The sequence below is a fragment of the Pteropus medius genome, unplaced genomic scaffold (assembly GCF_902729225.1).
Source record: "Pteropus medius unplaced genomic scaffold, Ma_sr-lr_union100, whole genome shotgun sequence".
Classification (NCBI taxonomy): Eukaryota; Metazoa; Chordata; class Mammalia; order Chiroptera; family Pteropodidae; genus Pteropus; species Pteropus medius.
Window position 1 is genome coordinate 3,428,829 of NW_024350399.1, and position 72,089 is coordinate 3,500,917.

The 72,089-nt window shown below is 34.6% G+C and overlaps 1 protein-coding gene and 1 pseudogene across 1 annotated transcript; both read left to right on the forward strand.

Annotated features, from left to right (window-relative positions):
* Window positions 1-17,272: 17,272 nt before the first annotated feature.
* Window positions 17,273-18,344, forward strand: LOC120584264 (olfactory receptor 6K3-like; annotated as a pseudogene).
* A 14,631-nt stretch (window positions 18,345-32,975) lies between these two features.
* On the forward strand, window positions 32,976-34,582 carry LOC120584265 (olfactory receptor 6K3-like). Its single transcript, XM_039839935.1, has 2 exons — window positions 32,976-33,879; window positions 34,542-34,582. Exons 1-2 carry the CDS (start codon window positions 32,976-32,978, stop codon window positions 34,580-34,582), a joined length of 945 nt encoding a protein of 314 aa, XP_039695869.1.
* Window positions 34,583-72,089: the final 37,507 nt, after the last annotated feature.

Here is a 72,089-nt window from a genome sequence, read left to right on the forward strand (position 1 = left end):
ATCCATAGATGTAAGAATAGACCTCAGTCAGGATCATACTTCTCTGGAACACAATCAATAAAGCCTACTTTCTTCTCAGCCTGTCACTCATTTTTTTTTACTTTTTATGCTTTTCATTTTTCCTGCTGCTATACTACTACTAATATATTTTAAAATTCACATTCTCTCATTTCATTCATTAAAAAACAATTTGTGTGCTTAAACTAGTTTAGATGGTAAATTTCATATTATGTGCCACAATTAAAAGTTAAAATATATATATACACATATATATATACATATATATATGTGTATATATATATATACAAATATATATATTTGTATGAGGTAGTCAAGATAAAAGTTATTTCTATTTTGCAGATGGAGAGATTCAGAGAAGCTAAGGCTTGCTTCAATTCACACAGGCAATAGAAGGCAGGGAAGAGACTGAACCTTGATCCTCTGAGTTCCAATTTATCTATAAACTAACTTTACTCTTTAATTATAACTCTATGGGTTATTCCCAAATATGCATTCCTTACCTTGATCTTTCACTTAATTTTCAGTATCATTTAACAGGACTTAGCTTATCTAAGAAGAAGAAGACAAGGAAGAAAAAGGACATTTCTGAACTTTTGCTTACATCTTTAGCCCCATTTCTCACTCCACTCCCTGCATTATGCTCTAAGTCCCAGCAGCCAAACTGCTTGTAGCTATATTCTCATAATGCTGGTTGGATCCATTATAATTTCTTTTTCTGTTTTTCTCTCTTCCTAAAATTTTAACCCAGCCTTTCTTCTCCCTTCTCAAAATAAATGCACACATTTCACCTCTACTCTTAATTTTTTTAAGATTCAGCACATTGTCTCTCTCATCTACGAATTCTTTCTTGATTCCCAGGTTGGTTTGGAGGTCTCTCTTTTGTGCTTCTAAAGCATCTAATGCATACATATGTTGTTGAAATTATCTAGTTATATATCTAGATTCTAAGATATTTGATGGTTATTTGTAATTATTTATTCATATTTGAATCTCCAGTGCATAGCTCAGAGACTTACAATGGAACTCCAGCAGAGTATGTTTAATGGAAGAGAATAAACTGAGGTTTATATAAATTAAATACGAGAACCATGTAGTGTATTAAATGTGTTTGGTTTGAATCAGAAGGCTTATAGAGTAAAGTATGGAGAAATAACACTGGACGGTCAGGTTAGGTGGACTGTGAAGGTCTTTGAATATCAGCCAGTGAGATTTTCTAAATATAGTTTGCAAGCAATCCAAAGCCATTAGATAATTTTTGAGTGAGGATTAATGCACAAAACTATATCTTAATAAAGTGTAAAATGCACTTTAAGCGAAGAATTTATTAAAATTAAAAGTATCATTAATTCATTTAATTAACATTTATTGAGCACCATTCAAACATCAGACCCTTTTTTGCAATATCTGGAGTAAAGGCCTAAAATAGGACAGTAATAATGAAGCTAAAGGATAAAAGAGATGAAGGTAAATGTGAATAACCAGTAAGATTTGACAACTGACTATATTTAGGGAATATTGGAAAAAAGAGCATTAAAAATGACAAATATTAAATTTGAATTAGTTTGTCAGATACCACTATTGACAGATATAAAAACAGATAAAGCAAAATATACTAAGAGGGACAATTATAAAATGAATTATAGATATGTTATTTTGAGCAACTGGAGTTCTACATTTGGATAAGCCTGTGGACACAGACATAAGTGTTCTTTAAGTAGAGGTTATAATTGAACAATGAGGATGCACTAGATACTTGAACAAATGAATAGAGAACAAGAAGAGACTGGAGGATTACAATTGGTGGACAGGATAAAAACATAACTGATAATACATAATAACTATCATTTACTAAATATGTTCCCAAGATACACTAAAGCATTTATATATTTCATCTGATTTCGTCTTTTCAATATTCTTGTAAATTAGTTATTGTTTTCTCCCACTTTATAGATGAGTAAACATATGGTTTTAATGACTTACGTATCTTTCCCATAGTCATGTAGCTAAGTAGATGGCAGAGTCAGAATGAGCTGTCAGGGAAAATGAGAACTGAAAAAATGGCAATTAAATTTTGTGAATAAAGGATCATTGGCAAATGTGTAAATACAGTTTTTATTATGAGGCTTCTGCATAGTTTGCAGAGAATGAAAGAATAAAAGTAGTCATAAAAATGAATTAGTTAATGCAGATCACTTTTGAGAAGTTTGATAATGAAAGGATGAGAGAATTAGAATTGGTAAAGTTAATCAAGGTTAACTTTCTCTATGATATAGTAGATTTATTGTATCGTAGATCTAAAACATAGTAATAAATGTGCGCATGTTTGAACAAATAGGGGAAAGAGTCAGTAGTAAAACAAACAAAATATATTGAAGATTAAAGTGATAATAAATGGAACAAGTGGAAGTTTTTAGGGTATAATGAATACACAGGTAGAGGTAATGATCTCAGAAAGGAGGAAGGATAAAAGTGTGGGTAAGTGTGCCTACATATTTTGACACATGGAAGCTATTAAGAAAAGCACCACTAGACATTTGAGATTTGTGTTGGAAACACTGCAAATGGATAGTATGAATCTATATAAAATTTAAAAATCTTAAGAGCACTATTTCATTAAATAAGTGCATATTAAGTAGTTTCTTAAAAAGAAAGCATAGAACCAAAATAGTTTACCTGTGAGCTTTATCAAGCATTCAAGGAATGGAAAAGTATAACTGTTCAACATCTCTTGCAGAGCCTAGGAAGAAGAGAAACTGTCCCATGTATTTTATCAGACTATATTTTTGACATCAAAACTAAAGAATAGTATAAGAAAGTTATATACAAATTATGCTGATACACATAAATTTAAAAGTTCTAAATAAATTCAGTGATGTATTAAAAATATTTTAAATTATAAGTTCAACGAAATTTATTCCAAAATATAATTTTAGTTAAAATTGGAGATCTGTTAATATTACTTACCATGTTATCTAATTAAAGGAGAAAAATCTATATACTATTATCAATAAATGCAGAGAAAATATTTTATATAATTCAACCTCTATTTTTTATTTAAAAGAGAAAAGTCTAGCACACTTGGAATGGGAGGGGATAACTTTTAATACTATAAATCATCAATTTAAAAGACATCATATAGTCACACATAATAGTGAAATGTTAAAAGTATTCCCTTTAAAATAAGAAATAAGACATGGCTGTCCAATATTTAAAAAAAATAAAATTTTACTTGGGAATAAGAAAATAAAAAGAAGTACATAGCATTAGATTATAAATGTAACCACAGAACTAGCTCAAAATTATTTTATCTTGTTTAGTAAGATACCAAGTTGCTTTTCAGGGACAACAGGCTAAAACCGCAAGTCATACAGTGGAGATGGGCAGAGGAGAGAACTCCAGCTGCGCCCAGAACCAAAGTCTCACCTCCAGTACACACACACACACACACACACACACACACACACACACGACCAGGATATAACCAGAACTTAAACACTGTAACCTTTTCAGAAACAGAAGATTCATTGTTCTGTGTTGACACCCCTTATTAATGGCCAAGCTCCAAGGTCCTCCAAATAAAACTTGCTCTGGAAGTGCTTTCGCATACCTGTTACCTTAAAAACCTGCCCCAAACCATGGATTGAAAAGTTAGGGCTTCTGAGCATCTGCTTTCTATTTTTCTGGGTGGTGCCATTTACAATAAAACAGTCAATCTTTCTCCACTGAAATTCTTGGTGTTTAGTGTTTGCTCTGCTAGTGCCAGGTGAACAAACTCTTTCTGTTCTATGACATAAAGGAAAAGAAAACTGGACTTATTTAAAGATGATAAGAAATTCATTTAGAAACTTCAAAAAGAATGTAAAACTAATTATTAAAGAAGGTTCGAAAGGAAATAAACCAAAGCAATATACCTTTTTTAGTTTAGTTGGATTAGTCAGGATGGCAGAGTAAGTAAACACTGTTCTTGCTTTCTCCCATGACCACATAAAATTGCAACTAAATTATAGAACAATCAGCATGGAGAACCATCTGAAGACTAGCTGAACAAAAGTCCTATAACTAAGGATATACAAAAGAAGCCACATCAAGACTGGTAAAAGGAATGGAGACATGAAATGGGCTGGCCCCACACCCATGTGTGGTGGTTGAGAATTGGGAAAAATATCTTGGTTGCAAAAATCCCTCTGGAAGAGTGAGGGATCCCTGCCCCACACAGGGTCCCACAGTTTGGAGCACCAGTGTTAGGAAGAGAAGACCTCAAAATATGTGGCTATAAAAATCAGTGAGGATTCTGTCCATTAGGGTGAAAGAAAAGGCTGCTGGAATCTCAGGCATTCTCTTAAAGAGCCTGCACAATACCCCTTTGCTCCCAGGCACTCACCCTGGGCTCTCGCAGACAGAAAACAGCTCAGGAGGTGCCAGAGACATACAAGGAGAAGCTGATTTGTGTTGCTTCAGAATAAGAGGTAAAAGGATTGACAGTTGTCATTGTCCCTGTGTTGAGTCCTCCTCCTGTGCAGCCTACAAACAAGCACCACCTTTGCTGTGTTAAGTTCTAACCCCACACAGCCAAATCATAATCTGAATCAACCTCATGAAATCCATTCGCTCCACCCTAGCAACTCCCTGAGAACCCACTTCACCCAAAATTAGCACTGCTGGAGTCACTTTCAGCCCTGTCCCACGGAAAGCAGGAGTCTTTTTCAGCAGCAAACAACCAGCCTCAGCTTATGAGCCACCAGAAGCACTTTTAGGGGTGGGCAGCCAGACCCAGCCTGTGCTGCTGTCTTTCTTGGATAAATTTTGGGGGTCTGTGAGCCCCAGGTAAGCTGTGACTGGCCTCAGGGTGCTCAGAGCCATTTGCAGAGTGACTGTGGGCTCAGCAATGACAACGAACCAAAATTTGCATTAACATGGTGAACACCACTGGCTCCACCCTGAGATCCCACCTTACCCAACTTACATACTGCTAGAAGGTCTTTCAGCAGCTGAGCCTTATGGGAAGCAGGCAAGTGGCTGCAGGTCTCAGGAGGTGCCCTGGGACTTTGGCTGAGCTCGCCCAGGACTGGTACTAGTAGCAATGCCCTCATTCTCATGGTGGCCACTCCTATGCATGTCAAGGTCCACCACAGGCAGTGATTGACCACAGATTGCTTTGTAGTTCCTACCAGGTAGCTAGGGGAAGTTCACGGGCATTGATTGAACTTGGCCTGCATGGGAGTCCCTCTAAAGAGTTCTCAGAACCAACAAACCCAGAGTCCAGCTTCAGACCACAATAGAGCACCACTGATTAGCTTCACAAGAGGAGCACCCAAATAGTGGCTTCAACAGGAACTAGAGCCTGCTCGAGCAAATGTCACTCCATGCGGTCAACTACCTCATGGCAGCTCCTACACTGTGAGTGAGGCCAGTCTTCACAGCTAGTCAGTCTAAGGGTCAATTCTACCACTGATGTGCCAATAGCAATCAAAGCTCAACTATAATAGAAGGATGCACACACACAACTCATGTAAGAGACACACATTGAGCATCTGTCACTGGTGATCAGGGAGACTGCCCCACTAGGACCCAGAGGGCACCTAGGTTATATGGCTACATGGCCAAGAATGAGAGACTTAGTGTACCTACTTAATAAATAAAAACACATACAGACAGGCAGCCAAAACAAGGAAACAGAACAAACAAACAAACAAACAAAAACATGTTCCAAATAAAAGAACGGGAGAAAACTTTGGAAATAGAACTAAATGAAATGGAAGCAAACAACTTACCAGACAGATATTTCAAAACACTGCTTATAAATATATTGAAGGGAATTAGTGAGAACTTCAAAAAAGAGATAGTAAGCATTGAAAAAAGAGAGAGAAAGATTGTAAAATAGAACCAGCCAGAAAAGAAAAATACAATAACTGAAATAAAGTCTATGTTAGAAGGAAACAACAGTAGACTAAATGAAGCAGTGTATCAAATAAGTGATTTGGGAAATAAGGTAATGGAAAACACTCAATTGAAACAGCAAAAATAAAATAAAATAAAAAATGTTTTACGGGACTTCTGGGACATCAAGCATAACAAAATTCACAACATTTAAGTACAAAAAAAAAAAGAAGAAAAAGAGAAAGAGCAAGGGATTAAGAGCCTATTTGAAGAAATAATAACCAAAAACTTCCCCAACCTGGCAAAGGAAGTAGACATACAAGTCCAGAAAGCCCAGAGAGCTCCAAACAGAATGAACCCAAAGAAGCACCACACAAAGGCACATCATAATTCAAATGCCAAGAGTTAAAGACAAAAAGAGTCTCCTAAAAGTAGTGAGAAAAAGGCAGCTAGTTACTTACGAGGCCGCTCCCTTGATAGTCAGCTAATTTCTCAACAGAAACTTTGCAAGCCAGAAAAGATTGACATGAAATTGTCAAAGTGATGAAAAGCAAGTACCTACAACCAAGGCTACTCTACCCAGCAAAACTACCATTTAAAATTAAATGAGATGTAAAGAGCTTCCCAGACGAAATAATAAAATATTAATAATAATTTTAAAAAGATCTAAAGGAGTTAATCACCACCAAACCAATATTGTAAGAAATGTTAAAGAGACTTCTTTAAAAAGAAGAAAGGAGAAAATAAGAACATAAACATAAACAATAAAATGGCAGTAACTCTGTAAATACAATAATCACTTTAAATGCTCCAACCAAAAGACATAGGGTAGCTGAATGGATAAGGAAACAAGACTCATACATATGCTATCTACAGGAGACTTACTTCAGATTAAAAGACACCCACAGACTGAAAGTAAATAGATGAAAAAGATATTTCGTGTGAATGAAAACAAAAAAAAAAAATCTGAGCTAGCAATGCTTGTATCAGACAAAATAGACTTTAAAACACAGAAGATAATAAGAAACAAAGAAGGACATTACATACTGATAAAGGATTCAATTCAGCAAGAGGATATAACCCTTGCAAACATTTATGCACCCAACATAGGGGCATCTAAACATATAAAGCAAATATTGACAGATATAAAGAAGAGATCAACAAAGTATAGTCATAGTAGGGGGCATTAACACCCCATTGACACCAAAGGACAAATCTTCCAGATGACAAAATCAACAAGGATATAGCAGCCTTAAATAATATCATAGATCAGATGAATTTAATTGATATTTTTTGAACATTTCACCCTAAAGCAACAGAATATACATTCTTTGCAAGTGCACTTGAAACATTTTTCCAAATAGACCACGTTAGGCCACAAATAATACTCAATATATTTAAGGAGATTGAAATAACATCAAGTGTCTTTTCTATTCACATTAGTATGAAACTAGAAATTAATTACAAGAAAAAAACTGAAAAATATAAAACACATGGAGGCTAAATAACATGCTACTAAAGAATAAGTGCATAAAAAATAAAGAAATCAAAAATTACCTTGAGACAAATGAAAACGAAAACACAACAGCCCAAAACCTATGGGACAAAGCAAAAGCAGTCCTAAGAAGAAAACTCATTGCAAGACAGGCCTACCTCAAGGAACAAGAAAAATCTTAAATACACAATCTAACCTTACACTTAAAAGAACTAGAAAATAGCAAACAAAAAAAAAAACCAAAGTGAGTAAAAGGAAGTAAATAATAAAGATCAGAGTGGAAATAAATGAAATTAAGTATAAATAATACGAAGATCAATGAAACCAAGAACTGCTTCTTTGAAGATAAATAAAATTGATAAACCTTTAACCAGACTCATCAAGAAGAAAAGAAAGTGAGAGAGAGAATCAAAATAAATAAAATCATACATGAAAGAGGAGAATTGAAAACTAACACTACTGAAATACAAAAAGATTGTTAAGAAAATACTACAATTATATGCCAACAAATTGGACAATCTGGAAGAATTGGAAACATTTGAAAAAACATATAATCTTCTAAGACTGAAACAAGAAAAAACGGAAAATATGAACCGACCAGTAACTAAAAACAAAATCAAATCAGTAATCAAAAACTACACAAACAAAAGTCCTGAACCAGAAGAATTTACTGGTAAATTTTACCAAATATTCAAAGCAAAATTAACACCTATTCTTCTCAAATCATACCAAAACTTTCAAGAGAAGTCAAGGTTCCCAAGCTCATTTTATGAAGCAAATTACCCTGATTTCAAAACCAAAGATATTACAAAAAAAAAAAAATTATAGACAAATGTCCTTGGTGAACATAGTTGCAAAAAACCCACAATAAAATATTAGCGAACCAAATTCGACAATACATATAATTATACGCTATGATCAAGTGGGATATATTCCTGGGATGCAAGGTGGATTCAATATCTGCATATCGATAAACGTGATATGCTACATAAACAAATAAATGATAAAAATCATAACAATAGATAGAGTAAGAATACTTCATAAAATTTAGCATTTATTTATGCTAAAAACTCTCAGCAAAATGGGAATAAAGAAACATTCTTCAACATAATAAAGGCCATTATGTTATGACAAACCCACAGTTAACATTATACTCAATGGAAAAAAAGCACAATGCATTTCCCTTTCTATTAGGTAAAAAATAAGGATGTTCAATTTCACCACTTTTATTTACTATAGTATTAGAAGTCTTAGCCACAACAATAACACAAGAAAAATAAATAATTTCCAAATTGGAAAGGAAGAAGTAAAACTCATTATTTGCAGATGGCATGATACTACATTTAGAGACTCTAAAGTGTCTATCAAAGAATATTATTTTTTAATTGAATATTATCGGGGTGATATTGATAAAATAAAATAAATTTCAAGTATATAATTCAACAGGATGTTGTATATATATTGCATTATGTGTTTATCACCCAAAGTTAGATTTCCTTCCATCACAAAATATTTGGCCCCTTTTAACCTTATCTACCTTCTCCGCTCTTCCTTTTGGTAACTACTAATTCACAGTCCGTGCCTATGAGTCTCTGTTTATCATGTTTGTTTGTTGCTTTCAATTTGACCTTTTACACATGAGTAAATTGATATTGTTTTCAACTTTTCTTTATGAATTATTTTGCTTAGCATGATTATCTCAAGATCCATCTATGTTGTTACAACTGGCAATATTTCATCTTTTCTTATGATGATTAATATTCCATTGCACATATGTACCACATCTTATTTATCCAATCATCTATCAAAGAACACTTTGGTTGCTTCCATGTTTTGGTCACCATGAATAATGCTGCTATGAACATTAAGGTGAATAAATATTTGTGGATAAATATTTTCCGGTTTTTGGAGTAAATACCCAGAAGAAAGATTGTGGGATCATATGGTAACTCAATTCTTACTTTTCTGAGGAACCACTATCTGTTCTTCATAGTGCTTGTACTAATTTGCAGTCTCACCAGCAGTGTATAAGGGTTCTTTTTCACCCACAACCTTTCCAACACTTGTTATTAGTTGTCATGTTGATGATAGCCATTCTAACTGTTGTTCAGATGGTATCTCATTATAGTTTTGATTTGCATTTCCCTAATAACTAGTTAATTAAGCATCTTTTCATATGTTTGTTGGCCATATGTATGTTTTCTTGGGAGATGTGTCTGTTCAGGTCATATGCCCAGTTTTTAATTGGAGTGTTTGTTTTTTTATTGTTTAGTTGTATGAGTTCTTTATGTGTTTTGGATATTAGGCCCTTATCAGAGACATTGTTTGCAAATATATTCTCCCATTGGGATGGTTCCCTTTCTTGCTTGTTGATGGTTTCTTTTGCTGTACAGAAAATTTTTAGTTTGATATAGTCCCATTTATTTATTTTTGTTTTTTACTGCCCTTGCCTTTGAGGTCAAATTCATAAAATCCTCTCTAAGTCCAAGGTCCATGAATTTAGTACCTATGTTTTCTTCTATGCAATTTCTTGTTTCAGGTCTTATATTCATGTCCTTAATCCATCCATCCAAAAAAAAAAAACCTATTATAACTGATAAATTAATTCAGTAAAGTAGCAGGATTCAAAATTAATATTCAGAAATCAGTTTATTTTCATATGCCAATAATAAATTATCAGAAAAATAAATTAAGAAAACAATTCCATTTGCAATTACATCAAAAACAATAAAATACCTAAGAATGTATTTAACAAAGGAGGTAAAAGACCTCTACTCAGAAAATTATAAATCACTGAAGAAAGAAATTTTAAAAAATACAAATGATAGCATATACTATGGTTATAGATAAAAAGAATAAATGATCTTAAAATATTTTGCTACCCAAAGTAATCTATAAATCCAATGCAATCTCAATCAGAATATCAATTAATTTTTCACAGAATCAGTACAAATAATTTTAGTTTATATGTAACCACAAAAGACCCCAAATAGCCACGGCAATTTTGAGAAAGATTGTTAAACTTCTCACCTAGTTTATCTAATCTTCCTCTAAGTTCATTAAGTATCTTTATAACCACTGTTTCAAATTCTGCATATGGTAGATTGCTTGTCTCCATTTTGTTTAGTTCTTCTTCTGGAACTTTGTTTTGTTTTTCATTTGAGACATATTTCTTTGTCTTCCTATTTTGGCTGCCTTCTTGTGTTTGCTTCTATGTATTAGGTAGGGCTGCTTTGTCTCTTGGTCTTGGTAAAGTGGCTTTATGTAGTAGGCATGCTGTGGGTCACAGTGGAAAAGTCTTCATAAGATACCTGACCCAATAAAAAAAAGTCACCTGAGCTGGGTGCTCCACCTATGTTCCTTGTATGGTTTGTGTGTGCCCTTCTTTTGTAGTTGAGCCTTGGTTGCTGTTTGCTTGTCAGTGGAAAGGATTGATTCTTGGGCTGATTGTGATGACTGGCCATGACTAGTGGAAAACCTGTGGCCCAGGGGCTGATCCTACAGAGCAAGATTCATTTTAGCAGGGCTCTGCTGCCTGTTCTGTCTGCTTTTGGGGTATGTCATCCTTAAATGTGACCTCAGGTGGTTCTCTGGCTCAGACCAAAGCCTGAGGTCTCCTAGAAGGGGCCTTGCCATAGGCCAAGTTTAGCTGCAGCTTATGCCCTGCCCAAGGCCACCTGGCATGAGCCACTAAACAATCTGCAAATGGCCACCACCCAAATGGGGCTGGATGTGCCTCGAGAGGCCAAGCTGCAAACCAAGGCCACCTGTTGCTAGTGCCGGGTTTGGGGCTGCTCAGCAAGAGGTACAGGGTATTCCAAGGCCAGATGCTTGTTTATGTTTTGTGAGCTTTTGAGAGTTTTTAGTAAAGCGAGCAGCATTAACCAAGACAGGTCATTTGTCTGGTAAAGCCACTGGAAGCAGTGTGGGTGGGTCTGCACCTTGTGAGGAGTGGGGTCTCAGGGAATCAGCAGGGTGGGGTGACCAGGGTTAGCTACTTTGATGGAAACTCTGATATAGCGACTGACTGGGTTTGCAAGCTGGGCAGAGGAGGTCTCAACAAAGGAACAATACCCTCTGTCAGCACTTTTGTCTGGGAGAGAGCTGCCTCTCCAGCCCTTACCCTAAGGCCAGACAACTCAGTTCCTTCTCATTTGTCCCTGATGTCTTATGAGCTGCTGCTCCAGCCTTGGAGCTCAGAGTAAGTGAGTCCATCAGTGAGTAAGTTCATGTGTGGGTTCATAAAGAGGAAATTCTGTGACTCCTTCAGCCCTTCATCTGACTCAGCCACAATCTCCACTGGTTTTTATAGCCAGAAGTTGTGAGGACTTCATTTCCCAGCACTGGAACTTTGGGCTGCAGAGCCTGGTTTGGGCTTGACATCCCTTATTCTGGGGGGACCTCTGCAGTCAAGATATTTCTCCCAATTTTCAACCACCACATGTGGGTGTGAAACCAGCCTATTTTGCATCTCCATCCCTCCTACAAGTCTTGAGATGACCCCTTCTGTGTGTTCCCAATTGTAGAACTTCTATTCAGCTAGACTTTAGGTGACTCCCAAGGATGGCTATTGTACAGTTTAGTTGTAATTTTGATGTGATTGTGAGAGTAGGCTAGCCCAGCATTTACCTACTCTATCATCTTGACCAGAAGACTTTTCATTTCAATAATTTTGCCATACATTTCTAATTTTGTGGACTTTTAATATTAATCATTTTAGCTTATGCATAGTAAAATTTACAAATTTTTGTGTTCAGTTCTGTGATTTTTATATAGAATTGTTTCAGAAGCGATACTCAACCCAGAAAATTGGATGTTCAGACTACTTTGTTAGAGGAAGGAGAATTTATTAGGCTGGCTGAGCACATGAGACTTTACAAAAACACAAGCTCATTCTGGTTTGATTTCTTACAGCTTATATACCCTGGCAGTGTCCATGCAAGGGGCGCGTGATTCCTTTGTCTGAGGGTCTACATGCATTTCCTGACTCAGGATGGGAGGGGGAGGTTCAAGTAGGGGCTACAGGGGAAAGGAATTCCCGGACCACCAGTCCTATCTATTTACAGATTGTTAGGTATGGCAAGAGTTTCCAGAAGGCCATGTAAAGGTCTATACGGTGTGTTTAATCTATAACTGGCTGAGTTGGTCATTTCTGTAAGTCTCTTCCTTTGCATTTTTCAGATGCCTCCTCTCTTAGAATCATATATAGTTTCATCAGATGCAATGCATAGAACCATGTACCCACTACCAAAATCAAGTTTTAAAACAAGTCCACCCCTTGTCCCCTCTCCCAACACCAAATTCTTTCACAGTGCCCTGTATAATAGACACTTTCTATCATCTCATCCCCCAGCAACCATTATCTCTTTTCTATTCTAATACTTTTGCCTTTCCAGGTAATTGTCTTAGTCTGTTCAGGCCACTGTAACAAAAATGCCATATACTTGGTAAACAACATTTATTTCTCACAGTTTTGAAGGTTGTGAAGTCCCAAATCAAGATGCCAGCAGATCTGATGATGTCTGGTGAGAGTCCTCTTCCTCATATGCAAATGTCTGTCTTCTCATTTTATCCTCACATGGTGGCAAGCTGAGAAAAACAAGCTTTCTCAAGACTCCTATAAGGACACTAATCTAAACCTCATCTAATTCTTATTAGTTGCCAAAGAACCTATTTCCTAATATCATCACATTAGAGTATAGGGTTTCAACATACACACTGGGTAAGGAATACATTCAGCCCATAACAGTCATATAAATGAAAACAGACAATACATAGCCTTTGGCTTCCTTCACTTAACATAATGCATTTGAAATTCACCCATGTTTTATGTATATTAGTGGAGCATTCATTTTTATTGCTGAATAGTATTCCATTATATAGATGTACCACAGTTTGTTTACTCATTTACCAGTTGGAGGTCATTTGGATTGTTTACAGTTCTATAAATAAAGCCACTATAAATATTTCTTTATTGGTTTTTGGGTGATCATAAGCTTTCATTTTTCTTGGGTAAGTATCTAATATTAGGATTGCTGGATTGAATGGTAAGTTTAATTTTATAAGAAACTGCTAAGCTTTTTTTCCACAGTGACTGTATTTTGTATTCCCAGTAGCAATATATGAGAAATCTAGTTGTTCCACATTCACTCCAGTACTTAGTATTAGCAGATGTTTTGTTTTTGTTTTGTAAAAATGCAATTATTCTTATAATTGTGTAATGCTAATGTATACCATTGTGAGTTTTTTTGTTTTGTTTTGTTTGTTTGTTTTTGGCTTAAGACAACAAATATTAATTATCTCAGATTTTCTGTGGCATTTATCTCAGAAATTTAGAAGTAGATCAGCAGGTGATTCTGGCACAGGGTCTTTCAAGAGACTGCAGCCAAGATGTTGACTGGGGCTGCAGTCATTTGAAGGCTTGTAGGACTCACATCCAACACAGAACACTCACATGGCTTTTGGTCAGTTCTTCACTGGCTGATAGGAGACCTCAGTTCTTCATCATGTGGACCTCTCCTCAGAGCTGATTCAGTGTCCTTAAAATCAACTAAAGAGATAGCATGGAGAAGCAACAGTATCTTTTAGGACAATTCTAGAGGCTGGAAGTCCAAGATTGGGGTGCCAACATGGTCAAGTGAGGACTTTCTTTCAGGTAGCACACTTCTTGCTATGTCCTCTAATGCTTTTCGTATTGTGGTTTTAACTCAAACTTTCTAATGCCCAAAGACATTGATGATGAGTATTTACTATGGACTAATTTGCTAAATAAATGTCTTCTTTGGTAAAATGTCTGTTTAAACTCTTTGCTCATTTTTAAAAAGATGTTTGTTTTCATATTATTAAATTTTGAGTTTTTGTGTATTTTGATATGTCTTTGATATGTATTTTGCAAATATTTTCTCCTGTAATGGCATCTCACACCCTCCTCCTACCCCTCCTTCCCCCCGCCACACACACACTGTGCTCACCCATAGGTAACAATTGTAATTTCTGGAGTACATCAGTCTCTCTTTTGGTTTTTGAATCTTTTTATATGTTATTCTTCTTGCCTGGAATATACCTCTCCATAAGCACAAGATTTTTTTCATATCAGTTCTATGCATCTTTCCAATATTAGGAAATAAATTATTTACCCCAAACAAAATTTCCCACACGTATAATTAGTGTAGTATGCTTAATTCTCACTTATTACACTGTACCTAATTATCTGCCTTCCCACAGACATCATTATATTCATAGGAGTAGCAATGTAGCAATATTCTCCACAAAGCCGTGGTTGAGTGTTCCAGTCACTGTTTCTAAGTATTCTACCTGTATTAAAGATGAAGAATAAGGATTAGAGAATTTACACACTTGCTAAAAGTCACAGAATTAGGGATAAGGGCTATGATTCAGATTCATGCACCTTGTTTCCAAATCCCATGTCTTGAATACTATCTTATTTTTTGTCTATGCTGCACTTCCTCTGGATTACATGCTCAATAAAACTTTCATGTCTAAATGGATTAACCTACTTCAGTCTGCCCCCCTATATTCCACTGAAAAATTTCTGTAAAAGATCAGTGATGATCCCCAAATTGCTTAATCTGATAGATTCTTATATTTCTACTTCTACATTACTTGAATTATTGTCAGTATATGAAACTGTGACCTCATACCTGCTACCCAAAAGTTTCTACCTTTCCGGTGCTCTTTTCTCAATTTGTTTATTATGGTCCTCTTCCCCCATAACCTCTGACATGCTAGTGTTTTCCTAGGCCTCAATTCTCTGTCTGATTTACTTTTTTAAAATTATATTTATATACTCTCAATGGATACTTTTCTCCATACTAAATTGTCATATATCACCCATATGTGGATGACTCTTAAATATATATCATGAATGCAGACAACTTTCTAAACTTTAGACCAGTCCATGTGTCAGTTTATTGGATACCTTCATTTTTAGGTTCCACTGATACCCTAAAGTCAATCTCTTTAAACAAGTCCTTAACCTTACTCTAAATCTGCCCCTTCTCCATAATTTCCTTTCATTTTGATATTTTATTTGATCATTTATCCTTAAAGCCCTATAAACCACAGAATGACACACAGTAAGAAATAAATAAATATTTCTTAAATAAACTAACAATTTGGAACTGAAAAACTTGTTTTCATTAGTAGACCATTCAATTTTATCTACATTGTTTTGGTATTCAAGGCCATTATCTATAATCTATATCCATCCTCCCACTTACAATAGAAAAAAAAATTAGACCATTCTTTTACTCATCTTTCAAACTTAAAAGTAAAATCAGACCATGTACATGTATTTAACATTTTTTCTTTATATAAAACAATCAAAGAGAGTAATTACATATCTAAGATAATGCATAAGTATCCACAATAGTGTGTCTGTGAAGACTCTTCATTTCAAAATTTGTTTTGTAGATTAGAGATGGGTTTTCTCCTTTTAAAAAAAATTGTTATAGATTTACTCTAATAGAATTATAAAAGTAAATTATTTACTCTTTAAACAGTATTTAAATTAAACTGGGCTCCAAATCATATTAAGGTTTATTTTTTGTTATTGTTTTTGTTTGTCTGTTTTTATTTTTATTTGTTTTGTTTTGTTTCATTTTTCTGCTCTATAATCCATCTCTGTTCTCTACCTAATATTTTTCTCAGAAAAAAGTCAAGATAATTTTTATTGGTATTAATTCTTCATCAATAAATATGTTCTAAATATTTCTCCTTGACTGATTTTCTATCTGTTATGCCAGCTTTCTGAACTGCCTGAGGAATAATCCCTGAGTGCACCCAATGAGTTTTCTTAAACTGCTTTTAGAGACAACTTCACAGGTCATGTAACTTTCAAGGGACATTGTAGCAAGAGCCCTTAATTGTGCTGAAATCTCACATTTGGGCTCTCACCTTCTCATTCCTTGATGGTCATTGTCAGAATATAAATAATCAGAATAGGAAAGATTAGGTATTCATTAAGAATCTCTGATACTTTTCAATATCTTTCATGGACAGACCCTTTAGGAGCCTGACTGAAAAGATTTCAAGAGCCAGATTCTGAAGTGAGAACTTGCAGATTACCTACTGGGCCCTCTTCTTACTTCCAAAATCTTCTACTGCTCATTTTCTCACAAGTTTTTTATTTCTGTGCTGATCAGTTTCAGCTAGCTTTATTGTTTGAGTTGTTTATTTATTCTGGGTTCTCTGTTGGAAATAGAGTTTCCTACCAAGGCTTCACCTTGATATCTTACCCTCGCCTGAAAACTTACCTTCTTCTCTAACCACACTCACAGTGGCTCTGTGATCTGATAAAGGAGCAGAATACTGAAAACTGGGTATATTCCAGAAAATGCAGAATACAATTTTATAATAATTATATAGAGAGGAAAAGAAGTAAAAGTGTTGATTATCTAATCTATAGCCAAAAGCCATGAAAGAATTTATCTAGTATGTGATTCTAAATGATTTGGGGCATTCTTATAAAAGGTGATTATTATTAGTACCCTTAATGTGCTACTTTATTTTAGTTAATATAGCTTATAAACATAACATTATTAATATCTTACTTGATTATTGTTTGTCTCCTTCATTAGAATATAAGTTTCAGGAAAATAGGGACTGTTTTCTTCTCTACTGAACTCAATAATCTACAGTTGTGCTTGGCATATAGTAGGCGCTAGACGAATATCTGTTTAATAAATCCAAGAATAATAGAGGTAATTATTAGGTATATACCTAAGGCATTTTTTTCATTTGACTCTTGTATGAGCCAGTAGATCTGACTCCTTATATTTTATCTAGGAAGTGAGCCGTGTCTGTTTACCCATATTAATTAAGTCTGCTGAGATCATGGTAAGAAGTAACTAAACTACTATGGTGACTAAGTTTCTCTTCTCTGGCTTCTCCCATTTTGAAGATGGTAGCTTCCTCTTGTTCATCCCTTTGTTTGTCATCTACATATTCATTGTTTTGGGAATCTCATTGTATTTTTTGCAGTCAGGATGGATACTCAGCTCCATAATCCCATGTATAATTTTATAAGCATTTTCTTATTTCTGGATATCTAGTACTCCACAGCTACCATTTACAAGATGGTTTTCAAGTACATCAGTAAAAAGAAGATCATCTCTATGATTGGTTGCCTCTTGCAGATGTGCTTTCTCCATTCACTGGGAAATTCAGAGGGGATTTTGCTGACAACTATGGCTATTGATAGGTATGTTACCATCTGTAATCCTCTCTGCTACCCAACCATTATGACCCCTAGCTGTGTGCTCAGCTCTCTGCAGGTCCTACATCTTTGACTTTCTTGTGTTGTTCCCAGAGATTGCATGGATTTCCACAATGACCCTCTGTGGGCCTAATCAAATCCATCAGATTTTCTGTGACTTTGAACCTGTGCTGTGTCTGGCCTGTACAGACATGTCCATGATCCTGATTGAAGATGTGATCCATGCTATTGCTATCATTTCCTTTGTCCTGATTATTGCCTTTTCTTATATCAGAATCATCACAGTAGTACTGAGGATTCCTTCTTTTGGGGGTTGCCAGAAGGCGTTTTCTACTAGTGCATACCCTCTTGGTGCCTTTCTGGTATTCTCTGGTGGTGTATCCCTCATGTACCTACCTTTCTTCATCACTTTTCCACCTATTTTGGATACAGTCATTGCACTGATGTTTACAGTTCTTGCTCCCTTTTTCAACCCTATCACCTAAAGCATAAGAAATAAGGTTATGACGGTTGCAATTAAAAAAAAATTCTCTGCCTTTGATTCTCAGTGGGCGACCAGCACTGTGAGTCACATTTCAGAGATCCAGCATAGACAACAACCATCAGCGGATCACTTTGTAGCTCTCACCAGGTAGCCCTGAGCAATCGAAAATAGTGGCTGACCTTGGCTTACAGGGGACCCCTCTCCAAGGGCCGCACAACCAACACATCTAGAGGCTGACATCAGACCACAACAGAACAACTACTAATTAGTTCTATTAGTGATTCACACAAAGAGTGGTTGCAACAAGAACACAAGCCTGCTAGGACAAATCCGATTCAGTGGGGTAAGCCCCCACACAACAACTCTTATCCTGAGGATGCAGCCAATTCCCACAATTAGTCAGCCTAAACATTAATCCCACCCAGTGATCTACTAACAACAATAAAGGCTTGGCGACAACAGAAGATCACACCCAACCCACACAAAAGTCATGTCCAGAGCTCTCAGTATAAGAGATCAGGAAGAGTGTGCCACTGGACCACACAGGATACCTTCCACATTAGGCCATCTGGACAAGGTTGAGAGGCAAAACAAATATTTCTGACACATATAAATGAACTTGGAGAGGCTAATAAAATGAGAAAACAAAGAAACATACCACAAATGAAACAACTAGTGAAAACTCCAGAAAATAAGCTAAATGAAATGGAGGCAAGCGACCAACCAGAGACAGAGTTCAGAATAATGGTTATAATGATGCTCAATGGGGAGAATGGATGAGCACAATGAAAACCTCAACAGAGAGATAGTAAGCATTAAAAAGGACACAGAAACCAGAAAAATGAACCAGACAGAAATAAGAAATACAAAGCTAAAATGAAGAATACACTAGAAGGATTCATCAGTAAATTGGAAGAAGCAGAAAATCAAATCAGTGAATTGGAAGACAAGGTAGCTTAATACACCCAATCATAACAACGAAAAGAAAAAAGAATTTTTAAAAATGAGGATAGTTTAAGAGACCTCTGGGACAGCATGAAGCATAAAAATATCCGAATCATAGGAAGAGGAAGAGAGCAAGGTATTAAGACTCAATTTGAAGAAATAATGACAGAAATTTATATGTCTAATTCCTTTCCTATGTGGCAAAGGAATTAGACATATAAATTCAAGAAGCACAAAGAGTGCCAAACAAGAGGAATTCAAACAGACCTGCACCAAGACACATCATAATTAAAATGCCAAAGGTCAACTACAAAGAGAGAATCTTAAAAGCGGCAAGAGAAAGGAAGTTGGTTATTTACAAGGATACCCTCATGAGGATGTCTGCTGACTTTTCAGTGGAAACTTTGCAGACCTGAAGAGAATGGCAAAAAATATTCAAAGTTATGAAAAACAAGAATCTACTACCACAGATACTCTACCCAGCATGCCGTTCGATTAAAATGGAAGGTGAGATAAAGAGCTTCCCAGACAGAAAAAAGCTTAAGGAATTCATTGCCAACAAGCCAGTATTACAAGAAATGTCAAAGGGTCTTCTATAAAAAGAGAAGGGGTAAAAAAGAAAATAGAAATAACAAATATGAATAATAAAATGACAGTAACGATGTGCCTATAGGTAATCACTTTAAATGTAAATGAATTAAATGCTCCAATTAAAAGACATAGGGTAACCGAATGGATAAGAAAACAAGACCCATGCATATGGTGTCTACAAGAGACCCACTTCAGATCAAACAACACTCACAGACTGAAAGTAAAAGGATGGAAAAAGATATTTCACTCAAACAGAAATGAAAAATAAAGCCGAGGTAGCAATACTTATATCAGATAAAATAGACTTTAAAACAAAGGCTATAATAAGAGATAAAAAAGGGCATTACATAATAAAGGTATCGATAAATCAAGAGAACATAACCCTAGTAAACATATATACACCCAACATAGGAGCACCTACATGCATAAAGCAATTATTGATTGACATAAAAAGAGAGATCAACGGGAATACATTCATAGGAGGAGACTTTAACGTCCCATTGACAACAATGGACAGATCTTTCAGGCAAAGAATCGACAAGGAAACAATGAGCCTAAAAGAAACATTAGGACAGATGGACTTAATAGATATTTTCAGAGCATTTTACCCCCAAAAAGCAAAATGTACATTCTACTCAAATGCACATGGAACATTTTCAAGGATAGACCACATGTTAGGACACAGAGCAAGTCTCAATAAATTTAAAAAGATTAAAATCGTATTGCAATGGTATGAAACTAGAAATCAACTACAAGAAAAAATGAAAATACACCAAGACATGGAGGCTAAATAACATGCTACTAAACAATGAATGAGTTATTAATAGGATCAAGGAAGAAAGCAAAAGATACCTAGAGACAAATGAAAATAAAAACACAATGACTGAAAATTTATGGGACACAGCGAAAGCAGTCCTAGGAGGGAAATTCATAACAATACAGGCCTACATTAAGAAACAAGAAAAAACTCAAATAAGCAACCTAACCTTCTAATTAAAAGAAGTAGAAAAAGAACAGCAAAGTCCAAAGTGAATAGAAAGAAGGAAATAATAAAGATCAGAGCAGAAATAAATGAAATGAAATCTAGAAAAACAATACAAAAGATTAATGAAACTAAGAGCTGGTTCTTTGAAAGGATAAACAAAATTGACAGACCCTTCGCCAGATTCATCAAAGAAAAAGAGAGCGGACTCAAATAAGTAAAATAAGAAATGAAAGAATAGAAATAATCACAGGCTCCACAGAAATATAATGGATCATAAGAAGCAATTATATGCCAACAAATTGGACAATCTAGAAGAAATGGATGCATTCCTAGAAACATACGATATCCAAAGACTGAGTCAAAAAGAAACAGAATTATGAACCGACCAATTACCACCAACAAAATTGAATCAGTAATCAAAAATCTCCCAAAATACAAATGTCCTGGACCAGATGACTTCATAGGTGAATTTTACCAAACATTCAAAGAAGAATTATCACTTATTCTTCTCAAACTATTCCAAAATTTCAAGAAGAATTTCTTTTTGCATATATCTCCCTGGGCAAGGGAAACAAAAGCAAAAATAAACAAATGAGACTACATCAAACTAAAAAGTTTTTGTACAGCAAAGGAAATCATCAACAAAACAAAAAGACAACCAACTATTTGAGTGAAGATATTCACTGATGACACATCTAATATGGGATTAATATCCAAAAATTATAAAGAACTTATACAACTCAACAACAAAAAAAACAAACAATCCAATTTAAAAAATGAGCAGAAGACCTGAACAGACACTTCTCCAAAGAGGAAATAGAGTAGGCTAACAGACATGAAAAGATGCTCAAGGTCACTAATCATCAGAGAAATGAAAATTAAAACCACATGAGATATCACTTCACATCTGTCAGAATGGCTTTCATCAATTAATCAAAAAACAACAAGTGTTGGCGAGGATGTTGTGTAAAGGGAACCCTCATACATTGTTGGTGGGATTGCAAATTGATGCATCTGCTATGGAAACAGTATGGAGGTTTCTCAAAATATTAAAAATGGATATATCTTTTGACCCAGCAATTGCACTTCTGGGTATTTATCCAAAGAGAGCCAAAACAATAATTTACAAAGATCTATGCAATCCAATATACATAGCAGCACAATATACAATAGCCAAGATATGGAGGCAACCTAAATGCCCATCAACAGACAATTGGATAAATAAAATATTGCTCATATATACAATGGAATATTACTCAGCCATTAAAAAAAAATGAAATCCTACCATTTGCAACAACGTGGATGGACCTAGATGTTATTATGCTGAGTGAAATAAGTCAGACAGAGAAAGATAAGTACCATATGATTTCACTTATATGTGTAATCTAAGGAACGAAAAGAATAAACTAATCAAAAACAGACTCATAGACATAGTGGACAATTTAGTGACAGACCGAGGGGAGGGGTGTTTGGGGACTGGGAGAATGGGGTGAAGGATTAAAGAAGCACAAATTAGTAGTTGATAGTTGGGCACAAGAATGAGAAGCACAGCACAGGGAATGCAGTTAGCGTTAATATGATGGCTAAGTGGAGGGCAGGAGAGGGAGAGAGCAATTGGGAGAATTGTTTTATGAACAATATAGATGTCCCTTCAATGTACTGTATACTTGAAACTAATTTAAATAAGTAAATTTATTTTAAAAAAAGAAACTTCTCTGCCTTCAGAAGGGGTTTAACGCATCTGCAAGTTAATCGTAGCTCACATACAACTCTCGCTTTGGAGGTTACTTTAACACACTAAACCATAAGATCAACCTATAAATTATTCATTGTCACACTGATATTTTCTATTTATCCCAGTTCTTCTTCCCATGTAGATGTTATTTTATTTATACAAGTTCAATGAAGACATCATAGTCTACCTGTTTAGACTTACACGGATGGATAAATAAATGGAAATATGATGTTTAAGCCATTAAAATATATTTTATTAACAGTAATTTTACTGTTATATAAGTATTATTACTATTATTATATAAGCTTTAGTAACAACTATAGATTATAAAATATAGTGCTAAAAATAATGAGATCTGCAGAAGAGGTTAAGATTCATATTTCACCAGTACCACATACTAGCTTTCTGATCTTGAACAAGTTATAAACTAATTTCTCTGCATATTAGTTTTATAATCTATGAAATGAATGTAAAGATTATATATTTTTAAAATAGAAGTTTATACAGTTATGAAAATTAAATACAACTACTTAGGATACTGCATAACATAGAGTACAAAATAAGTGTTAACTGTTAATATTATTTGCCACTAATTACTAGCATTTGTTATGACTAATTTAAATGATGCTATAAGAAAGAGTGATATATTAAGAACAAAAGCTCATACTTAGGAATACTTAGGTATGATTATTTTTATAATGTTTTGGTTACTACTGTTTCTCAGGAGTCAAGTAGAATTTTATATGGGCTGTTTTGGTTGAATTCATCCACTTTTATTGAATTAAATTATTTGGTTGAACGTAGTCTCAAATGCATCTATATAAAAATATAGATGGATGGGTAGATAAGTAGATAAGTCGATTGATCAATCGATAGATAAATATAGATATACACCATTTTGACTAACTCTTGCTTTCATTTTTGTTCCCTTTGAAATGCATTCTGTGCATTTCCACCAGAAATTAATTTTCTAAAATGCAAGTTTAGATTTCTGCATTAAGATAGAAGTTTAAACCCACATATTTAAATTTGCTTTTACCAAAAATTCTATAGAAATAAACAAAGTCAGGACTGGATAAACTGTTAGATGCCATAAGTACTGAAAAGTGTTAAGAATAAAATAATAAGGATTAAAATATCCATAAGGTTACCCAAAGACATTTATGATGGTTATTTTAATACCCTGAAATACAATATATCACCTTCTTTTCAAGGAAAAAAAATACATTAATTTGGCTAAAAAATTAAAGCTCCAGTAAAGTCTGTCTATTGGGTAGTCCAGCAATAATCAAAGATGTATATTTAAAAACTAAGAGCAATGTCAGAACAAACAAATAAACAAACAAACAAACAAAACCAAAATATTATAAGTACTGGGAAAAAGAGAATCCTCAATTGATCCTCTATCTTGAATCATCTCTTCAAGTATGAATACATATGAGATCCAACTGAAGACAATAGTTATCTGCCAAATATTGGACAAGGAAATGAAAACTTAGGAATTAAATGGATGGAATTCTATATAAAAGCTATGGAAAAAATAATCAAACCTAAGAAAAGCAGATGCTAAGGGCCATAGTTCATATAAGAACTCTGCATAGAAGGAATAGATCAGATAGAATCACAATGAAGCTATCCCTTGAGCTGTGCTAGAGAAGTGCATGAAAAGTAAATCTGAAATACACAAGATAGAGAAGTGATTAGATATCCGTGTAAGCTCAAGTGGCTAAAACAAAACCAGAAAAGTACAATTTCTTGGAACAACAGCAATTATCTATAGCTTATTTGAGACTTCATGGCAGATACTTCCATATTTGCCATGAGCAATTAGATATTTGACACATTCTTCACTAGCCAGTTTTTATATTCATATATGTAGTCACACACAGACACATACTCACGCAAACACTAGATTACCTTTTTTCTAAATCACTTTATAGTCCTTCCCTACACTGCATGATTTAAGACTTTGTTAAATGCATTAACTTTGTTAAATGCATGGTCCAATAATTACTTGAATTACTATAATTAAAAACCAAAAAAAGAGATTTAGGAATTGAAATCAAATGCTCTTTTGTGAAACAGACTAACTCTAATTTTAAAAAATTCAAAATATTTTTGTTTAAAAATTCAATGAGATTTGTGAAGATAGCATCTATTAGTAAAAAAGTAGCAAATAAAAATACTAAAATAAAATATAATAAAATTTTTCAATAATAGATTAAATACATCAGAAAATGAGAAAATGACTTCAGAAAGAAATTTACATATGATATATTATTGACTTGTCTATATAATTTTATTAACCAATGTCATCCAATAAATTTAATTAAAAAAATAAATTTGAAAAATGCCTTGAGAAAATATTTCAACATATAAAGAAATGATATGAAGGCCAAAGGTTAAATGCAAAGAGAGAAAGAAATATATAGGGAATATATTAATATATTATACAGAGCATATATGTGATAATAGGAATTCCAGAAAGAAACAAAGCATACAGAGAAAAAATAATAATTTAAATTAAAAGAAAATATTCCTGGGTTAAAAATACTTAAACCATTAAATCAAAAAAAGACCTGACACTGAAAATCTCATAGAAGAAAGCATAGGGAAAAAGGTTCTTGACGTTGGTCTTGGCAATAACTTCTTAGATATGACACCAAAGCACAGGCAACAAAAGCAAATATAGACTACTAGGACTACATCAAACAAAAAGATTTCTGCACAGCAAAGGAAACAACAGAATAAAAAGGCAACCTACTAAATGAGAAAATATTTGAAAACCATATATCTAAGAGGTTAATTTCCAAAATATTGTTGTACACACAGAGCCAAGAAAAAAACCCCAAGACTGAAAATCTACCTGCATAAGTGGAGGATAGGAAATGGCAAAAGAAAGAGGCTGGCCACTCAACTCTGGTAATTAATAAAGTTTATTAAGGGAAATTTATAAACATCTCTTGGGCAGCTGCAAGATGAAGTGGATCCACACGCTGCTTGGCAGGCACCAGAGAATTATACAGGATGATATTCATGGGTACGAGTATGTGAATGCTACCAGAAATTACATTTTTGACCAGATTAGGACAACAACCTGTTCCAGGAACCAGCACGTGACAGGAGGCAGGGGAAGTAGTGCTGATTTATGTCAGAAGGAACATCAATTACAATCAGACAGCCTCTAAAGGGGATTTGCAGAAAATAACCTCTGTTTTTGCCCAGGTCCAGCTCAAGGGATGGATAGAGGTCACATCATGGAACAGTCTCTCCTTCCCAAATATACAAGAAGCTCCTACACTCAATTTAGTAATAATAATAATAATAATAATAATAATAATAACAACCACCACCACCACCACCACCACCACCACCTAATTTTTAAAAAATAGGCAAAGGACTTGAACAAACATTTAAATTGAAGACATTCAATTTAAAGTTAGTTTGAAATTCTCAAAATTATTAATCACCAGAGACATGTAAGTCAGAACTACGATGAGACATCACTTCACACCTGTTAGAATGGCTGTTAACCAAAAAACATAGATAACGGCTGTTGGTGAGATTGTGGAGAAATTGGAAACCTTGTACACTTTTGGTGAGGATGTAAAATGGTGTAGCAGTTATGAAAAACAGTACAGAGCTTTCTCAAAAATTAAAATTATAGCTACCATATAATCCAGCAATCTTACTTCTGGGTAAATATCAAAACAATTGAAATCAGGACCTCAAAGAGATATCTGCACTCTCATGTTTATTGCAGTACTGTTCACAATATCCAAGATATGTAAACAATGTAAATGTCTATCATAAGATGAATGGATAAAAAAATGTGGTATATGGAGACAATGGAATATTATTTAGACTTTAAAAAGAAGTCTACCATTTACAACAACATGAATGAACCTGGAGGGTATTATGCTAAGTGAAACAAGCTAGTCACAGGAGGACAAATACTACGTGATTCCACCAGATGAGGTATTTAAAATAGTCAAACTCATAGAAACAGAAAACATAATTATAGTTGCCAGGAGCTGAGGGGTGGGGGATATGGGAAATTGTTCAATGGATATAAAGTTCCAGTCATGATAGATGAACTAGTTCTAGAGATCTGCTTTATAACATAGTGTCTGTAGTCAAGAACATAGTATTGTGTACTTCAAAATTTGTTAAAATTGTAGATCTCATGTTAAGTATTCTTAACACTTAATACACATGAAAGAACCAAAAAATAAAAATAAAATAACCAACAAAAAGGACACCAGAAAACTCTGGAAGGTGTTGGATATATATTTATTACTTTGTGTTGATGGTATCAAGAGCGTTTGCATGTGTTCAAACTCATCAAACTGTACAAATTAAATATGTGCAGTTCTTTGTATACAAATTATACCTCAATAACATTTTTTCAAAAATAGAATACATTCTACAATATAAAGATGATGTAATATAGAATTGTACACTCAAAATCTATATAATTTTATTACCAATGTCACCCCAATAAATTTAGTTTGAAAAATAAACTGTTTCATGACATGCTAAATCATTAGAAATAAAATTTTGTCAGTTGAAATTTTCAAATTTCAAAAAAATGCATATTAGAGACATTAGACAAGAAAAATAGGCCCCCAAGTCATAGGAAGAAATGTTACACAAAACTCAGAGAGAAAAGAAGCCTCTTCTCATCCCAAAATTTGATACATATTTCTAAGAAGATTACACAATAAAAGCAACTAGATTAAAAAAAATAACTTTGAGTTTTCAATAGAGCAATGGATTGAACACATGGAGTGGAGAACGATTGTGTGAAAAAGGGTGAGATATTGACCATCAATAGAGAGATCAGTAAAATCATCCTGAATCCTTTAGGGTAGGATAAATTCACATGCATTTGTAACATGAGAAAAATCACTTCAATATTGGCACAATATCCCAATGACATGTTTATTATGAAAGGATATTATTTGCTATTATTTTTTCAAGATGTTTACTGGTGTCAGCAGTATATTTCTTTCAAGACTTCCCACGTCTGTGTGTTCATTTAAGAAGAGCAGTACCACAACAAAACTCTTCTTTGCAGAGAGTCTTGGTAGACACATGCAGCTAAGAGAATAACCACAGTGCTGGAGAAAGTAGCTTACGGTGTTCAGGAAGATGAGTGCAATCAAGAAAAAATGTTTATTGACAATTTCAATTTGAAAATCTAATGAGAGGAAAGTACAGTGGGGACATTTCTTCTAATTAACTTAATGAGGACAAGTGTTGCTCTCTGTTTTGGCACAGGGGAGGAATCCCTTGTGAAGCCCATGTCCCCTCCCTGCTATTCCCTGGAATGTCTGTGAAAGCAACCATAAGTTCCCCTTTGAAGAGGCTGAAGGGATATGAAGGATGCAGAGACTCAAACAGATAGAGGAGTTTCTGTGGTCTTTGGTAGAGGTGAATGCAGAAGACCGAAGCTTGGAAAAAAAGAATTCACTCATCATGCTTAAGAATAATAATTTTGTACCCTGAAAACTGCATTGTAAAAGAATTTAGAAGCTTTGAGGGAGGCAATGGCAAGTTTAGGAGAAACTACCTTCTGGGATATTGGGCACAGCTATATATGAAACAAGATAGCCCACTTATGATGCCATCTGTTGACAGGTCATTTCGTCCAGACTTGGTTAGGATTCTTATTAAAACTGAATTGTCATATTTTCCTTTCCAAATAGTCCCCAATTTTCTTTGCTCACTTTTCCATGGCTGTCTTTGAGTTTAATTATGATTATACCCAGTGGCTCGATTCCAAGTTAATTTATTTGACATCAACAATTATTTACATACCATTTCTGTTCTATATACTGCAAGATAAAAGGTTTTTACTTCCTGAAGGATAAACTCAGTCTAGAGAAGGTAAAACAAGTAAATTGATAATTATTATGCAACATGATAAATACAATACAGAAATTCTAGCATGATAATGCCCAATATTTCAGAGTGTTTACACATTCCTCACAATACTCTAAGCGTTTAATATATATTCGCATATATTAGTAGAGGCAGTTAAGTGCAGGTTAAAACATATCACTAGAGATGTAGTGTATGGATTTAAATTCTGACTTTGTCGTTTTCAGCTGAGAATCCCTGGGCAAAGTATTTAACTTGTCTGTGCCTAAGTTTTCTCATCTATAAGATGGGGATAATAATCTTACCTCATTAAAATATCATGAGCATTAGATAAAAAAATATATATGCTTGTGCGTGGGGCAGTGCTTGCCACAGTAAGTACCATACCTACTATGTTATTATTGTTGTTATAATATATTCAGCCATTCTCAAAACCTTATGCTCTAGTATTAATATTTTCTTCATCTTACAAATAGGGAATTAAAGCCAGAGAAAGGCTAAGTAACTTGACTTAACTCACAGGGTTTATAAGCAATGAAGAACATTTAAATCCTGGCAATTTGTTTCTGGTATACAGATTATTAACCAGTATTTTATGTTGCTTTTGTGTCAGGAGAGGGAGCAGAAGAAGTAAAGGCATGCTACATTCCAGTCAGAGGAAGTAACACACATGGGAGGGTGCCATGATTTCACAAAACAGCGTGAACATTGGGATTACAGAGAATAGAGTTAAGAAATGCCAGGAGGTGAAACTAGAGAAAGTTCAGAGTCAGATATGTTGGTTTGGAGTTTATGAAAGAGCTACCTGGAGAAAATATTTGGAAATAGTAATAGTTGAAATCTCTTGTAAGTGGAAAAGATCACCATGGAGCATATAGAATTACAGAGGTTAGAATAGATGATGGGAGCCCGGGGGAAATAAACACTTGGGAAAGAGTTTAAGAAAAGCAGCCAATTCTTAGTTTTTTGAGGAACCACCATACTGTTTTCCATAGTGGCTATACCAATTTGCAGTCCCACCAGCAGTGTATGAGGGTTCCTTTTTCTCCACATCCTCTCCAACATTTCTTATTACTTGTCCTGTTGATTACAGCTATTCTAACAGGCGTGAGATGGTATCTCATTCTGGTTTTGATTTGTATTTCCCTAATAGCTAGTGATGTTGAGCACCTTTTCATATGTTTGTTGGCCATTTGTATGTCCTCTAGGGAGAAGTGTCTGTTCAGGTCCTCTGCCCATTTTTTGATCGGATCATTTGTTGTTGTTATTGTTGTTGTTGTTATTGAGACGTATGAGTTCTTTGTATATTTTAGATATTAGGCTTTTATCAGAGACATTGCATGCAACTATATTTTCCCATTGAGATGGTTGTCTCTTCATGTTGTTGACAATTTCTTTTGCTATGCAGAAGCTTTTTAGTTTGCTGTAGTCTCGTTCATTTATTTTTGCTTTTATTTCCCTTGCCTTTGAGGTCAAATTTATAAAATCCTCTTTAAGCCCAAGGTCCTTGAGATTCGTTCCTGTTTTCTTTTATACATTTTATTGTTTCAGGTCTTATATTCAGGTCCTTCATCCATTTTGAGTTGATTTTGGTGTGTGGTGATAGACAACAGTCGAATTTCATTCTTTTGCAGGTGGCCTTCCAATTTTCCCAGCATCATTTTTTGAAGAGGCTTTCCTTTCTCCACTGTATGCTTTTGGCTCTTTAGTCAAAAATTCTTTGCCCATATAAATATGGGTTTACTTCTGGAATCTTGATTCTGTTCCACTTGTCTGTATGTCTGTTTTGCTGCCAATACCATGCCATTTTGATTACTGTTGCTTTGTAGTATAATTTGTAGTCAAGCGGAGTGATGCCTCCAGAGTTATTCTTTTTTCTCAAAATAGCTTTGGAAATTCAGGGTCTTTTGTGCTTCCATACAAATTTGATGATTTTTTTGTTCTATTTCTTTAAAAAATACCAATGAGATTTTGATGGGGATTGCATTAAATGTGTATAATGGTTTAGGTAATGTGGTCATTTTAACTATGTTGATTCTTCCAATCCAAGCACATGAAATATCTTTCCATTTTTTTGTATCTTCTTCGATTTCTTTTAATAGGGTTTTATAGTTTTCATTATATAGGTCCTTCACAATTTTTTTAGATTTATTCCTAAGTGAGCTATATATATATATATATATATATATATATATATATATATATATATATATATATATATATATAACACATTTTATATCTCAATTGATAAAAAGAATTAGTTTTTTCTCTTCGTTTTCTGACAATTTATTATTAGACTATAAGAACGCTATGGATTTTTAAATATTGATTTTGTATCCAGAGACTTTACTGTATTTGCCTATTGTTTCTAGGAGTGTTCTTCTTGAGTCTTTAGGGTTTTTTAAATAGAGAATCATGTCATCCACAAATAGTGACAGTTTGACTTCTTCATTTCCTATTTGGATGCCTTTTATATCTTTTTCTTGCCTGATTACACTCACTAGTACCTCCAATGTTATATTAAATAACAGTGGTGATAGTGGACAGTCTTGCCTCTTCCTGATCTTAGAGGGAAGATTTTCAGTTTTTCACCATAAAGTATAATGTTAGCTGAGGATTTGTCATGGATGGTCTTTATAATATTAAGGTAATTTGCTTCTATACTGATTTTGTTAAGTGTTTTGATCATAAATCGATGCTGTATCTTGTTGAAGGCTTTTTCTGCATCTATTGATATGATCATGTGATTCTTATTTTTTAATTTGTTTACGTAGTATACCACATTAATCAACTTGCATATGTTGGACCATCCATGTGCCCCTGGGATGAAGCCCACTTGTTCCTGGTGTATAATCTTTTTAATATGTTACTATATTTAGTTTTCTAGTATCTTATTTAAGATTCCTATTTAGAATTGATCTACCATATTATCCAGCAATCCCTCTACTGGATATTTACCTCAAAGACTTGAAAACCCATATCTGAAAAGATATTTGCACACCGATGTTCATAGCAGCATTATTCACAGTGGCCAGGACATGGAAGCAACCAAAGTGTCCTATGATAGATGATTGGCTAAAGAAGCTGTAGCACATATATACAATGGAATATTACTCTGCCATAAGAAGAGATGATATACTTCTGTTTGCGACAACATGGATGAACCTCGAGATAATCATTCTACGTGAAATAAGCCATACAAAAAAAGTTGAAAATTACATGATATCACTGATATGTGGGATATAAACCTAAAAGCAACAAATGAACAGAACAAACAGAGACTTAGGGACATGGACAATGGACTAGTAGTTACCAGAGGGTAGGAGGTGGGGGAGGAAGGGAGAGGTAGATGAGGTAAAGGTGGTCAAATATAAGGGTTTAAGGGGAGGGTGAAGTGGGTAAGGGGATCAAATATATGGTAGCTGAAGGAAACTGGACTTTAGGTGGTAATCACACAATAAAATATATAGATGTCAAACTATAATGTACACCTGAAAATTATATAATTGTATTAACCAATGTTATCCCAATAAACTTAATAAAAAAGTAAAAATTTAAAAAATTACAAATTTAAAAAAGCAAAGAAGAGCAGCCAAGTTAATATAAGAGAAGAGAGGAAAAATAAGAGTAAGAATGAGAGTATAAATAAAAATAAGTGAAACAAAAGTAAAAACCAAAGTCAGAACCACCTCTAAGAGCCACTAGGAGCCACTTCTATTGAGAATGGAATCACAGGGCAGAGGAAGAAAGCCTCAAGTAGGAGTATTGAACTGTTTCTAATGCCAGAGAGAGCTGAAGTTTTCATTAGTAATTGGCAGGCAGGGCATTGCTCAACTTGGTCAGAGAATCTTCAGAGGAATAATAGTATAGAAAGTATACATAAAATGTTATAAAATAAGGAGAGGTGTAGTGGATTTTATTACTCCACCAGGTAATGTATAAGTCTTTTGCAGGTATTTACTTGATCCTACCACATCCTTATTAGATAGATACTATTTTTAACCTCATTTCACAAATGAGTACTTGAGACTGAAAGATTAAGTAATATGCAATAACACATATAAATATTAATAGGCTTAATTGGAATTTCAGTATAAACCCCAGGTTTACATTCTAATCCCCTAGAACAGAGATCTCCAAAGAAGAGTGTGCAAGATGGTCCAATTGGGTGGGAAAATAGAATGACATAACTTCTATTATGTCTATTTTTTCTCCATGCTCCTTACTTTTTAAATTTATTATTATGTATTCTACATATATATTTGAATTACATGTCATAATATATATATTGTGAATTACTGTACATGTCATATGTATTATGACATGTCATATATTATAACTTGTACAGTAATTCACTATATATTTTATGACATGTAATATATATTTGAATTACTATACATGTCATAATACAGTACTTGTGTATAACTTATTAATACAAATACTTAAATTAGAAGTTAAGTTAAAAATTATACTAATTTTGTACTACTAAAAACATTTGGAGACATCTATTTCTGTAATTGTGCTTCTGCGGGAGTGAGAAAAAATATCTAATATTGGTTAATATGTACATTAGTGTGAAATTAGGGAAAAAAATAAAACCTTAAAGTTATTCCTTGTTACATATTCCAGTTATTTAGCTGTACATCTTCTTTTCCTCTCCACCTCCTTGTGAGCTGGTATGTTCCTTCTCCTTCATTTACAAGTAGTTCTGTTGGGGATATGATGAGTGGAAATTTATCAACAGTGACTGAATTTATCTTTACTGGCTTTCTCCGGATCCAGGATGGTAGTCTCTTATACTTCTTTCCTTTACTTTTTATCTACATCTTTATCATCATTGGGAATCTATTGATCTTCTTTACTGTAAGGCTGGACACCCATCTCCACAATCCCATGTATAATTTCATCAGTATCTTTTCCTTTCTGGAGATCTGGTACACCACAGCCACCATTCCCAAGATTCTCTCTAATCTCATCAGTGAAAAGAAGACCATCTCTACTACAGGCTGCCTCTTGCAGATGTACTTCTTCCATTCACTAGGAAATTCAGAAGGTATCTTGCTGATCACCATGGCTATTGACAGATATGTTGCCATCTGCAACCCTTTTCGCTATCGAATGATCATGACCCCTCGGCTTTGTGCCCAATTCTCTGCATGCTCCTGCATCTTTGGCTTCCTCATCCTACTTCCTGAGATTTTAATGATTTCAACACTGCCTTTCTGTGGGCTCAATCAAATCCACCAGATCTTCTGTGACTTGGTCCCTGTGCTGAGCTTGGCCTGTACAGACACATCCATGATTCTGATTGAGGATGTGATCCATTCTGTGGCCATCATCATTACCATCCTAATCATCGCCCTGTCCTACATAAGAATCGTCACCGTGATCCTGAGGATTTCCTCTGCTGAGGGTCGGCAAAAGGCTTTTTCTACCTGTGCAGGTCATTTCACCATCTTCCTGATGTTCTTCGGCAGTGTATCGCTCATGTACTTGCGTTTCAATACCACTTATCCACCAGTTTTAGACACAGCCATTTCACTGATGTTTACTGTACTTGCCCCATTCTTCAATCCCATCATTTATAGTCTGAGAAACAAAGATATGAAGAATGCAATTAAAAAACTCTTCTTTCTTTAGAAAGCATTAAACACATCTGGAGGTTAATTCTGAGTCACAGCTTCTCTTTCATTGTTTTAATGTTTCTCTAACAGATTAAAACATAAAATTACTATATACCTAATTCTTTGTCACACTGAACATTCTGTTGTCCTGAGTATTTTTCTTATATGTAAGAAAGCACAGTTATATTCTGTGTCATCGTTATGCAACTTGATGTGTATATATATATCATCAAAAACTTTATTTTGGGGTTAAAAGTTTTTCTTTCTTTTGAAAAGTAGTAATTAAAGGAAAAAATGCTCACCACTTTAGAGGGTTAGAATTGTCCATCAGAAGCTGGCCATCCACTTCGAGATATTATGTCTTTATTTAGGTAGTAGATTATACAGGAGCGATACCAAAGAAAAAGACAAATACAATCTTATGGAATTACATTACACATTTATTTTTAGTTATATAATAACTATATATAACTATATAACTATATATAATAAGCATTTGTCTTTAGTAACACTAAATTATTAATATTGTCGGTCATGTTCATAAGAAAACTATAGTATAGAATAATATTTATAATAATACACTTTATTACTTACAGCTAAGTACATATATGAATTATAATTATTGTTTGCCTTTTTAGGGCTAAGCATCTTCATTTTCTCTAACATTTACAGTCAAAAGTCTTTTTTGCACCTGTTGAATAGCAGCATTAAAAAACATAATTCATTTAACCTTTTAACTAAATAACTCTAAAAACTTTCTTACCCTTGCCATACCTAATATAACTGCCTTAATTTAAGTTTCTATCATCATTTATGCACAGCTATTGTAATTATCTTTATAAAACACAAGGACAAATTTAGCTATACATATAGAAATTTTTTCTCCCCATGTACTCCAGGCAAAAAAAAAAAAAAAAACTAAGGACAAAGAGAGAAAGTAATGGAAATACCAAGCTACCAGGAAAAAAAAAAGATAAAATGGCTATAGGAAAACCCCATATTTCAATAATCACCCTAAATATAAATGGACTGTGTCACCAATAAAAAGGCAGAGTGCAAATTGCATCAAGAAACAAAACCCAACCATATGCTGCTCGAGGAGACCATCTGAGTTCCAAAGACAAATATAAACTCAAAGTGAAAGGGTAGAAAATAATATTTCGAGCAAATGGCAGTCAGAGAAAAGCGGGAGTAGCAGAACTAATTTTGGATGAAATAGATTTCAAAATAAAAAAAAGTAAAGAAAGATACTGAGGGATACTTCATAATGATAAAGAGAATCATGCAACAAGAAGACATAACACTTATTAATATCTATGCTCTCAATCAGGGAGCCCCGAAACATGTAAAGCAAATACTAACAGAACTAAAGGGAGAAACAGAGCAAAACATTATCATAGTAGAGGACCTAAATACCCCACTCTTAGATATGGACAGATCATCTAAACAGAAAATCAATAAGAAAATAACAACCTTAAATGACACATTAGACCAACTGGACATAATTGACATTTACAGAGACTTTCATTCCAAAACAACTGCTTATACATGCTTCTCTAGTGCACAGGGAACATTGTCAAGGATTGACCACCTACTGGAACACAGAGGAAATCTCAACAAATTAGAGTAGTTTGAAAGCATACCAACCATATTCTCTGATCATAATGTTTTGAAGCTGTAGATCAACTGTAAAAGAAAGCGGGAAGAACAAATACATAAAGAAGAAACAACATGCTACTAAAGAATAACTGAGTCAGAGAAAAAATAAAAAGAGAGATCAAGAGATACATAGAAATGAATGATAATGATAGTACAATATATCAAAACTTCTGGGACATGGCAAAAGCTGTCATAAGAGAAAAGTTTCTATCATCACAGGCCTATCTCAAAAAAACAAAAACAAGCCTGAATAAACAACCTAACACTTCATCTTATAAAGAAAAACAAATGAAGCCTAAAGACAGCAGAAGGAAAGAAATAATCAAAATTAGAGCAGAATTAAATGAAATTGGAAAAAAAAGAAAAAAAGAAATGCAACAAAGAGCTGGTTCTTTAAGAAGGTTAATAAAATTGACAAACCCCTGGCTAGACTCACTAAAATAAAAAGAGAAAGGACACAAATAAACAAAATCAGGGATGAAAGAAGAGAAATTATGATAGATATGGCAGAAATATAAAGGATTGTATAAGAATACTATGAAAAAGGATATAACACAAAATTTAACAACCTAGAAGAAATGGACAAGAACTTAGAAAAATAGAACCTTCCTAGACTGAATCAAGAAGAACTGGAAATTCTAAATAGACCAATCAGCAGTACGGAAATTGAAACAATCATCAAACCTACCAAAAAGTAAAAGTCCAGGACTAGATGGCTTCACCAGTGAATTCTACCAAACATTCAAAGATTTAATACCTATTCTCCTCAAACTTCCAAAAAATTGAAGAGAAGGCAATATTTCTTAACTCATTTTTTGAGGCCAAAATTACCCTGATACCAAAACCTGGTAAAGATAAAACGAAAAAAGAAAACTATAGACCAATATCTCTCATGAATACAAATTCAAAAATCCTAAATAAGATACTAGTGAACTGAATACAGCAACACATTAAAAAGATTAGACACCAGGATCAAGTGGGCTTCATCCCAGGGGCACACGGATGATTCAACATATGCAAATCGATTAATGTGATATACCACATAACAAATTAAAAAATAAGAATCATATGATCATATCAATAGATGCAGAAAAAGCCTTCAACAAGATATAGCATCGATTTATGATCAAAACACTTAACAAAATAAGTATAGAAGCAAAGAATTTAACATAATAAAGGCCATATATGGTAAACCCTCAGCCAACATTATACTTTATGGTGAAAAACTAAAAACATTTCCTCTGAGAACAGGAAGAAGACAAGACTTTCCAGTATCGCTGCTGCTATTCAATACGACTTTGGAAGTCCTAGCAAGTGCAATCAGGCAGGAAATGATATAAAAGGCATCCAAATAGGAAACAAAGAGGTCAAACTGTCACTATTTGTGGATGACATGATTCTCTATATAGAAAACCCTAAAGATTCCACAAGAAACACTACTAGAAAAAATAAGCAAATATTATAAAGTTTCCGGATACAAAATCAATGTTCAAAAATTCATAGTGTTCCTATAGTTTAATAACAAATTGTCAGAATAGAAGTGGAAAAAAATAATTCTTTTTATAATTGCTACAAAAAAGAATATAATACCTAGGAATAAATCTAATAAAACATGTGAAGGACCTATATAATGAAAACTATAAAATCCTATTAAAAGAAATTGAAGAAGATACAAAGAAATGGAAAGATATTTTGTGTTCTTGGGTTGGAAGACTCAACATATTTAAAATGATCTTATTTTTTAAAGTATTATGCAGATTTAATGCAATCCCTATCAAAATCTCATTCGTATTTTTTAAAGAAACAAAACAAAAAATCATCAAATTTGTATGGAAGCACAAAAGACCTTGAATTTCCAAAGCTATTCTGAGAAAAAAGAATAACTCTGGAGGCATCACTCTGCCTGACGACAAATTATACTATAAAATGACAACGATCAAAATGGCATGATATTGGCAACAGAACAGACACACGGACCAGTGGAACAGAATCAAGAGTCCAGAAGGAAACCTATATTTATATGGGCAAAGAATTTTTGACAAAAAAGCAACAACATACAGTGGAAAAAGGAAAATTTTTTCAATAAATGGTGCTGGGATAACTGGAAAGCCACCTGCAAAAGAATGAATCCAGATTGTTGTCTATCACCACACACCAATATTAATTCAAAATGGATTAAGGACCTGAGTATAAAATCTGAAACAATGAAAGGCATAGAAGAAAACATAGGAACTAAACTCAAGGACCTTGGGCTTAAAGGGAATTTTATGAATTTGACCTCAAAGAAAAGGGAGGTAAAGCAAAAATAAATGAATGAGACTACATCAAACTAAAAAGCTTCTGCTCAGCAAAAGAAACCGTCAACAAGGTAAAGAGACAACAATCTGAATGAGATATATATTTGCAAACAATGCTTCCAATAAGGGCCTAATATCCTAAATATACAAATAAATCATACAACAGAATAACAACAACAACAACAAAAACCAATCCAATTAAAAAATGGGCAAAGGACCAGAACAGACACTTCTCCCTAGAAGACATACAAATGGTCAACAAACATATGAAAAGGTGCTCAATATCGCTAGCTATTAGGGAAATTCAAATCAAAACCACAATGCAATACTACCTCACACCTGTTAGAACAGCTTTTACCAACAGGACTTCTAATAACAGGTGTTGGAGAGGAAACGGAGAAAAGGAACCCTCATACACTGCTGGTGGGACTGCAAATTGGTACAGTCACTATGGAAAACAGTATGGAGGTTCCTCAAAAAACTAAGAATTGATCTACCATATGATTCAGCCTTCCCTCTACTGAGTATTTACCCCAAAGTCTTGAAAACCCACATCTGAAAAGATATTTGCATACTGACATTTATAGCAGCATTATTCACGGTAGCCAAGACATGGAAGCATCCGAAGTATCCTACAATAGACGATTGAATAATGAAGCTGTGGTATGTGTATATATATATATACACACACACACACACAATGGAATATTACTCAGCCATAAGATGAGATGAAATATTGCCATTTACAACAACTTGGATGGACCCTGAGGTGATCATGCTAAGCAAAACAAGCCAGACAGAAAAATTTGAAAACAACTTGATGTCACTTATATGTGGAATATAAACCTAAAAGCAACAAACAAGCAGGACAAACAACCAGAGACTCATGGACATGGACAATAGACTCTTGGTTACTAGAGTTAGGGGGATAGTAGGGAGAGGGGAGTTTGGTGGTGCAAATAGGTAAATCTGTGGTGACAGAAATAAATCTAACTATGGGTGGTAAACCCACAATGCAATGTATATATATGCCTTATTGCTGAATTGTACACCTGAAACATTGGATTTCATTAGCCAGTGTCATCATTAAAAATAAAGATAAAAAATAAAAATACCTGTGTGAGTTTTGAGAAACAAGGAAAAATTAATTCAATGGACAAAATTAAAATGATTTCTTAAAATAATATCATATATGAAATAAAATTCAAGGGAATTTATGACAGGCAAGAGAAGGGCCTATCTGAGAAATATTTTGAAGTAATCTTTTGAAAAAAATGTTGGAAATTCCAAAGAAAACAACTTGAATTTTGATTTAGGTTGAGGCAGGGGTTAATTAATGGATATCTGGAATGCTTCTGTTCATCAAGTGGCTGGCTTAGATATTTATCCTATTTTTCCTTTGCTGGATGGCATGCTAAATACAGCTGGGGCATCTTAGCTTCAAAAATCTGAGTTCTGGATTTCACACCAAAGGAGAAAAAAATGCACATTAGTAACTGCCAGTAATAGACTTTGGCTATACTCATATTTTCCATAAGAGTTAGAGTTCTGAATTCTAACAAAGACACCATTAAAATTATAGGGCTGCTGATAAAATGTATTGGGAATGGAGAGGAGGACTTATATTTTCAGTTTTATAGCATTTGAAACTGAATCCAGCAATTTTACCATAAATCTAATTAATCATAAATAAATAAAACAAACAAAACAGATGAGCAAACAAAAAATTATACCAACAAAACTACTTGACCAAGGATGGCACTTCACAGCTTCATGGTAGCCTACCCATAAAATCTGTATTTTTGTTCCATTAGCAACCAAAATTCAAACCCGATATGTTAGCATTCCTGTTTCCAGAAGTTTGTGTTGGAAGGAAAATAGACCACAGGTGCAAAAGAATCCACAGAGAAACCATGGAGTACAAGCAATACATAAAAGCTATGCTGGCACATACAAAAATTTGCTATTGTCAATTAAGTATTATACAACTTTTCAAACAAGGAAAATAAATCAAATGATTAAAAAATAATTTTGTCTAATCTAAAAGTATTGATTGCTATTAGTGTCACAAAGGGTTTATATAGTGCAACCGTTTATACTTTTCATGATGTATTTAAAAGATATGTGGTAATAGAACTTAATTTTTGTTGGTGAACACACAACAAAATATACAGATGATATATTATAAAATTATAAACTCAAAACCTATATAATTTTATTAACCCCAATAAATTTAATAAAAAAATAAAAAATAAAAATAAATAAGTAAATAAATAAATAAATGATCTATGAAAAGAAATTGGAAGAAAATTTTTCTTGCTTCTGAAATCAACAAATTATTAGAATTAGAGAATAAACAGACTATCCAAATATGTCCTTGTTGTGTCCAGAATAACCAGAACCAACTTGAGTGCTCTTAACCGGGAGACAGTTTATTAGCCGGCGGCTGTCCTTGCAAAGGAGCAGCCCCGAAATGCCAAGATACAAGGTTTTTAAGCCCCAAATCCCATTCCTCATTCTGTCTTAAACACAAAGGTCCATCTTTCTCCTATTCACTACCTGTCAACCCACTGGTCAGGTGTGCAAGCGGGGAGTACAGAAGCAGAAAGCTTGTTTTTAGAATGTTATGTTCCTATGGGTGATTGCCTATGTTCCCATGGGCTATAGCCAGTGTTCCCATGGGCGATGGCCAAACAGTAATTTTCAGCTTATATACAATTGATTATTTTTCATGCCACGCAAGCAAGCAGGGTTACACAGGCTAAAATTGGCAGTTAGCGTATGAGCTCATTGTTACAAGTTTCATGATTAACAGATTGTGGTTAGGGGTTCCAGAAACTAGGCCTAAATTATAGACTTCCTTTGTCCAGTTTCAGGTTTTAATTATTCTTTAACCCTTTCACATTTCAGCAGGCTATTACAGTCCTTTCATACTGCTGTCATTGGTGTCCATCTGCTAATCAAACATTTATTAAGTTATACTGTGGTAATGCTTTTTAAGATTCAATCCCTCTCGTAAACTAGTCTGCTAGATTAAAGGAGGGAGGGCAATATTGTTATTCAACCTCATATATTTCTAGATTTTCTGACAACTGGATAAGGACTAATACAGACTAATTAATTAAGCACTTTTATTGTAAAAAAACAAATTAAGTCACTCTCCTTTCTTATTTAATGTATGATTTTTTTCTTATAGAAATATTTTTATTTTTAGAAACAGTGAACAGATGAACCACAGATTATATCAGAAAAAAATTGCCAAATGTTGCTGATACTATAAACAGATTAGTTATTAATAAGAGAAAAATATGTAATCTAGATTAAATTGTATGCTCAAAGGAGCATATAAAATGTTTCTTAGCATTATAAATTTCTTTTATAGTACTACACTCAAGAAAACATTAAGGAAAAAGTATTTCTTGATTATTTTCAGTGGTTAAAAATTAACGTGTCTTACACAATGGTAGTTAATATTAATTTATTTTCATAAAGTATTTTAAATACCAAATTTTATAACTATATGAAGGTAAAGATAGAGTCTCTCTTGTTCATACCCATGGTTGTTTCTCATCAACATCTTTCCTCTTCATACTAGGAAATGCTAGTGTGTTGAACTATACAGGGTCCTGCATTTACACTGCATTGCCTTCCTGTCTTAAAATTTCTAAATTCTTCCCTATAGGAGTATGTGAAAGGTCTTCTGCATATGACACAGCAATGTTGTACCACAGAGATCAATTAACAAATCATTCTGTGCCTTATTAGTTTCAATTTCTACCATTTTTCCTTTCTGCTAAGCTAATTTTTTGTTCGCATAGCTGAATACATTTCCACAAACTGAAACTACTCTCCATATTCCTGTCTTGAGGTCTTATGTGACCACTTTGTATGGATGCATGACAAAAAATCATTTAGTCATTCATCTGCCCACCAGACATCTTCCATTTAGCAGCCTTCTCCCCCAGAAAGATGTTTTTAATGAATCAAATCCTGCAGCATAAATTGGTGCTGTAAATAGGAAAATACACTCACGTGTAATTTTACAGGAAAATCTTGATATAGTGCTTTGCACTGACTATGTATCAGAATTGCTTTGACTTCAGGAAACGGTGTCAGTTATCATTTTTGTAATCACACACAAACTTTATTTCTTTCTTTTTAAAAAACTTTTATATTTTTTTAATTTTTTTCAGTTATAGTTGACATACAATAATATATTAGTTTCAGGTGTACAACACAGTGATTCGACATTATATAACTTATGAAGTGATCACTCCTATAAATCCAGTACCCATCTGACATCCTACAAACTTATTACAGGACTACTGACTCTATTCTCCATGCATCTCCATGATTATTTTGTAACGACCAATTTGTACCTCTTAATTCTCTCCCCTTTCGTCTATCCCCCACATCCCAATCTGACAACCATCAAAATGCTTTCTGTATCTATGAGCTTGTTTCTGTTGTTTGTTTATCCTGTTCTCTAGATTCCACATGTGACATTTGTATTTCTCTGCCTGACTTACTCCACCAGCACAATACCCTCTAGATTCATCTATGCTGTTGCAGATGGCAAGATTTCATTCTTTTTAGGACTGAGTAATATTATGTTGTATATATGTACTACCTCTTTTTGATCTAATCATCTACTAATATACACCCAGATTGTTTCTATATCTTGACTATTGTAGATAATGTTGCAATGAACATATGAATTGGCATATCCCTTCAAGGTAGCATTTTGGGTTTCTTCAGATAAATCCCAGAAGTGAGAATACTGAGTCCTTCTTTGTCTCTTGTTATAGCCTTTGTTTTAAAGTCTTTTTTGTCTGGTATAAGTAGTACTACCCAGCTTTTTTCTTTTGTTTCCATTTTCATGAAACATCTTTTTTTCAGCCCTTTAGTTTCAGTCTGTGTGTGTCTTTCAATATGGAGTCTCTTGTAGGCAGCATATGTAAGGGTCTTGTTTTCTTAACCATTCAGTCAGTGTATCTTTTGATCAGAGTATTTAATCTATTGACATTTAAAGTAATTGTTGCTAGATATATAGTTATTGCCATTTTATTATTTACATTTTTTTTTAATTTTTCTTTTTAAAGAAGCCCCTCTAACATTTTCTGTAATACTGGCTTGGTGATGATGAACTCCTTTAAGTTTTTCTTGTCTGGGAAGCTCTTTATCTATCCTTCAGTTCTAAATAATAACTTTGCTGGGTAGAGTAATGTTGGTTTTAGGCCCTTGCTTTTCATCACTTTGAATATTTCCTACCAATCTCTTCAGGCCTGAAAAGTTTGTGTTGAGGAATCAGCTGACAGTCTTATGGAAGCTCCTTTGTAGCTAACTAACTGCTTTTCTCTTGCTGCTTTTAAGATTCTCTCTTTGTCATTAAACTTTGGCATTTTAATTATGATGTGTCTTGGAGTGGGACTATTTGGATTTATCTTGTTTCATATCCTCTGCACTTTTTGGGCTTGTTGCTATTTTGATTGGATGTTTTCTGCTACCTTATCTTCTAAATCTCTGATTCAGTTCTCCACTTTGTCTAATCTAATGTTTATTCCTACTAAGATTTTCTTCATTTCAGTTATTGTATTGTTCATTTCTGTCTGGTTCTTTTCCATGTTTCTATTTCCATTTTAATGTTTTCTGTCTCTTTGTTGAAATTCTCACCAAGATCATGGAGCATCCTTATAACCAGTGTCTTTAAATCTACATCCGGCAGATTGCTTGCCTCCATTTTGTTTAGTTCTTTTCCTAGAGCTTTGTATTTATATTTCCCTTGGGACGTGTTTTTTATTGTTTGTTTGTTTGTTTGGTTGGTTGGTTGGTTTTTGTATACCCATTTGGCTTTCTTCTGTGTTTGTTTCCATGAATTATGTAGGGCTGTTATGTTTCCCAGTCTTAGTAGAGTGTCCTTAGCAAGTGTTCTATGGGGCCCAGGGTGTAGGTTCCCTGGTCACCTGAACTAGGTGCTTCTGGTTGTTTTTTATAGTTGAGCTTTGGTTGCTATCTCCACATTAATGTGAGCGATTGACACTTGGGATGATTGCTTGTGAGGACTGGTTAATAACTACAGTGGAAGAGCTGTTGTGTAGAAGTTTACTCTACAGAGCAGAATGTGCTTTAGTAGGGCTCTAGTGCCTGTCCAGACTGCCTTTAGGTGAGTAGTCCTCATATGCAGCCCTAAGTGATGCCTTGGCTCATTCTGAAATTGGCCACCAGCCATGCCAGCCTTGAGGCCTCGCAGAAGGGGTCCCACTACAGAACAAGTGTAGCTACATCCTGTGCCCTGCTTAGAACCACTTATCATTAACCATCAAGCAATTTGCAGATGGCTGCCACCTGCACGGGGCTTGATGGTGCCTTGGGGAGGCCAAATCACGAATCAAGATTGGTTACCTCTAGTGCCAGGCCTGAGACTTCTCAGCAAGATGGATGGGGCATGCCGAGGCCAGATGCTGCTTCTTTAGATTCTGTGAACCTTTGAGAGATTTTACGAAAGCCTGCATGTGAGCCAATACAAGCTGTTGGTATGGAAGAGCCACTATAAGTGGCTCAGGTGAGCCCACAAGTAGGGTGGGGTGAGAGCTCTCATTTATTTCTTCAAGAAACTTTTAAAAATTATCTACTCTGTGCGCAGAAAATGTGGTAAATATTGCAATAGCATGGGCGCAAAGTATTTTAATATCTGGAATCACTTAATCCAGAATTGTAGCAAAGGAAAATAAATTAGGCATTTGCATAGTTTGCTAAGAAAATGAAAGACTGAGGCAAGAAATTGTTCTTTCTTTGGTCTTTCTTGTTTATTTAATCTCCTGTATTTTGTCCCCACTTTTCTTTCACATCTTTATCTTTTACTCTTTCCCACCTTTTCAAAATCTAGACTTTGGTGTGACCTAGGGACTGAATGAGGGAAGTGGAGGCTAGTTTAGAATAGCATCTGTAAATGTAAGTCAAATCTTTTTTCTTAACTAATCTTAAAAGGAATAGGCTCTTTTGTTTAGTTTTTATACTCAAAATCTCTATATAGTCTGGAAGAAAACTTCAGTAGGAAAAATCAATTTACTCATAACCACTAAGAAATCTTTGGTGGAGTGTATATTCTAACCCATGTGTCAGAAAACAAAAAGCGTTCTGGACAGTTAAGAATATGGGGCTCATTGATGTCAGAGATCTCAAAGTAGTACCATAGACTGAAGAAAAAAAAAAATCTCCAACTGTAGCTTCATCTGTTGTGAGATAAGGTGCAGGACACTTTGAGTAGGTAAAAAAAATAGCTTTAGCCAAACATCATGAGGAAGAAAAAGATTTGTTTATGTGTATTTTCTGTGTCTGTGGAATAAATATAGAAAAAAAATCTTACCCTTTCACTTTGTAGGTTGTACAGTGCACACACATACAGATACACTCATACAAAACACTCTTATTCATATGGGCTTGAATGATTGGGCCTGGTTTTAATAAAAACTATGGCTTAGAAAGCAAGTTTTCTTAGAGTTACCTTACTTAATCTTTATAACAAACTTGCACGGTTGACATTATTATATTTATTATGAAGATCAAAAAAAATAGAGGCAAAAAGTCTTTTTTAAGTTCACAGAGTTGACTAATAATAGAACAAGTAATCAAAATGAGTGCAGACTTCAAATTACTTACTTGTCTCTCCACAACAACACTTGTGGACTGACTCCTCAAAGAAAAATTTACTTTGGTGAGGCTCTGGTTCCTGCTGAGTCTGTCCTTTGAGTGTGTATTTTGTGGAGGTGGTCAGGTGGTGTTCTGATGTGATGTGGAACTGACCATTAGGTGTCTTGGCCCTGGGGCCTTTTGGAAGGTGTTTGGTGAAGGCCAAGCCTGGGCCAGCCACAGCCTGTGCCAGGCTTGGAGCTAATTAGCAAGAGGTACAGAGCACACTGAGGCCAAATGCTGCTTGTCTTGGGATTGTGAACCTTTGAGAGATTTTAGGAAATTCTATAGCATGAGCCAAGACAGGCTATTTGTATGGAAAAGCACTGGAAGTGGCTTGGGTAGGCCTGCAAGTTGAGCGGGTCAGGATCTCAGCGAATCACCAGGACTGATAAATAATACGAGTTATGTTGTTGGAGACTCAAATATAGCACACCCCTACAAGTATAGGCTGGGTGGGGGCAGGGCTCAACAAAGGAATGACAGCTTTTGCCAGCATTTCTGTCTAGGAGAAAGCTGGCCCTTCAACCCTTGTCCTTAAGCCAGATAACTCAGCTCCTTCCTATATTACCCAGTGCCTTTTGAGCTGCTGCATCAATACTGAAGCTCAGAGTGAATAAATCTCTGATTCCATGCATGGCCCTTTCATAGGGACGTCTGGCACTCCAGACACCCGCCATCTCACTTAGCAACAACCTCCACTGTTTTTCACAAGTTACAAGGACTTCTTTTCCCAGCACTGAAATCCTGGCTGGTGTGCTTGGTGTGGGTCTGGGACCCCTGATTCCTCAGGAGGGAACCTCTGCAGAAGGGATATCCCTCCCAATTTTTAACTGCCTCTCATGAGTGGAGGGTCAGCCTCTTTCATGTCTCTGCCGTTCCTACCAGTCTTAACGTGGCTTCCTCTGCATATCCTTAGTTATAGGACTTCTGTTCAGGTAGACTTCAGGCAATTTTCAATGATGGTTGTTCTGTAGTTTAGCTGTCATTTTGATGTGCTTGTGGGCCGAGGCTAACATGATGTTCACCTACTCTGACATCTTGACAAACCCATTTTGAATTCTAAGTTTCTTCAAAATGTTGATCATTGTAATGCTTAGAATTTATAAAATTCTTAGGTATTACACTCCTAAACTCAGAATTTCTCCTCTTATTTACTAGTCTGACCTATTCATTTGCATATCTTCATAGCCTGATACCACTAACAACACTTTTATCACATTTCCTTTATAATATGAGAGTATGTTTACCCAATTATAACTTTCCCATCAGACAAAGGGACTTTTAACTATCTTTGTCTTGGACTTTTGAAGGATCTTGCTCTATATGCAAGAGCAACCTGAATGAAGTAGGAAAGGTATATATTTTGTAATTCTAAATAAATCCTTACTTGCCAACTCTGTCCCAATTGCTGTTCTATGCATTACATATAAAACTATACCCTAAAAAAGACAGAATTTATTTTACTTACAGATGTTAGATAATACCTGAATAAAATGTAATTACATATTTAAGAGAATAAGAGGGAATAGGAAGAGAAAAACAGTAAGGTATGGTTAGGGAATAGGGAGTTTGGGGACTGGGAGTGATTAATTTTAAATAGACATTTTAATTAGGTGTGGCATCCCTCATCAGGTAATATTTGAGTAATAGCCAGAACAAATTCAGGAAAGGAATTTCTGGGCACATTTCAAGAAAGAATATTCTAGGTAGAGGGAATGGAAGTACAACAGCTATGAGGTAAGGACATTCCAGGTGGTGTGTGCATAGTGTGATGGTAGTGGATATGAAGAACTAGACAATGAAGTAAAAAAAAAAAAAGTCATTGTGGCAGCAGATTACATGAGAACTAAAAGACCGTTGGAGTGAAGTAGAATTTCTCTCATTTTGATGTTGAGAATAGATTGAAAGGGAGCATTGGATGTTATTGCAAAAATCCATGCAAAGGTTTATGGCTTAGACCAGGGTAGCAGTGCAAATGTTTTAATAAGTAGTTAGATTCTGCATATGTTGTAAAGATATCACTGACTGATTTGCTTACTAAGTGAATGTGAGGTGTGAGAGAGAGGAGACAGGATTGATTTTAAGGAATTTAGCCTAAAGAACTGGAAAAAGGTTCTTCCATTAACTGGTATAAGGCATTTGTTTCATATATCTATTTATTTATTTCCTATTTTCTTCTAAAATATATCAGAGATCAAGTAGTTAAGCATTTTCTCTAACTTCAATTTATCTTTCTTTTTCTCTATGTTATTTGCTTGCTCAATGTAGGATGTACTTACCTAAAAAAGAAAAAGAAAAAAGAAAAGAAAAAAGAAACTAAATGCATTGCACTTATCTCAAGGAAAAGGGAGAAGACAAACTTTCCTCAGTTTTCAGAATTAAAGTCAAAGTTGCCATAGTTATGAATCTAAACTGCTCCACCATAAGTTACTTATCTCTCTACTTTCAGTAAAATTCATTTCCATCCATATTTACTAGCACTTATTAGTGCAAAACATCAGGTTAAAACAGAGTATACAAAGTAATTGGAGAAGCAGACATGATATTGTAATATTAGCCATGATATAGAAAGTGCAAAATTAATTGCTATGGGAGTATCCCAGAGAGAGTAATTTAATCTAACTAAAATCCTTCATGGAAGGCAATATTTGAGCTAAACCCTGAATTTTTTTTCTGAGCCTGAAAGGGGCTGTTTTAGAGGGGAAAAAAAGTAAAGAATATAAAATTTTTTTCTAAACAAAAAGAAAATGTAAAGGAAAATTTTTCTGCTAATTCTAAAAGTGTGTTCTTGGATAACAGAAACAACTGACTATATAAGCTGAATCTCATGATGTAGCTAACTAGTGAAAACTATAGAAACTTGCATATTTAGAACACTGGTTCTTTCTTAGTTATCCCTCTATGTAAGCATATTGCAGAGCACATGGAACATAGAAAACTCTCACCAAATATTTGAATGAACAAATGAAAAATATAGTAAATGAATTAATTGATTATTCAATTAATTCTCTAAACTAGTTTTCCAACATCTATTTTATTTATTTGTTTGTTTGTTGTTTGTTTGTTTGTTTGTTTTGCTCAACAGTTGAGAAGACAACAAATAAGAGCTAGACAGCAGTGATTGAACTTACATTTACTGGCTTTTCTCATCTGCGCCAAAATGGACGCTTAATTTTATCTTCTTGCTTCTAATTTATTTATTCATTATCACATGGGTCCTTAATGTCTTCTTTTTCATCAAACTGGATTTTTACCTCCACACTCCATGAATTTCTTTATCAGTGGCTTCTCCTTTCTGGAGGTCTAGTATCCCACAATCATCATCCCCAAGATACTCTCCAATCTAGTCAGTGAGCCGAGGACCATTTCTCTGGCTGATTGTCTTTTGCCTATGTATTCCTTTTATTGCCTTGTCTTTTCTGTGGTTTTCCTGCTTATTATCATGACTATGGATAGATACCTGGCCATCTGTAGCCCCTTTACTTTCTCAACAAAAATGACACCTCAGCTCTACATTCAGCTAACTGTATGTTGTTACTTCTGTGGTTTCTTCACACCACTCCCTGATATTGCTTAGGTTTTGTAGTCCAAATCGAATTAAGAGTATCTGCAACTTTGATCCCATCTTGAATTTGACATGTATGGACACAAATATAATTGTTTTAATCAAGGTAGTCGACATCGTACATGCTGTGGAGATCATTGCAATATAATGCTGTGGTTCTGAGTTATGTTTGCATCATTGAGGTAATCCTAGTTATCTGCTTTGTTGACTTAAACCAAAAGGCCTTTTCTACCTGTGCTTCCCACTTTGCTACTTTCTTAATAGTTTTAGGAAGTATGGTCTCAACACACTAGCATTTTTCTGTCAAGTACTCTTTCTTTCTAGTCATTAGCCTAGTGTTTGCAGTATTATCACTGTTCTCTAACCCAATTCCCTATAGTCTAAGAAGGAAAGAGATCAAGGAAGTATACATGTGCCAATCTACCTTATTCAGACATGATATAAAATAATATAAAATATATACTCATCAAGTAATTATATTTATATCAATTACTATATTTATGGTTCCAGTGTCTTTGTTGCTGCTGTGTTTATTTTTTCTATGCATCGATGCTAAGTGGAATGTTTAGCCATTCTATCTCTCTGAACTTAGGAAATGTCTTCAGAGGTTGATTAATCATAGAATCCAAAGAAAATAAGGTGAAGGCTCACACAATTTCCTTCATTTATTCTTTGAATCCAAAGGGAGTCACATAAAATCTATCTCTGCCATGATAGTCCCCGCCCTAACTACTGGAACAGAAATAAACATACTTTTCTCTGTGTTTCTATAAAACATTTCTTGAGCTTCTATTTAGTATATTTTGCATTCTATCTTGCGTCATGGTTTACAAGTTTTATATGGGCCCTCTAGTTTGTGAACTTGAAATTAAGTATCTTATTTTATTCATCTTTATATTCCCAATGCCTATTAAAATTCTTTGCCCATAGAAATGCTCAATAACGATTTGCTGAAAGAGTAAATAAATTAGAGGTAGTCTCTGTGTCTTGAGAAAATAATAAGTTATACAATAAAAGTTATGTTATAAAAACAATTCAGATCATTTCCACATTCAACAAAGAATGGCAAAGGAGGGGTAGATAATGGGTAAAAGCAAGATTTGTGGTATATCTCCTTTATTCTAATGGGAAAGAATATTTTTTAGTTAAGCTCTTTTTACCCTGAGTGGGACCATGTCACCAAACATGCTGTTTTTATAATATTAAGATTAAGCTTATATAGTTAGTTTCCTTCAGGGTTGCAGTGCTCAGAGATAATTATTAGTGGATGGGAACATCAAGCAATTTTTTTGAAAGAGAAACAATTATCAAGTTTATTAAATCTTGAACCATAGGTACATCTTTTTAATATCTATTGTATACTGATGTATGATGGCTGATTTGAACAAAGCACTTATACAATTGTTTGAGTTGCACGCAAGCCATTTTTTACATGAATATCCTTTTTATTCCAAAGAAAGTAAAAAATTATAGATTTTTGAGTCTTAAAAATGTCTTATTTAATAGACATGTTCTCAAAAATGATTAAAGTAACTCATTTGAAGAAAATCTGTTGCCAATGATTACATTTGAATTTGCAAATGAAAATAAAAATTTTGGAAAACTAGTCTCCACCACTATAAAATTAACAACTTCTAAAATTTAAGTAAGATTTTCTAATGATATATTGACAATTGTTCTTTAAAAGATACGCACTTATTTTATGAGAGATTATCCCACCTTATATCTCTGTCCTTTACATTCTTATTTTAAAAATTAATGATTCAGAAAAAAATTATCTCTTGAAGTAATTGAAATACATGAGGTTAGCATTATTCACATCAGTTAACAAATTATTTTTGTTAAATTTAAGTGCAAAGTGCTTTTTAAACAACCATCTATATTGAGTCATATAACAATTCTCTGGAATAGATTGATTAGTCATTACTATCCTCATTATATACTTAATAAAATGTAAGAAAATTCCAATGATCACCTGATTAATAAATGCTGGCATGAAGCCTTCAAATTAGATGCTTCAGTTTCAAAAACAGTGTACCTTCCATTATCCCAAGCTTTCTTTCTATTTCAGTTACATAGTTCACTGTATAAAGAAAATATGGGTTTGGGTTTTTTTTATTCAACGTATTATACTAAATAAATAAAACAGAAAAATAATAAAATAAAAATGGTAGAGTGAGAGAAGGTAATAGCATGGAAAAATAGAGTTTAATTTTTTATTGTAGGTGTAAAAATTTGAACAATACATAATTTTTCAAATAGAGTTAAGAGACAAATACTTTAGAGGATTTGAATTGATGAGCTTTTGTAGATATAATTAACTAAAAAGTCTCTCTTTTTACTTTTTGAATATTATCTAATATTCTTCCCCATTTAGGAGGCAAAAATTAGAGACATTTTAAAATAAGAACTAATTCTATAGAGACAATGTAATTTTTAAAATAATAAACCAATGATCTCTATTCCATGAAAAAAATTAGTTTTACATTAAAATTAAGATTTTTTCCTAGTTGGTAAATGAGTTGAGAAAATTGGACTCTAAAAATCCATAGTAAACATATGAATTTTAGTGATGCAAGTTGAAGAGACCAGAGTTTTTGGCTATAAAGCATCTCTTGGAGTTTCTGAGCCTTGGAAAAGAAGATCTAATAACTGAGAAGAGATCAGGCAAGCTGGGCAGTGCTGATTAAAATAGCGTGTGAAGACATATATGCCCAGAGCTGATATCTATGACCAAATACAATAGCTTTCCAAATTGCTCCCACTCTTGTAAAAGCGAATTAAGTCTTCTCTTTAATGAAGCTGTCTATGATTAATTAAAGCTTCCTCTGTAACCTCTCAGCACTCATTCATGTACAGTGAAACATATTATTTTAAAGATTGAACTCCCGTAGTATCTGTCATACATTCTTTACCTGAGACTCCTCTAATCAGAATCTCTTTCATCAAAGCCAATAAACATACCTGAAAAACTATAAAAGTGGCAAGAATTCAGAGACCAAATGTCAAACCACCAGAGTTTATTGATATCCTTTCTCATCATGCCCTTCCATCAATCCCAAGGAGGTACCCTGATACTTGTGCTAATAATGGTAAACAGTGCTCAGATACTGGAAAAACTTTGTCAGTCTAAAAAGACTGAGGAGATAAGATGAGACAAAATTTAAAGAGTGACAGCCAGAGTGCTGTCAGAGAAACTTACCATGAGTCTCTCCTGGCAATAATGACTGAAAATTCAAAGAACACTTCTGTTTTAATGTATAAAACCTCTTTCCTGACTGCCTCCTATCACCTCCACATTGCTACCTGCTCTAAAGACTATTGTTCAACTTATCCACTTTTTAAAATTGAGTTAATTGGAGTGACATTGGTTAATAAAATTATATAGGTTTTAAGTGTGCAATTCAGTAATATGTTATATGTATATTGCATTTTGTGCTCACCACCCAAACTTAAATTTCTTTTTGTTACTATGCATTTGACTCCCTTTACTTTACACCTCCACCTTCCCCCTTTTCCTCATAGACCACTAGACTGTTGTCCATGGCAATGAGTCTCTGTTTGTCTTGTTCATTTATTGCTTTCAGTTTTATATCCCTCATGTGAGTGAAACTATATGGTTCTCAACTTTTTCTGTCTGACTTATGTCACTTAGCATGATAATCTCAAGCTCCAACCATGTTGTCACAAATAGTAGTATTTTATTTTTTTCTTATGGCTGAGTAAAATTCCACTGTATATATGTACCACATCTTCTTTACCCAATCATCTATTGAAGGACACTTATTGTTTCCATGGTGGGCCACTTTGAATAATACTACAAGGAACATTAGGGGCATATATCTTTACATATGTTTTCAAGTTTTATGAGTAAATATTCAGAAGAGAGATTGCTGGGTCATAGGGTAATTCTATACTTAATTTTTGAGGAACGTCCATACTGTTTTCTGTAGTGGCGGCACCCGTTTACATTCCCACCAGCAGTGTATGAGAGTTTCTTTTTCCCCACAACCTCTCCAACACTTATTATTTGTCCTGTTGATGTTAGCCATTCTAACAGGTGTGAGGTGGTATCTCGTTGTAGTTTTGATTTGCATCTACCTAATTGCTAGTGATGTTAAACATCTTTTCATATGTCTGTTGGCCATTTGTCTGTCTTGGGAGAAGTGTCTGTTCAGTTCCTTTGCTCATTTTTTTAATTGGATTGTTTGTTTTGTTGTTGTTGTTGAGTTGTATGAGTTCTTTGTATATTTTGGATATTAGCCTCTTATCAGAGGCATTGTTTGCAAATATCTTCTCTCATTCAGTTGGTTGTTTCTTTGTCTTATTGATGTTTTCTTTTGCTGTGCAGGAGCTTTTTAGTTTGATATAGTCTCATTTATTTATTTATTTTTGCTTTTACTTCTATTGCCTTTGAGGTCAAGTTCATATAATCCTCTCTAAAACCAAGGTCCATAATTTTAGTACCTATATTTTCTTTTATGCAGTTCATTTTGGTGTTTGGTGACAGATACCAGTCAAGTTTTATTCTTTTGCATGTGGCTTTCCAATTTTCTTAGAACCATTTATTGAAGAAGTTTTCCTTTCTATATTATATGTTTTTGGCTCCTACATCAAAAGTTGTTTGCCCATATATATGTGGGCTTACTTCTTGGCTCTCAATTTGGTTCCATTGTTTTGTTTTGTGTGTCTGTCTTTTTTTTTTTTTTTGCCAATTCCATGCATGTTCATGGATTGAAAGAATCAACATAGTTAAAGTGGCTATATTATCCAAAGCAATATACAGATTTAATGTAATCCACATCAAAATCTCAATGGCATTTTTTTTTAAAAGAAATAGAACAAAAGATCGTCAGACTGGTATGGAATCACAAAAGATCCTGAATAGCCAAAGCCACCCTGTGAAAAAAGAACAAGATCAGAGGTATCACACTGCATGATTTCAAATTATACTATAAAGCAACAATAATCTTATCCACTTTTATTTCATTTAATGATGACCAATCTCGCTGAATGAGCTCTTTTATTTTTTGGGGCCACAAGGTCATCACATAGTTGGCACTCTTGGTGAGAAGATCCTGGAATAAGACAACCAGAAATGTTGAGGAACTAAGAAAAGATTGACTAAAACAAATGAGGAGCACAGTGACATGATGGTCATACTCACATAAATTTGACTGTTTAAATACTTACAAACCAAATAACCATAAAAGAACTTGTCTCTCAGAGACTACCTCTGTTTTCTCATTTAAAAATGGGAATGATAATACTTGCTTTGCAGAATCTTCTAGAAATTAATGTAAACTAATCATGTTGATATATAAATTAAGATATGGTAAATTCTAATTGATGGTAGTTCTTAGCTCTTTTTTCTCAACTTCCAGTATTATTTATTTTTTCTCTAGAATCTGGATATAATTAACTATAGCAAGACAGTGCTCAATACTATTTAAGCCTCATTTTATATCCTTTACAAACTGCCTCAGTATTTGTAAATGTGAGAATTCACAATCCAATAACTTAAAAACTAAAATATGACATACCAACAAATTTACTGAATGTTGATGTAGCTACACAAAATTTTATATGTAACACACGAACTTTACTATTATAAAATTTAGCCTTTGTAAACTAGCTTACACAAAATTAGTCTTTGCTTTCTGTCCTGACCAATGAAATATTGCACCAATAGACCCTCCTATATAAACAGACAATTTCACCCCTTAAGACAAGGTGACAAAAACCCTAAGTTCCTACTCAGAAAAAAAATGTTAACCCAGAATTTTCAAATTCTAGTTTTAGCAGATGTAACACCAGAAATATGTTATAGGCAGCTCTTTAGTCTTTTATCCAAGTAGTACTATAGGAAGTTATAGTGTTGACCAAAAGAACACACAGTTTCTCATTAAACTTTGTTTTAATGGATCTCAAAATTCTGTGACAGATTTTTGGTCAAGGTGTTTCCATTAAAAAGTATTTATTTTAAAGTTAATAACTTTAAAACTACCACATAAGCACACACACACACACACACACACACACACACACACACCAAATGGTCCACAAAAACATTTTTGTTTCCTTCTGAAGGTTTTATGATGCATCGTAATCATTAACCAGTCTTTTACTTTAACTTAAACGGCATATTTCAAGACAAGTGATTCTGAGACTGTTCTTCCGCCACTGATTAATACTGGAGGCAGGTATTGGAGATGATATTCATTTAGCCTTCTGAGATTTCTGGGCAGACTTGGTGACTTTTCCAGCTCCAGCTGCTTCCTTGTCCATTGCTTTCATGTCACAAATAGCAAAATGGCCCAGAGCAGGATAGTCAGAGAAGCTCTCAACACACATGAGCTTGTCAGGAACCATATCAACAATGGCAGTATCACCAGATTTTCAAAACTTTGAGCCATCTTCCAGTTTTTTTCCCAAAACAATGATTAACCTTCTTCTTCAGCTCAGCAAATTTGCAAGCAATGTGAGCCATGTTACAATTCTGCACAGGTGCATATATGACACTGATTTGGCCTTGGTGGTTCAGGATAATCACCTGAGACATGGAGCCAGCTGCTTCCATTGCTGGGTCATTTTTGCTGTCACCAGCCACATTGCCATGATAAACATCTTGAACACATACATTCTTGACTTTGAAGCCCACACATTGTTACCAGGAAGAGTTTCACTCAAAGCTTCATGGTGTATTTGATTTCAACAGAATTTACTTGAATTGTAACATTGACTGGAACAAAGGTAACTACCATGCTGGGTTTGAGAACACATGTCTCTACTCAGTCCACAGGGACAGTAGCAATACCACCAATTTGGAGACATCCTGGAGTGGAAGAAGTAAAGGCTTGTCTGTTGGATGAGTTGGTGGCAGGATGCAATCCAGAGTTTCAAACAGTATGGTTCCATTGACATCATCAACTTTACAAGTGATTTTCCATTTCTTGAATCAAGGCATGTTAACACTTGGCTCCAGCATGTTGTCACCATTTTAACTAGAAATTAGCACAAATGCTGACTTCCTTAATGATTTCCTTGTATCACTTCTGGCTGTAGGGTGGCTTGGTGTAAACCATCTTTGTAACGTCAACAGTTAATTGTTTCACACCAGTTTGTAAGCCAGAAGGATATGCTCACAGTTCTTCCTATTCTTGGGATACATGCTTCAAGTTCACCAACACCAGCAGCAATAATCAGGACAGCACGGTCAGCCTGAGATGTACTTGTAATCATGTTTTTGATAAAGTCTCTGTGTTTTAGGGCATAAATGACAGTCACATAATACTTGCTGATCTCCAATATTTACAGAGAGATATCACTGGTGATATCATGCTCACATTCAGCTTTCAGTTTATCCAAGACTCAGTCATACTTGAAAGAGCCCTTCCCCGTGTTAGCAGCTCCCTTCTCAACTTTTTCTATGGTTCTTTTGTCAAGCCCATCGCATTTGTGGATTAGATGACCAGCTGAGGTAGACTTGCCAGAATTCACATGTCTAATGATGATGATATTAATATGAGTCTTTTCCTTCCCCATTTTGGCTTAAATTTAGCGGTTTTTATGACACCTGTGTTTTGGCAGTAAACCCATTATGAAAAAGGTTCTTCTTATCTTTTAAATAAAGATTAAAAATATCACCTCCCCACCCCAACTCCAGCCAGAGGTTCCTTGGTGCATATGATAGAATGTATTTTTTAAAATTTGTCTTCTTGTCTTTTGTAACCAGATTTGATTTGAATATAATGAAACTATATGGAAAAGGAAGTAGTACCAGACTTTCAAGAAGAGAATTTTAAAAATCTCTGTTTTTTGTGGGGGAGAGATGATCCAGGAATGGAGAAACCAGAAACATAGAACTTTAATTACTCTAGTAGACCATGAAAGCTAGATTATTCTAGTTGAATTTCCATTGGAATGATGTTTTGCATGGATAGTCCCACTGCTTATAGGAGGTTCTGAAACCATCCCACTACTTTTTTGTTTGTTTGTTTCAGTTTTGTAAACTTGCCCAAAACAATTATGCCTTTTGAAAAAAATTTCTGCTTCCTTTTCTCTACATTAAAAATAGTACATAAAATAGGATGACTTTTACCTCATATTTTATAACCCAGTCTCATTTTCAAATACTTTGTGACCATTAGTCTGATAAATGAGGTATTCTAATTTTTGCTTTATAAAATACAACTAAACACACATATCTTACTTCTTTTTTTTCCTTCCATTTAAATTATTAAGGATATAGCTAAATCAAATTTTTAAAAATTCAATATTTGAAGCCAGGAATAAAATTTTCTTCCTATTTAGTCAAAGGCTGTATAGCAAGAATTAGGATATCTTATTGAGTTAAAGGCTATTAACTAGGCTAAAAATCTACAGTTGGGTTTTGCTGAAGTTATTAAGGCTAAAAATCTACAGATGGGTTTTGCTGAAGTTGTTGAGTTGTATTCCTAGAGACAGACTGGAACAGAACCTATGTATGCCCTGAGTTCTTATAATGCTGCACAGAGTCTGAAGAGTGGACAACACAAAATTTCTTCTTAATTTATGATTCTCAGTCATAAAATCTAAAATTAATCAAAGAAACAAAACACAGCCTTAACACAGCCTCTTTATTTTACATTTATAAATGTTTTTTCTTTCTAATTTTTCATCTCAATATCTTGGTTCCATTTTTTTTTTATGAAGTCCTACTGAGAAACTTTGAGAGCCATAGTCCCCTCAAAACTGCTGAGTCATTCAGCATCTGTGAAAGTTAGCAGCTGCCTCAGTAAATCTGTCTCCTGGAGACAATGTAGGTTGTAGATGGAGGGATTCTGGGTCCAAGCAAGAGACTTTTTTTTTTTTCTCTGCCACATATGTAATGTTTCTCTAGTTACTATTTGAATTAGACTACACAATTCCATGTGAATTGTTTTTCTTTCTCTCTCTCTTCTTCTTTGCCTCTCTCTTTTGGATACATTTTATCTTGCCAGGTTCTAGACCTTTGGGAAAAGTGGAACAATTTCCAAAGGAAACTGTAAGTATAAAATTATTTACAATGCAATTTGTCCCTAATATAATTAGGAAAGCTGTCTTCTTCGAATTTTCTGTACTATCCGTGACAAGTGGATTAAGAATTGTTCTTCACTCTTAAGAACCAGAGAAGTTAAATGCTAATTATCTTTTTTGTGAATGTCTCCTTTAAACAATGACCTTGAGCTTGAGGCTATATGCAGCACTAAAATTTATCACAACCTGTTCATAGGAGTTCACAGAGAAAGCAACTAAGTAACTTGGAACAAAATAATACACAATACTGATTTGAGTCTCCATAGAATGATTTAATTCTATAGCCAAACTAGTAAAGGCCATCACAAAGTAGTAATTATATTTAGAAAGGAGACTAAAATTTGAACTTTATATTGAATATTCTGGCTGAGATAAGCTAGGGAAAACTCTCTATATCCAAATAAATGAAGGTGAACTCTTTGGAGATTTTGCAGGATATTGTCACTAATAAGTTGGATCTCATTATAGAAAAGGGATATTTTTTGTTGTTGTTTGAGAGTACGATCGTTTCTATTTCAAAAGCCAATTACTGAGATACTAATAATTTGAAATTTGTGATCATTGGTTACACAACGATTTGTAGTGCTTGTGAAATAAGCAAATAAAAAGAGTAAGCTTTGGTTTGTTGTGCTTATGAATTAAGCAAATAAAAAGAGTAAAGAATATATAAGCTACATTTTTAAGTAAGAAGAAAACATTTTTAAATGTTTCTGTATATCATTGGTCAAATAAATTGCAAGCTATCTTTTAATCATTCATTAAAATGAGTTCAGAATGACCAGTACTTTTCAACAAATTAGCCTTTGAAAGCAATAAAATCATATTTCATCCACCCAAAACTCTGTGATTTTGCTAATTTAGATCTAACTTGCATCATTAGTCCAAATTAATACTATGTATAAAAAAAAATGTTGGCACAAGTTTATACCAAGAGTTGGAAAAGTGTTCTAACTAATCAAGAATTATTAAGCTAAATGGTACTTGTATACAGTTAAATTACATTAATATACCATAGCCCTTCTAACAATAGGCTTTTACAGGCTTAAATATACCAAAATGTAAGTCCAACATGAGTAAATGCCTTGGGACATATAAAATGGACAGTATACTAGAAATTTGAGAACTAGAAATAGATAGAAGCTTTTTAAACTTGCAGGCTATGGAGAGTGATGGGCCAAAGGTGCTGGAAACAGCAGAAGAGATCCAGGAGAGGTGTTAGGAGGTGTTGACTTGGTACCAGAGGTTCAAGGAGTTGGTTGCTGAGAGTGACCAGAAGCTTGAAGAGTCCTATCACTACCAGATTTTCAGATGGGATGCAGATGACCTGGAGAAGTGCATCTTGGAGAAACTCAAGATTGCAGGAGATAAGAACTATGAAGACCCAACTAACATACAGGTCATTCAGTTCCACTGAGTTCCCCAGAGCAGACCCTAAAATCTCTAGAAAGGGAAACTTTCTTGTAACTTTAGTGTTTATCTGTTTAACTGCAGGAATATGATGTAATAGAAAGATTAGACTATATATTAGGGACAGTAATTTTGCCTTTAAATAGCCCATACCTTCAACTTCTTAAGCCCATGGATTATTAACAAAGGAAATTAGTTCTAAGTAGCATTCTATGACTATAATATTCATCCAATATTAAACTCTGGGCAAAACAGTGACTGAGAGTTCAAAGAATTTTTTCATATGATTTCAATATTTTGTGACATTAAGGATGGAATTGAAGTGAAGAGACATCAATGCTGCTGAAACAATTGATTTCCACTCTCTCCAGAAACATGAGTTAATTAGAATTTTACTTGTGGTATTTTTTTTTCTCAAATGTTTAGTCATTCTCCTTGTTAAGTTCAAATGAGAGGTCCCAGGAGAAGTTTGATGGAAGTTCCCACCCTTACCTGTACTATAGCATGTGACACAGTCATAGTCATAAGAAAGGTTTATATGCAATCAGTACTGGAGAGGGAGCACCTGGAATAAGAATAAAGTGATATTTATTAAATATATCAATTTATATATGAAAACAATAACATAATCTGGTATGCAAAACTCAATTTTTCAAAAGACATTAGTGTAATGACCATCTTCCTCATTGTTCTCTACCGAACTTAATTTTTCTTTTCTGACAAGAAATGTCTCTTTTTTGAAGAGGAAAACCTCCATTACATTCTTTCGTTCCCATAGAAGACAATTAAGACTTTAAAATAATGAGTTCTTTATTGGAGATTTTCCAAAGGCAGTGGGGAAAGGAAAAATATCTACCTCAGTGGTCACTGACCTTGAGCCTGGAACTCTTTGAAAACCTATGTGCGATGGTTCACTCCTAGAGTGACCATTTCTTTTAAGACATGACTCCTCCAGCTATGGTCATAGGTTATTACTTAATCTAGACTGGGCAACAAGCAGTTCTGCCTTGAAAGTAAGAGGAACAGAAAGAACTCTATAACCCAGGGAGATTAGGTTTCATTAGCTATAAACTTTTATTTCTAAACTTCAGGAGAAATATTAGAAACATGAATCCTTCAAAGCAGAGGTGCAAGCAAAATCAAGAGTTATTCTTGAGCTGGAAGAAATCAGCAAAGTCCAATTTGCTGAGGGACATTTTTCCCATGAGGATACCAAGGTATGGCTCTTGAAGACAAGTTTCTAATTGTCGATTATGTTATTTGGGCTTTTAAGTGATTATACTGAATATAAACCTTGATAAAGCTGACTTAGAATTAGGGTTCCTGACTCTTATCTTTTCCTAAGGCTGAGGCAAGAAAAATGATGAGATGCCCTTGTGTTTCTTTGGGTGGGGAGAAAAGCTGTAATATAAAACCTGTCATAGATGGCATCACATTCCTCCTTATGCCACTGCAGAATAAATTAACTCAAGATCAAGCTCATTTCAATCTGGTTCTACATTTCCCAGATGAATTGCTTTTCCAAATGTCCTAATTATTTCTTCTAACCTCAGAGGCCTTGTCTTTTAAACTCTTCAAACATGAGATGCTCTCCATGTGAATCTTCTCTGAAATCTTTCTCCCTTTGTCTGAAATGCTTCTTTCTCTTCACAGCCCACATGCTATGATCACTACTGTAGATTTCCAAACCCTCCTGGTCAATTTGGAAAACTCCTAAAATTCCTCATCTTCAAAAAATCTTTCCTGAACACTAAACACTGAAGAACAGCATTTTTTGGAACCCACTGTTAATGTATCTTCTCTTTTCTACCTTTATATGCTCTTTCAACATGTTTTTATTGATATAGTCCATTCAGAATCTTTTTTTCTATATTTTTTTACTGTTTATATATATATATTTTTAATTATTAAAATTTCATATTACATATTTAAAATTAGGGCTGTTTTTTCATGTTTAGTAAATTCTATCTCATTTTACTCTCAACAAAATATAGTCAGGGAATGCAGACATTAACCAGAATAGAACCTTATTAGAAAGAAGAATTCATAACAAGAAAATCTCAAAACTTATTTATTGATATAATTATAAATCTTTTTTGTATTATTCATAGTTTTCCATGGTACCAACTTCCTACATTAATTAAAATATTTGAGAAATGTTTGAAACACCTTTACATCTATCAGAATCACGAGGGCTATGTCAGATTGTATTATGCAGGATTCAGAGAGAAATGTGGTCTACATGCTACCTTGAGCAATGGAGTAGTTGAAAGACAAGATTTTTGAAGACATGACATAGGTAATAACTTCAATTTTACAAGATATTTACCATATGATCTTCAAGCAAACCTGGCTTCAAACCTTTAACTATATAGTCTCTGAATCCTCTTATTGCTTTGGTGCCACTGATTTGTTTTTTGTGCATAAGCCAGCAAAATTGTAGTTTTTATACTTTCTAGTGAACAGTTAATGTTGTTTCTTATATGACTTTGTCAGGGCTTAGAATGTCCTCTGCTCATTAACTATCGGTCAAAATTCTACCAGTTTCTCAAGCTCCAGTTCAAATAAACACTCTTCCATGAATTCTTACTCCATCCTGTCTTAGCATTTGTAATCACTTTATTCTCTAAAACCCCAAAGCATTTCTAAAAAATTTAATCTTATGAAAGATAATATCTGGCTTGGTTTAATAGCTATTACCATATATATATATATTCTATTTTCTCCTTTAAATATTTGCTAAGCAATTAATGTGCAAGTGAAAGAGAGGAGACATTTTTATCTAAGTCTCTCTATGCACAAGTCCCTGAGTCTGCACCTACTCTACAACCTCTGTGAATGAGTGGTTTTGCCTCTCCTACCCTAATGTGCATCTGGAGGAATTGTGCTGCCTGTGGGACCTGCTTCTAGAGCTGACTCAGAAGAAGGGAACCCTGTTGCTGCAAGCCCTGAAGCTCCAGCATTACTTACAGGAGTGTGCCAACATCTTGGTGTGGATTGGAGACAAGGCATAGGACAAAACAGTATGCATGAGACTTTCTACCTCTCTATCTCAGGCATAAAGAAGTCAGGGTGTCTGTTCCTGGACATTGTTCCTTGGAAAAAGGAGGAATTTTGGCAAAGATTTAGGAGTATTCTAGAGGTGGTTAACACTGGGTGGGGGAGGAGGGTAAATCTACGTATATGAATATGAAGAAGGCAAGATTTACACCAAAACTGTGCATTAAAAGATGATCTAGGCTTGTCCCTCTTTTACCTTCCATGATCCTCAACTGCCTCCTTCTATATTTTTGCTCTTACTTCAGGTCCAAGCTGAGACTATTGCCAGCTCTTTCCCTAGCCCCTTGTATCTCAATGCCTATAATTATAGAGATTCCTATTTTTTTTACATATTTAACAAATAATACTATAGCTAGGACTGAAGACTTACACAAGCAATGCTTAGCACAATGACTTTGTAGATTTTCAGTATGTTGAATTGAGTAGAACCAGGATGAATTTATTTATAAGTTCCAAATTTATGTTTTATGTTACAAAACATAAACGCTGTTTCCATTAGTGCTGGCCAACAATACCCCTTATTTTTTAAAGGATTACCCCTAAATTCACCATCTCCTGGGCCAGGATACCACCTCAGAAAATACACTTCTGCTTCTGGCTCTTTTCAGAAGTGGTTCCCCAGGCTCCACCTGTATTTCCTTCTGAGTTATCCTAGGAAGGCAGACAGGGATTTGAGACATTTTACCTGAAGAAAATTATAAATCTTTGCTGGTGACTCAATAGACTATTCTGTGTCTACAGGAGGCCATAGTGACATCAGTAGACCTGGGTGAGGACTGGGAGTGCACAGAGGTTCTGCATAAGAAGTTTGAAGAGTTCCAAGTGGATCTGGCAGCTCGAAAGGGGAGAGTAGATAGATTAAAGCAATATGCCAGTGAATATGCTGTGGTGATGAGGGAAGCAAAAGGGTCAATCCAGGGAAAGTGTTCTGATCTTCAAAAAGAACTTCTAGCTATTAGTAGGTGGGACATAATGAATATAGGACATTGTAAAAACAAACAAACAAACAAAAATAACAAACAAAAACAGATGGATGCATGTTCCTGGAGTAACATGCCCAAAGCAGTTTCTCTGCTCTCTGGATCTATTCTTTGCCAGTCCATGGAAATGCAGGTGTGAATGAATGTGTGTGTGTGTGTGTGTGTGTGTGTGTGTGTGTGTGTTCGTGTAAAGGAATTAAATACACAATGAAGTAACTCCTGCACTGTGCAGTACACTAATTACTCATGTTTATACAGCACTCCTTCTTCATGAAGAAGAATCAGAATAAAGTAGCAAAGAATATAAAATAATGGTGGGTTATCATAATATATATGGTATCATTATACATCATTTTTATGTGGGAGGAGGGGAAAGAAAGCAGATTTAACTTTAGTTACTTAAGAAAATGTTTAAATAAATTTTTAATACCTGAGCAGACAAATACTCAGTGTGTGGATAAATAGCTCGATTATATGCAGGAAAACTAGGAAGCCGATCTGATTTTATATGTATATTAAAAAACTAGAAACTCAAACAGTTGGCTTTTATGCTTTTCCATTTATTGTTTCACTTTCTCTATAATGGGAATTATTTTTCTGAGTTAATATAACCAAGATTTCACAATGAATAGGTACTGATGTGGGAAAATAATCTGTTTCTTCATTTTTTTCAAGGCTACATTTCCAATAGTTTCAAAATTTTCTCTGTTCACTATTTTTCACTTGCTGTAGATTTTTTCCCATTATCTATTGCTATCTAACAAAATGCCACAAAACTTAAAACAACAAACATTTTTTTTTTTTTTATAATTCAGTGAGTCAGATTCACTGATTCATCATTCAGTGATTCAGCTGCTCATTGGGACAGTTCTCCTGATGATTTGGTGATCATCTCACTTGGTATTTTTAAATGTCTGTAATTATTTGGTGGCCCATTTGTGGTGGAGGATCTAAAATGGCTTTGCTCCCATGTCTGGAGCCTTGGTAAAGATAATAAAGGCTTTCTCCATATGGTCTATTATATTTCAGTAGCCCATGTTTTGTTTGTTTGTTTGTTTTGTTTTGTTTTTTAATGTGTTAGTGTTTCATGAAGGCATTGAGCAGAAGCTAAAATGCCTCTGAAGGCCTAAGTGCTGGAGTTAATAGACTATTATTTCTGCCACATCCTATTGTTAAGTCAGTCACAGGCCAACTTTGATCTAAAGTATGAGGAAATACACTCTATCTTTTGAAAGAAGAATCTCATGGTAAAATACTGTGGCCGTTTTTTCTAAACAACCATAGGAAGAGTTAATTCAACACAGAGTATATCTCTTGCTTGTTTGAAGTGGGGCTCACATAGCCACAATATAAAAAGCCATACCCTCAGAAAGGAGAATGTTGAAAATTCTTTCTGAAGAAGCTTAGGAATGTAAAAGGAAATGGAAAGAAACAGGAACAGGAGGACTACGCAATCTCAGACATATGGGAACTACACAAAATTTCCAAGTTATCAAAATAGTCTGATGCTTCTAGATTAATCTGGTATTCATAAATCTCATTGCTTCAGATAGCTTACAAAATTGTATAAAATTTTCAACAAAGTTAAATATGTGTGCATTTGTGTATAATTCTGGGTGGAGGAAAATTGTTCTTATTAGATTCTCAAAGGTGTCAGGATCCCAAAAGAGTTAAGAAACACGGTATTTTAGAAAATTAAGTCATATTTCACAAAAGGATCTTTTTCTTCTTTTCCTTTATTTCCAGAATTTTCAGGGGATTTAGCAGTCATAAACAAGGTATTCTGGAAATAACATCATGTTTGAGCAATCTATGTTTATAGGTTAGACCAGTGCTGTGGACAAAAGATATAATGTCTTTTTGCAGATTGATTTTCTAGATTTTGGTAATGAAGATTAGGTTAGAGCTAGGGATAAGGGCAAAAGTGAATTTTAGTATCTGGCCATCTGGCCATTCTTCACTTCTGACAACATATGAACCAGTCTGAAATAAAGTGTTTAAATAATGGAATAATCTCACCCCTGCATAACTCCATAATTTGCTTCCTCTCAAAGGGGAACCACCCTGAGCTGCCTTTGATTAAGTTAAAGCAGGATGAGATGAATGCCTCCTGGGAGTGTCTCCATGGTCTGGCTCTCCAGAGACAGAGGACACTGTCCAATGCTGCAGACCTCCAGAGATTCAAAAGGGATGAATCTGGACACTGCATTATAGGAAACTCTTCTATAGCATTGTTTTTAACTTGTGTTAGCTTCTGTCTACTATTAGCAATTAGTGGCCAATATCTCAAACCAAAGAAATTGTGTGCTTGCCTTTAAGACAACAAGGGAAAAGGTAGTTTAAAAAAAAAAAACTGTAACCTACCCTATAGGCAAATTGTGGTGACTGCAGCCCAAACCAATGAAAATAACACTGCTGAATTGCTGGTGGAAGCTCTGCAGAGGCAAAGGAAGCAGATTAAGAATTGGAAGGTGGAGTTGGGAAGAAGAAAGACATCCACAAAGAGCTGCCCATTATGGGAGGTATATCTGGAGGCTGAATTGTCAAGATGCCCAGGTCTCTATATATCAATGGAAAACATTAAAAGCAAGAACTCTTTACATTACTTTTTGCTAGAGTATAGAAAGACAAGGAAATTTCTAACTGAATGAACTAGGTTGGGCCTTCCTGTGGGCTCTGTTAGCCCTAGAATACCTGCCATCTTCTTTTGCTGGAGCTCATGTAAATGTCTGGCAGGGATGTGACTGAAGCTATTAAGCGGATCAAGGAGAAAGAGCCTTAACTAACCTCAGAGGACTATGGAAAAGACCTTGTTAGCTCTGAGGCACTGTTTCACAGTCACAAAGGACATGAGAGGAACCTTGCAGTCATGGATGACAAGGTAAGCCACTGTTGGAGGAAGGTCTGGAAGATATATTTGGTGGTAATCTTGCCTCCAAATTCACTATTTCAATGAAGTAGAAATGCTGTGGCCCTTGAACATAATTCCTCGTTCTAGTTCATAACTTGTATATGAATATTAGGTAATCTATTTTTTAATTATTTATATATAAATATACATCTATGTTTTTATACGTGTTTTATGTGCCACTGAGTTGACTCCTTCTCCTGGAAACCCTTGGAATAAATGAGTGATATCCACAACATGTCCTCAACAGCCTTGATCAGCTCCTGTAGACACATACCTATGGTTTCTTTTATGAAACCAATCCATTTCATATTTGGACTTCCTCTTTTCCTGCTGTCTTCTACTTTCTCAGCATTATTGTATTTTCCAAAGAACCCTGCCTTCTAATGATGTGCCCAAAGTAAGACACCTCCAGTTTTGTTATTTTTGCCTCCAGTGATGTTTCAGGCTCAGTTTGTCCTAGGATGCACTTATTCATCTTTCTGGCAACCAGGGTACCTGTAGAGCTCTCCTCCAATACTATAATTCAAATGAGTCATTTTTTTTTAATAAGCATTCTTCAATGTCCAGCTTTCATATACATATGAAATTACTATACATATGTATATATGTATAGTAATCAGGAATACAGGGATATAGATGATCTTAGTGTTGGTCTCTAATGACACATCTTTGCTCTTAGTGATATTTTCTAATTGCTGGCCCTCCTAATATCAGCCTTTTCTTGATTTTTAGGTTTCAGTCTCCATTTGAATTGATGACCAAACCTATACAAGCAAAATATTTAACAATTTCAATGTCTCCATTGTCTAAGTTAAAGTTGTGTATTTCCTCTGTAGTTTGAATTTTTTTTCTCTTTTTGAATTCAAATACAGTCTCACTTTAGCACTTTCTTCTTTCACTTTCATCAGAAGTCATTTCAAATCATTACTACTTTCTGCCAGTAGGATGGCGTTAACTTGCATGTCTTGTTATTCATATTCCACTAATTTTCACACCCCCTTCTTTGAGTCTAGCCCAGGTTTTCACATGATATCTTCTGCATAATAGGGAGAGAAAATTAACCTTAGCCTATAAGAAATTATTTTGCCTCTTCATATTTTGTCCTGACAGTGGCTTCTTGTCCACAATTCAGGTTATGCATTAGGACAACCAACCACTGAGGCACACCCATTTCTTTCAGAGAAATCCATAACTTTTCTTAACCCTTGCAGTCAAATAAAATAAAATAAATTTTAAAATTGCATTTCATGATTAAAAAACAATAACGAAAATATACCTCCTAGAATGGTTTTCAAATTTCACTCAGTGTCCTGTGGTCAGAGCACCTTTCTTTTCAGTTTCTTCTTTTGCAGTTGAATTCTGTTTCTTTTTGTTCATCACTCAGTATATAGGGTAATAAATTCCTTCTTCCCTTTTTATAATAAACTCAGAGACACTTGAAGCACATTAATAAATCTACTTTGGGTTTCTCTTTTGAAAGCTGGAAAATCCCAGTTCCTATACCTAGGGGAGTAGACATAGGCATGCTAGTATTTGGAAAAAGTCTGTATTCTTGAATGATCCCCATATTACTTCTTTCCCTTGCACCTTTAGCCATAACTTAAACCAATTACTCCTGAGCATCTACAGCAGCGTCAGTCCACAGGAAGATCTCCACTTGCTGTTCTTTAATCATAGCTCTGTCCCTTAGTCCAGTTTCTGAAAACCGTGTCACCATTTTACTTCTTTTATTCTTGTTTATTTAAGTCTTTGGTCTTTCTTCTTAATGATGAATAAGAAAATCCGATGATTTAATGAATAATGATGATGAAATTTCACACCCTAGATAATATCTGATTTTAATTGGGTTTAATTAGGGAACTAATGGTAACATAAGGAAAGTCATCATGTTCATAGTTTTACCCTAATAACCTTGCTACTCAGGAATTGTGCTCAAAATAATTTAGCCTTGTCCTCCTGGGCAGAAGTGTTTTTCTGATTACCACAATGATATTTATGGAAACAGTATAGAAAGCAGTAAAGGACAGACTCAGATCTAAACCTTGCTTCTGACATTTGCTAGCTGAGGGATCCTGAGCAAATAAAATACTTTACCTTTCAGTTTTTACATAAAAGTTAACTAAGAATAGTTTGTAGTTTATAGTATTATTAAGAGAAGACTATAAAATAAGAAAATGCTTACAAAGTGCTTAGTACAATGACAGACAAAAAGTACTCAGTAAATTATTATTATTATTATTATTATTATTATTATTATTATTATGGTATATTAGTTTATGAATATAAATATATTGATTTAAACATATTAATAAGTATTATTGTTGATAAGAATATTTTGTAGCAACTCTCCAATAAAACTTTGCCAGGAATCAGAGTGCTTGGATTTCCCACTATGTTTCTTTTTCATCCCAAAGATGAAGCCATGTGCCAAAGCAGACAAGCCGAATCTTTCCTATCCTTCGGATGCACCTCAGATTCAGCAGATAAAAGAGGATCTGGTCTCCAACTAGGAGTACATTTGTGCCTTGGCTACCAGCAGATATGCAAAACTGCAGGCTTATTATTGGTAAGGTGTCCCTCTTCTCTATTTTTCTATCTATCTCTGCAGGGTCCAGGCATAATATCAAAAACAAATAAAAGAATGAAAATAGTAAAACAATGAGGGACTCAGATTTCCTGCCTGCTTAGCAAATGCAAAACAACAACAAAAAAATTTAACTTGCCAAAAGAAGTCTTTTGCAGGCTGATATAATACTTAGCATGAAAACTACTCCCACCTGCCCTCCTTTTGTCTTCTTCAGTTTGTATAGTTGTAGGATGCTATGAAGTGGACCATGTAGCTGGAAAAGTAGCTAGAGAAAATGAAACTCCTGGCCCTAGCTAAGGAACTGCAAGAAATTTCCAAGCTAAAGAGCATAGAAATAAATTTAGAATTATTTCTTGAATGTGAGTTGGCTTGCCAAAAAACTCAGTAGTTAATTTTACAGTTAGTTGTTAAATCACCAGAAAATAGTGTTTATCTTATTGTTATGATTTAAAATCAAATGGTGAGCATTTAATTTTTTTGAATTGTTTTTGTTTTTTTATTAATAGGGTTAAGGGTGAACTAAGATACAAGAGAGCTCCTAACCCTAACAATAGTCCCTAACTCCTTTTACAAGGTGCTTCCTGTCATTTATGTTATGTGATTATTTATAGGCTTCATTGGGAGTACTCTATTCCACTTCAAGTGCCTCTGGGATAGGTGTGAACTTGTGATGTTTGAAATGTAATACCTACGTGCCTCATCACACAATGACACACCTGCCCAAGGAATATACAATCCAGAGAAAAGGACATAAATCTGCACCACTAAAGGAATAGGAAGTAAATCAGGGAAAGAGGAGGGGTAAGATTAGGGTGAAGAACATATCTCACATTTTAGCTCAACCCAACTCTAACTTTCCAGCCAAAGTCCATTTACATCTGGTCTCTCTTTCCTGGCCTTTATCTTACCTTTTCCACAGGTATCAACAATTCTTATCTGACTATGAGCTCTTGGGATGGATGAAGGAGAAGACTGCTCTGATCAATGCTGATGAGCTGCCCACAGATGTGGCTGGTGGGGAAGCCTTACTGGACAGGCATCAGCAGCATAAGGTTGAGGGAAAAGTCCTCCTCATTAAGAGGAAAAGGGAGGTGCCAAGAATACCAGAAGTTTTCTTGCTGAATGTTAAGACATTTTGTCTTGTCGCCACAGCATGAGATTGACTCATATGATGACCGCTTTCAATCTGCTGATGAGACTGGTCAAGCTCTGCTGGATGCCAATCATGAAGCCTCTGATGAAGTTTTGGAAAAGGTAATTAATTTAACCAAATTTGTAAAATTTTGATATATATTTAGCTCTCACTTAATTTCATAATAATATAATAATCTCTGAATGGGAAGAGAATAGAAGTTATATTAACATATTAGTAATATGAACCCAACTTTCACACTGTTTTCTTCATGTACAGCTTTAGCCAATTTAGTCATTGAAATTCTTAGGACATGATGTGCACTTCCTTACCTCTGAATCCTTGTTTTATCAACCTACCTAGTTTCATCAACGTAACATCTACCTAATTTGAAACCTCCATACCATCTTGTCTTGTCACATATGCTCTGTTTTATCACTTTCCCATGCTCATCTCTAGATTGTGAATTCTATGAGAACTGCACCTTATTCATCTTTGGGTTCCCTAAGGTGCCTGGCACGGTGTCTGGCACATGACCGGCAAATTGTATCTTTTCTTCTTTCCTTTATGCAAGCGGTCCTCAACCATTTTGGCACCAGGAACTGGTGCTCCTATGAGCATCTAATGCCTGATGATCTGAGGTGGAGCTGAGGAAGTGATCCTAGCACTGGGGAGCAGCTGCAAATGTGTTTCACTCACTTATTCACTACTCACCTTCTGCTGTGTGTCCTGGTTTCTAATAGACCACGGACTAGTATTGGTCCACAGTAAAGGGGTTGGGGACCACTGCTCTATACAATCTCAAATCAAATTGATTCTCCTCTTTCTATGTTTTTTTTTTTCAAATTCGCATTAAATAACAGGAAACCTTTGAACACTCAGAATTCCACTGAATGAACAATCAGGTTTGCCAGCATCCTGACCTCCTGAATCGCAGAGACTCACCTCAACCTCCTCACTCCTGATAGAGATTTTTGCTCCAGTCACAGAGTCACAGGAACTCCTTGGGATGATAATTAAAATTTGCAGGCTTCTTTGCATTTCATTGAATTTCAGGCACAGCCTCTAGTGCTGTGTGATGAATGAAGTTGAGATAACCATAATTTGAATTTCCCCAGTACTCTATGGGATAATTATAATATGGATTTTATTATTAATGATTTTCTGCCAAAGGAATAGTAGGATCCTAAGTTCTTTAAAACCTGCCTATTATTCTGGGATTCTGAGAATTTGTGCTGCCTTTTTAATAGACTTAACACAGAAGCTATGATAACAAGTTGGAATTTCTTGGGTAGATGCTTGGGCAGAAACAGGCTTTTTGTGGGATTGATACTGTCATTTTTCTCTTTCCTCAATGGTTTTTATTAGCTTTCAGAATAAAATACAAACCTCGGAGTCTGATAATTAAAGTGCTCTATGAACTTGAAATTTATCAAGTGTTCACTTCTTTTAGGCTCTGCACTTTTCTCTGGAGTACCTTGTACAATCTAACAATTACTTGCAGTAATTACTTGCTTGCGACATTATGTTCTCCTACAATTCTAACCCCTCTTCCCAACCCTTTCTATCTCTGGTACATATACTTTCCATGCTTCTACTCCCTGGCTCTTCTAGTCAAAATTAATCTTTTTGTTTGTTTATACATATTAAATGTGCTGTACCTCTTTTATGGTATTATCCTTTTTTTTTTTTTACTACTGTTATTTGCTTAGATGTTAGAGCCGTAAGAAAAAAAGCTCATTTCCTGTTCATTTTTGTATTCTTCAAAAGGCCTTACATTTGTTAAGTGCTCAGTAATATAGAATAAAATTAATTAATTAAATATCTCCCTGGTACATTATCTCTTCCTTTCCAAAGATGGC

Bases quoted from the DNA above. Each gene is read 5' to 3' on its own strand.
- LOC120584265 (XM_039839935.1), top strand. From the start codon at position 32,976: ATGATGAGTGGAAATTTATCAACAGTGACTGAATTTATCTTTACTGGC. The intron at 33,880-34,541 runs AACTCTTCTTTC...TTCATTTTCTCT, and splicing joins TATGAAGAATGCAATTAAAA to AACATTTACAGTCAAAAGTC.